This window comes from Sarcophilus harrisii, chromosome 3, assembly GCF_902635505.1.
Source record: "Sarcophilus harrisii chromosome 3, mSarHar1.11, whole genome shotgun sequence".
NCBI classification, from domain to species: Eukaryota; Metazoa; Chordata; class Mammalia; order Dasyuromorphia; family Dasyuridae; genus Sarcophilus; species Sarcophilus harrisii.
In genome coordinates, this window is record NC_045428.1 from 189,696,437 (window position 1) to 189,768,525 (window position 72,089).

General features: G+C 34.3%; 2 protein-coding genes and 1 pseudogene across 2 annotated transcripts; all 3 read right to left on the bottom strand.

Moving 5' to 3' along the window:
• Positions 1–15,394: 15,394 nt before the first annotated feature.
• Positions 15,395–16,103, bottom strand: LOC116422549 (olfactory receptor 5H2-like). The gene is given in 3 exon segments (XM_031961254.1): positions 15,395–15,600; positions 15,603–15,888; positions 15,890–16,103. Coding segments are annotated over 3 exon segments (705 nt in total). The 5' UTR covers position 16,103.
• A 9,175-nt stretch (positions 16,104–25,278) lies between these two features.
• LOC116422550 lies at positions 25,279–26,011 on the bottom strand (annotated as a pseudogene).
• Positions 26,012–49,439: 23,428 nt separating this feature from the next.
• LOC100921427 (olfactory receptor 5AC1-like) lies at positions 49,440–50,366 on the bottom strand. The gene has a single exon (XM_003766810.1). The coding sequence runs from the start codon at positions 50,364–50,366 to the stop codon at positions 49,440–49,442; it is 927 nt and encodes a 308-aa protein (XP_003766858.1).
• Positions 50,367–72,089: the final 21,723 nt, after the last annotated feature.

Here is a 72,089-nt window from a genome sequence, read left to right on the forward strand (position 1 = left end):
AGTAGTCCTCAGACTCACTAGCCTCAGACACTCATTAGCTGGGTGAACCCAGGCAAATCACTTACCTCTGTTTGACTTTGTTTTCTCAATGGTAAAATGAACATAATAGCAGTATTTATTTCCTAGGGATATCATAAGGATCAAACAAAATATTTTTTGTAAATTGCTTAGCCCTGTACATTTCATTTCTTCCCTTCTAATTTGTTTTATATTCTTTTTTCCTACCTACCTTCTTTTCTTCCTTTCTCCTTTCTTTCCTTTATCTCTGGTTTATGTTCTTCCATTTTTGTTTCCTTCATACTTTCTTTGTTTTTTTTCTTCCTAGTTCTTCCTTTTTTTCTCCCTAACTTCCTTTCTTCCTTTCTTCATTTCTTCCTTCTCTACTGCCATGCTTCTGCTTGATCTACTAGGATGGCTCCTCACTTTCTTCTATTACGCTCCTATCCTTTGGATTGTAGAATACTACAAGTTGGAATATCCCTCAGATCTCACTTGGTTTTTTGTTTATATGCTTCCAAGGTGTTTTTCATTTTTGTTTTATTTAATACTGTCCAAGTGTCTTATTCCCCTTACTACCTATAAGTGACATAGGGATAGATGTTCTTAAAATGTTTTCAAATTGAATTGAATGATTAATAATCAATTTTCAACATTCATTCTTCTTTTCTTTTAAATATATGGCTTGAAACAATATCAATATTGCTAGGAACTTAATAAATCATGTTGATTTTTTAGTTTTTTATCTCAAAAAATATTATGAATATTGCTCATATAATCCATTCTTCTCAACTACTTCTCATGAACACAAGCAATTACTCCCATTCAGTTCAATTCAATATGAAACAGCTATTATGTAAAGCACTTCCATCTTTTATGGAAATGGAATTAAGGGAAATTATTTTAAGAGTTTAACAGCCACCTAGTCAAATTCATATCCAAAAGGTTTTGTTTTCTAAAAAGACCTCTAAGCAAAGGAAATACACCAATCCCAAAACAATTCATTTCACTTTTAGACAGCTCTAATTATTAAGAATTTTTTGACATGCAATTTAAATCAACATGTCTTCCACTTCAACTCATTGCTTCAGGATGTGATTTCTGAGGCCAAAAAGAACCATTTTCTAAATAAAGAAGACAGCTAAGTGATGCAGTAGAGTGTTGGATCTTTAGTCAAGAAAACGCATCTTCCTGATTTCAAATCTAGCCTCAAATAGTTAATAAGCTGTGTAAACCTGAGCAAGTCACTTAATCTGTTTACCTCAGTTTCCTTATCTTTAAAATGAGTTGAAGAAGTAATTTACAAATCACTCCACTTTTTTTTTCCCAAAAAGACCCCAAATTAGGAGTTGGACATGATTAAACATGAATGAACAATTACATGATATATTTAGATATTTAGACACCACCATCCTATTTACCTTAAGCCTTTTATTTTCAGGGTTAAAAATCACCAGTTCCTTCTAAAGGTTCATTGTCACCATGGTTACCCTTTTCTGTGTATTCTCCAGCTTATTAATGTCCTGTCTAAACTGTTTTGCTTCTAAAACAAAACAAAATAAAAAACAGGCCAATAGAAAGGTGAGTAATTAATTTGTAAGACAAAAAAAAAATAAAAGGAAAATGATGTACTGAAATTTCTCTACTGAAAATAAGCAATGACTTTTTAAGCATTCAGGATTATATCTTAAATTCTTCCAAGTGAACTTAATGAAGGAGCTGTTCTAGATGTCTATTTCATTTAAAATTACTAAATAATCAATGTTTGCCACTACAGTTACTGCTAAGACAGCTTATACTAACAGTGATAAACATTTAGAATATGTTGTTTAGGAAGGCTCTGGAGTTTTCCTTTCCTAGAGATTTCCAGAGTAGAGAACTTCAGCTGGAATTTCTTACAATTTAGTCCTGATGCAGGAAAATGAAGTAGATGTCATTGATAGATGCTACATTCTCATGATTTTGGAAATTAGAGAAATTAAATATTTCCATGAGTTTCAGGATTCATGGAAAAGACTGATGACAATAGTAAAAACATATTTTCCCTTGATAATTGTGAAGAAAAATGTGCAAATCATGAAATGATCTCTGAAGTGATGAAATCATTCTTTCTATGATTATTTAAATTTTCCCACCTCCTTTTATTCCTTCTAGTAAACAAAAGTATAACTCCCTCCGTACTCATACTGCTCCAACTCTGCTTAAAAGACTCAAAAACTTCTGTCAGAAAAACAAGAGTTCACTTCAATCATCTCAATCATTTTTCAGTTTAGATTTGGGAATCATGCAGGGAAAATATCTGGAAGGTTGACGGAGCTTTCGCAGTTTTAATCAAGATGTTTTGTTGTTACATTGGCTACTATAGCATTGCAGATGAATATCTCCTATGTAATTAACAAATAATTTTTTAAAATTCTTTTTAAATTCTTTTTAAAATACCTTACCAGTATCCTTTAAGTTATCTCACAGTCCTAGAATAAAGGTCATCTTTCCTTTGGAAATGGTGACAATGCAGATATTAAGGTGCCAAGAAGCAATAATACTTTTCCCATAAATTCTCAGAGATAGTAACAAATTTGAAGGAAGTGGTGTTTGTTTCTATACGTTTCTAAATCAGTTTGTGGAAACAATATTTAAAGTTCCTCTACACCACCAAGAATGTTTCTAATGAATAAAGACAAAATTTTCTAGCAATGTGGGAAATAATCAAATTACTCAAAATACACCCAGTTAGAACAATTAAAACTGGACTAGGTGCCATCAGGGCAAACATAAAGTAAAATTTCCATGTTGACTTCTGGGTATTATTAACTTCCTTTCATGAGTATTTCTTTTAAAAATATTACCTGTTATTCATCTAGTCCCCCAGGCTGAAAAACAAAATAAAACAACCCTCCCCCAACAATGTTGATTATTATTTTATTGGTACATTTCCCCAAAATCCAGTCTCTAAGTTAAGTAATTTTTTCCTTCACACTATTTAATCCCTTTACAACATTTACTCCTTTTCTATTCCTACTATATAAGCATCTTTGTTCATATCATTTTTACCTTGCAATTATATTATTATAATGTCCTTCTAATTGGTCTTCTGTCTCATATTCCTTTTTTTCTGCAGTTCAGTATATGTACTTTTTACCAGAATTCATTATATTTGTGTATAATCAGTGTATTTCTTCCAACATTGCAATTTCTAACCATTTATCTCTTTTCTGTATAATCTTATGCCTGAAAAAAATTTGTGAAAAAATAAAAATTAATATTACCTCTGATTTCTATGGTCATTGATTTTACAATGTGTGCATATGTATATATATCTATACATATATATTCACCCACACTCATATACATACATATATCTAAATACACACATACATATACTTACAAGCATAGATACTAACATATAGGCACAAATATAGAAATATATTTACACATATGTAAACATGTATCTAAAAGAACATTAATATGGCTGACAGAAAATGTAGATTTCTCTCATGAATGAATTATTAAGTTTGAATTTGTCTGAGATAATGATTGGCAGCCCTACTGTTTTCTAATAAATTTTATTCCTGATCTTTGTTGTAATGTTTGTGTATCTCTTACACAGTCATCCCTGCTAACTCTTCTACTTTAACTCCATTTTAATTGACGTTGCTAGTACTTAACCTCCCCTCACCCAGGGTCTATCCCTTATATTCTTCACTAACTCTTTCTCTTCCTCTTTATCTTTTTTTCCATCAATCTTGACACCACATCCCACTGCCATAAATCTACACACCCTTCTATATCTCATTTTTTCCTATTCCCTATCCATTATTCTTTATAGTTTTTGGAGGATGTTATTCCCTTCATGATTTATATATGTATTGATCCCCATTTAACCATTTAATATGCATTGTGAGCCTATTTTTAGAACTACTTCTTCTTTCCTCCAGTGCATCTGTGTTGGTTCTTCCTCTGCATCTCATTTGTTAACACAATTGTTTTTTTAAAAATCTTTTCCTAGACAGTTTTGCTTTTTAGAGTCAAATTATACTCAACACTGCCCCAATATTTCTTTTGAGCCAATTACTGACATCAGTCTTAAACATATGGTACAAATTTCCAGATAAAAACATAAATAATTTGTCCTTGTTGAGTTTCTTGAAATTAATCTTCCAGGTTAAATTTTCTATTGAGTTCAGATTTTGTTGAGACAAGGTCTAGGAAATCTGCAGGTTCATTCATTGAATATCCATTTTTTGATTTAATAATATGATTAGTTTTTCTGCATATGACATTTTTTGCTGCAGTCCTAGTTCTTCAACATAATGTTCTATGATTATTTCTTGCATTATTGTGTCATGGTTCTTTTTCTTTTTTTTGGTCACAGCTTTTAGGTCTTCTTGACCTGTTCTCAAGAGTTGTGGTTTTTTGAGTAAGATGTTTCACATTCTTTCCCTCAATCTCATTTGATTTTTTAATTTTTTTATTTCTTCTATAAATTCTTTCTGGGTAGGTAGTCATTTAATATTATTCTTTGAGGTAAAAGAGGCCTTTTATATTTCAGAGTCTCCCTCTGAAGATGAACAGAGGTCTTCCTATTTCCATAATAAGTTTTTACATTTGGGTCCTTTCTTCCTTGTCAGTTCATTTTTTACAATGAGAATTATTACTGTAAGCACCTCTAATCTTCAATTTGGAGGAGAAGGTACCTCTGGAACCCCAAACCAAAAGCTCCATCCTCCTGCAAGTGCCTACAACTAGCAGCATCTCTGCCCTATTCATTCTGCATTCACAGGATATGCTGGTTCCTTCTCACCCAGGGCAATGGCTCAGGAGCACAGGTGGACCTGGAGACCCTAATCAGCAAAGGTTTGCTCTATCTTCCTGGATTCAGAATCCTATTTTCCAGGCTGTCCAGGAGGAGAAAGTTTCTGTGGTTCAGAATGAAACTCCTCTGAATCCAGCTAGCTCCAGGGTTCCCTACTTGCTGCTTCTGTGCAAGTAGCCTGGAGGTGTTTACTAGTCCTGGGGTCTTTCTTTGGGTTTTCTCAGGTTTTAACAGGAGGACCCTTGTTCTGCCCTAAGTCTTATTAGTTTTTCCACTGGCCTATATTCACCCTGAAGAATAATTTTGTTCTATTTAGAGGGGGAAATCTGAGAATTCAGAATTTTCTGACCTACTCTGCCATCTTTCCAGAATCCTTTACCAGAATCTGCATTTATTTTCAATGGCACTTCTCTTTCTAGCTCTTCTTACTGTCAGTAAGTAAGTATATTACTTGTCAGTAATATACAAGCATGCTGAAGATTTAAGTGGATTTATTTATATCTTACAAATTTTCTATTACTGTTTCTGTTAAATTTTACTTAATTCTTCAAAGTTCTCTAGATAGATCATTTTGTCATTTATAGAATCCTTTACTATTTTGTTTAAATAAATACTTTGATTCAAATATTTGAGGAAAGATATTCTAGGATTGAAGTTCAGTGATTATTTCACATCTCAACATCATCTTCTGTCATATAACATCATTTTTTTAGTTCACTAGATCAGTGTTCTCCTATAAATTTTTGTCACATACTCCCATTAGTAAAAAAAAATTGTGCAACTATCCCTAAGTTGCTTCTGTATAATTTATTGGTAAATTATATCTGAGTTTAATTTTGGACATTGATAAAACTTAAACCCATAAAAAAGATATTTAAAGAGAATGAAATAAAGGTGAAATATTATGATACTGGGGTCAATAGTGAACAATTTGTTATCTGCTTGGAGAGTGGATTAAAGAGAGGGGACCAACTATTGCAATAACACAGGAAAAAGGTTAACAGGACCTGAACTAGAGTTCAAAGGCCACAAAAGTGCAAAGGGAATAGAAGCAAACTAGGTTTTAGAGGTAGAAATGACAGGATTTAGCAGCTGGCTAAATGTAGTGTCTCTTAACGCTCCCTTAACTTTGTAGCTCCCCTTAGAGCTACTTTTAAGGCCTGTCCATCAATGGCATAGCTAGGCCACACTCACCCGTCTTGGGGCACCAACCCAGATCCCACAGAGACAGATCAACCAAGATGTAGGGGTGAAGTAAAAGAGAACTTTATTCTTAGGTAGCACATATTTATATTCCTCTGAGGATCCAGGAGAAGGGGAGGTCCTCTAGGAACCTGGCATAATGGGATTGGCCGGAGAAGAGAGAGGGAGGCATGCTAGGCTTTGAGAGCACAAGGAGGGACACATGGTACCTGGGATCAGACACCATCTCTTGGGGCTATGCCCCACTTCTATGTAGGACTCACCTACACTTCGGTACCTCTCATCCCTCAGGTCCTCCCAAGTGCCTGGAGCCACATTCCTTGCTCCCAGAGGTTTTTTAACCCTTAGATCTCCCCCTCTTCTATTAATAAGACTGAGTGTTCTCATGTTGATGAATGAGAAGTTCTTCCATAAGCACCTCTAAAGAATTTTCTAAGAATACGTATAAAGCATCCTAGCAAAGTAGGCAAAAGCAAAAGAAGCAACAATACAAAAATGGCTACATAGAGCCCCTGGAATACAATAGAAGGAGATGAGGAAGGAAGTATATTGGATCCAATCACTAAGCCATTCTGGCAAGGGTAGTCATCTCTCTGCTATGGCACTGTTTCAGGCGTTTCTTGGGTCATCTCCTTCTCTTTTTAATCAGCCTGTTTTAATAAGGGAAACTTTCCTTGCTCTTTCTGGAATCCAGTGGCCTTCCCCATCAAGATCTGCAAGACATAAATATCCCAGCCCCCTGCAAAGTACTAAGGGTGGACCTTGCCAATGTCTTTCCTCATCCTTCCAAAGGACCTTTTGAATGTTCTCTGGTGCTTGAAGCACTGTTCTTATGGAACATAGTTTTTTGTCCTGTCTATAAGTGTGCCAAATGTATCATTCCTGGAGATAGGCCAGTATCCCTATCCAGGCACAAAAAGTTGTAAGTATATAAGGTCTTATCCACATCTGCCTGTGTGGGCCATTGAGGATTCTTTCTACTTCCTCCCTCTTTCTCTTTAACAAGGGTGGCCTTCAGAGTACAATGAGCCCATTCCACTAGGGTCTGACCCTGTGGATTATAGAGAATCCCTGTAATATGTTTAATGGCGAATGTGGCAAGGAAGGTGGCCATCTGCTTAGAAGTATAAACTGGACCATTATTGGTCTTGATGGTATTAGGAAGTCAGTGAGAGGAAAAGCAACTATACAAATGTTTAATGACTGAAGGTATGTTTTTACAGGAGGCCACTATGGCAAAGGAATTTAGAAAAGGTATCAATATAGATGTGAATGACCACACGGCTCCCATATGTCACATCCATTTGCCACATATCATTGGGTAATAAACTCTAGGGATTAACTCCTTTACTAGGTGGAAGAGGGAGAAACTGAACACACTGAACACACTGCTTCCCAATGTGTTGGGCTTGTTCTCCAATGAGGCCATAAAGGCAATGTAGAGAATTAACAGGTAAGTAGAGAAATTCATAAGCACATTCAGGGTGTGGTGATCATGAGAAGGGAGCATTGTAAAGCACGGTCCACCACCTCATTGCCTGTAAATATGTCTCTTGCACAACATTGGAGAGAATATGCATGTGGGATGTAAATGGAATGTTTTTGAGTCTGTAAAATCAGCTGCAATTCAGAAGAAGGTTAGCAATTGAAGAATTCTGAGGTTGTAAGACAATATCCTCAATGCCTTTGAGCACTCAGATAGCCTATGAGCTATTTGATATGATATTAATGGGCTCTGGGTATCTCTTACATCCTTTCAAGATGTTATATAAAGGTCGCATCAAAGAAATAGGAAGAGGGGCACAAGCCCTCAACCATTGAATTTGTCCAACTATTTTCCGAAATAGGTTCAGAGTATTCATCTTATCTAACTGTAAGGTAGATATCTGATTAGTAACTGTAGAAGTCCCCATGTGAGGTCCCAGGTAAATGATGGGATAGTTATGTTGGATCTTTTCTGGGGCTACCACCAGTCCATGTTGAGCAAAAACTCTTATGGTCTCTTTAAGCAGGGCATAGAGATCTTTCCCACTGCTTGTTGATAACAGCATATCACCCATATAATGCAGTATCAGGGCATGAAGCCATGCCTTCCTAATTGGTTCTAGCACTTGTCCTACCTACACCTGACATAAGGTGGGACTACAACACATCCTTTGGGGGAGAACTTTCCATTGGTAGCACAGATCAGGCCCTGCATTGTTTGTAGAGGGAATGGTAAAAGCAAATCTTTTCTTATCCTCTGGGGCCAGAGGGATGGAGAAGAAACAATCTTGTATGTCTATTACTGTAACCAGCTGGTGGGTACTAGATTAGGAGATGACATGTCAGGCTATAGAGCTCCCATAGGTTCAATATTAACATTAATGGCCATAAGGTCCACTAGCATTCTGAATTTTTCAGATTTTTTTCTTTGTGATAAATACAGGGCTATTCCATGGGCTCGACATTGGTTCTATATGTCTGGCCTTCAACTGTTGTTGCATAATTTCATGTAAGGTTTGGGCTTTGCCCGCTAGGAAGGACTATTGAAGTACCCAAACCAGGGTGTTAGATTTCCATGTTAAAGATATGAGCATGATATGAAAGGTGGTGCCCCATAATGTTCTCTGGTTTTGGTTTTTTCGGGGCAGCCTTTGTTTTAGTTCAGTAATCACCAGAAAAGTAGCCAGGGGTTAAAGTCCAAATCCTTTATTATCTCTTTGCCTGATGGGAGCAGATGGGAGACATATCTCCTCAGAGAGGGCAAGGGATGAGGGAGAAGGCCATGCTTCAGAGACAGAGGCGACCTTCCCTCTCTGTTTGCTTTCTCCTTCCTCATCTTATCACTGCCCTTTTCCCCAAGGTCATATGTCTCTCTATTTACTTTCTCATTACTTTTCTTATCCCTGCCCCCTCCTGTTCTGTCATGTCCACTTCCTGCTTCTTCCTCATTACTTCTTCCTTCTTTCACGTCCCATCCAAATCCTTTGTCTTCCTGTTTACTTTCTGATTCTTTCCCACAGCTAACTTCTACGGGCACCATTTTATGGGCGCAGCTGGTAATGGTGAGTGCCGGTTTACAACACTCTTTTGTTTTATGATTGCACTTCATTATCTACTTTTAATGGATTGCAGCTTGCACCTCTTAAAGTGCTCCCAATCACTTGATAAATGAGGTGTTGCCCTTCCAGGGGTGGCCCTTGGAGTTTCCTTATCACAGGAAGCCATCTGACTACCTACTACCTCCCACTTTTTAAAATTTCCAATCCTGCTTACTTTACTATTCTATAAGTTTCTTTTCCTAGTACCTCCTGGTATGGGACCCTCACAATAATTTGTCCCATTTCCTAACTTTCTACTCACTTTAGAGCAGAGTTCTGTCTCTCTTCCTACCTGTAAGTCTCCTACAAAGTGAAGTCCTAGCCAAAATTGTCCCTGTACAAAAAATCCTAGTACAAAAAAAAATCCTAGTACAGGAAAAAATTACATAGGGGTCACAGTGAATCATAAAATGGCAATGAACCAACAATGTGATTCAATTCTGGGATGCAGGGACGGGAATACCAAGAGACAGCAACCACAACCACAGTCACAGCTACAACCACCACAATAATAATAAATAATAATTTTTTTCCTGGCAACTTTTGGCAACTGACTAGATATGTGTTGAAAAGGAAAGAAGTCAAAGATAACAAAAACATTGCAAATCTGGATGATTGGTTGGATGCTAATGCCCTTAAAAAGAAGCAAGAAAAGTCATAAAAGTAATGGCTTTGGGAGAAAGATAACCAGATGTTTTCCTTTCACTGTGCCTTTGCAAAAGCTATCCTCCATTCACCTTTCCATGTCCCTCAGACTCCTTTCCCCTCTACCTAATGGACTAGAATGTGAAGTACTAAATTCTACCCAAAGATGGAGAACAGAACCTAGATTTTACATCTTACTCCACCTTCCATCTACAGCTTTGCATGGTTTCAACTCCATGAAATAAGATGCCACTTTATGAGGTACCTCCTGCTGTCCTTCCCCAACCCTGCTTTTTACTTCCCCCCATTAGATTGTAACCTCCTTTTAGGCAGAGAATTTTTTCCCCTTATTTGTTTTGCATTCATTTAGAAGAATGTCTGGCACATAGTGGATATTTAATAAATTTATACACTGAATTGAAGTGAAAGGGCTCCTAGAACAAATTCTAAGAGTTAGTGCATGGGAAATGAGTTCCAGGATCAGGAAGGGGTAAGGGAGCACTGTCTATGCAGCCAAGTGGAGAGAAATGTGCTAGACTCCTACTAAACCCCGTAGAGAAATACCATCGTTTCAAGTTTTGCAGAGGTAAAGCCCCTTGCCGATGTAAATATCTGATTGGTGTGCATTTCTGAAGTGTTTATATGCGAGGGGAAAAAAAGCTACAGCACGTGGTCTGGGTGTGGATGTAATTAGTAGGAAATATTTCTCAGTGTAAATATGGGAAATAAAAAGAGGCAGTGAAAATTAGTCAAGCCTACTCAGTAGATGCCCACAAAGACTGCTAAACTAAACTTCAAGTAAAAATTTGCATATGGTTCCTATATGCTACCATTTGTATTATATGATTTAAGGGACTGTGAAGTCTTTTGCGCTTGTTTAAACTGCTCTCTCTAAAAATAAAACTTCTCTCACTTGTGGTTGATTCTGAAATTTTCTAAGACTTTCATTTATTTAGTAGGGATACTAGATCTCTGTTAAAATGGAATTTCACTTTTTGAAAAGGTAAATCTTAGGGGATAAAAGTCATTTACACACTTCTAAGTTTAGTACTAACTATAACCTTCTAAAGTAGCTGATTTTTAAATTTATTCTTAGTTTTTATCATTAATTTATCATTCATTTCTTAAGTAGAAAACTATGACAGTATGTAATGGGTTGCATACTGTGTTTTTTTCGTATAGTTTATGTGTCTTCATGGATCTCTCTAAATGTGACAAGAATCTCTAGACTTTTCTTCCCCTAACTTTATTCAGTTAAGACTTGGAGTCAAGAGGTTAGCCTCTCCTCTTGAAGGAGAAATGATATTGGGCTAGAATTATATGTCTGCCAATCTACCAAATAATGTTAGTCAAGAGAACATAATTTCTGACTTTAAGTGAATTTCAATCACTATCTCTTAGAAGGAATGGAGTACCCCAAGCTATATATCCAAGATTTGATTTTCTTCTGACCAAATGCCAATTTGACAAATAAATAACATAGCAAATAAACCCATATTTCCATAGAAAACAGAAATCAGAAAAGTTATGCAAATCAGAACATACATACATACACACACACACACACACACACATATATATATATATATATATATATATATATATCAGACAATAAACAGTAAACAGTCTTTCTCTAACTGTGAAATATCTCAGTTCAAATGAGCTAGAGAAGAGTCCCAAGTATCACTCAAAGAACAATTTCCTGAAATTTGTAGTGTAGTAAACAGGAGATAGGGACATGATCAAGGTGCTAACTCTTCTATGTATTGGTTTCTTCTCAGAGTTTCTTTCCTTTCAGGAGCTTAAAGAGCCTAGAATCGTGCATCATCTACTTCAAAGCTAAAAGCTAGAAGATTAGTAGTCTTTTCATTCTTGCTCTCACAGTTCTACCTCTCATACATGTGCATCACTGAAATTAATCTCCACAAAGGTACCAAATCTCATGAAGAGCCATGAGTTACCAACAAAACAAAACATTAGTCTTAAAAACAGAACAACTCCCTCTCCTCCTTCTTGCTAAACTCCCCAAAACATTTATGTTTGTTGTTTAAAATTTTGTGACCAATGGGAAATTACTTTTAACTCTCTGAGGCTGTTTCCTCAGCTTTAAAACAGAAGTAATGGTATCTCTCATATACAACTAACAATTCATCTGTTATGAACAAATGTGACTATCTTTACAAGATGTGTGCTGGAGCCAGCTCTAACCAAGTAGAGAAAATCAGTTGTAAAATTTTCAGTATGAACATGTATTCCTCAAAAATCAGCAAATACTATAAACTAGGAATTGATTTAGCTTTTCTTAATGGCCTAAATTTAATAAAGTGTTATTAATGCTTTTTAAAAATCTTTAAAATGTGCTCTAAATATATTCTCTCTTTCCCCCAGGGTTGTTTAACATTTACTAACACACTTCCATATATAATCAGAATATCTTTCTAATGTGAAGAAATTGCATGATAGAATGCAACCTCTTTTATAGGAGAGGGAATTGGAAAAAGAAAAGAATGAGAAAGAGAGGGAGAAGAGTTCCATCAGATGAAATGAGTTTGGGGAAATCAAGAGATTACAAGAGATTAGAGATCAGAAGACTGGTCATTCAGGGGGCTATCAGAATATTGGGTATGGCAGCTGCCTCCAATTCCTGTGGACATAAGGAGAAAAAGGTGTGTAAAATTATAGGGGTAACTTTTGAGAGAACAGGTTAAAAACAAAGATTAGAGGACTTCAAGTCATTTGTGATAAAAAGATCAGATCTGGGTAGGAATTTTGAAAGGTAAACACAAGAAATAAGGTAAATACAGAAAAGTAAATAAAAATATTTGAGCACTTGAAAGGGACTATGATATGATGATGGAGTTCCAACATTGTAATAAAGGAAAAAAATGTGTCCTTTTAGAATCTTTATATCTTCAAGAAATATTGGGAGACTTTAAGAAAAACAGGGTTGTAGTTGTTATTCAGTTTTGTCCTAATCTTCTTGACTTCATATGGGGTTTTGCTTTTTTGTTTTGTTTTGTTTTGTTTTGTTTTTGGCAAAGATAATAAAGTGGCGTTGTTATTTCCTTCTCTAGCTAACTTTACAAATGAAGAAAATGAGACAAAGATGATTAACTTGACTTGTCCAGGATTAAATAAATAGTAAAGGTACTGAGAAAGTTTTAGGAAAACCAATTACCTTGGGATAGATTTATTTTATTCTGAAGGTTCAAAGAAGGGGGGAAAAAGAAAGAGTAAAAATGAATTCACTTGAGGAACTTACTGTTTCTCGAATTTGAAGTTCATGAGAAGAAAAGTATGCAAACGTGGAGGAAAGAAATAGACATCAGGTAAACTTCATTTTTTTCTGAAACAAGCAAAGAAGGATTGTGCACATATAACACCACAAAGTGTGGGAATGCCTCAAACTGAATAGGGAAGCAAGAAGTTATGAGAGAAAAAAATAATATAGCAATTTGAACACTCTGAAGCAAAACAAATTTCTCAACTGTGAGATGGTAAGTAAAAGGAAATTTTTTTTTTTAAGATCAAGGATTCAAGGTGTCCATCAATCAGGAAATGGTAAATCAAATTAAGTACATAAGAACATAATATAACATGATTTCAACATAAGAAAAGACAGTTTCAAGGAATCTTGTATAGTATGAACTAATGCAGAGTTAATTGAGCAAAACAAAAAGAACAATAAAAATAAGGACAATGACATTTTAAATTAAAACAACTTTGAAAGAATTAAGGATTATGATGAAAAGAGTGACCAGTCATGTCACCAGAGGATCTATAATGAACCATGTTATCTCCTCCTGGCAGAAAGATGAAGGACTCAACATGCAGCAAGACATACATTTTGGATATCACAACAGTGCATGATTATTTGCATAACTGCTTATTTGAAATAGGATTCTTTTTTTTTAAGGAAGAAAGGGAGGTTAGTAATGCTGATGCAAAAAAAAAAATCAGATCTTTTAAATGCACAAAAGGGAAAAGAACAAAGTATAATAATAGCAAGCAGTCTGGGAAGTAAACAGTATGACTTTTACATAGATATAGATATATTTAAGACAATAGATATTCATGATTTTACATATAATCCTTTTTATACTTTCTTTTTGTGTCTTCAAAATTTTTTAAGTTATATTCAAATGAACAAAGGAATGAATGAAAATAAGGTACTACCTCATAATCAAAAGCAAAACAGTCTACATTAAAATACTACAATGCATTTAAAGATAACAGAAAACACTGACATTTTGTCTGCATTATAAGACAGAATTTAATTTCTCCTCAAAAGAATCTTTGTGATCAGTATCTTTGTCTCATCCTGGAAATCCTTGAAGCTGTAGGTTGTGATTTAATATCACACAATATAACTTTACTTTGTTTTCCTTTTCCACATAACAGTCAATATTCCTAAATTTTCTTTAATATAAAACTCTACAACTTGAGGAATAGTTAGAATTTTCTAAGAGCTTTTGGTGAAGACATCCATAGTGCTTTAGAAGAGCCAGACTTCTTGTGTCCAATTGTGACATTCTAGGATCAGACAACTATCCATCAAACAATGGATTCAATTCTGGTTTTATAGTTAAAAATATTATTTGGAATGCACCTGAGCACAAAGCAAAATGAAAATTGCCTCAGTTTATTTGTTTTGACATATGTAAATACAAGGTAAAATAATTGTTGTGTAAATGCAAATTATTAAATTTTAAAGAACAACAAAAAAATAAATTCTTGTCATTATTTTTTTTCCAAATTGCTTCAGTTAATTCCTCAAAGGGGTGAGTTCATGACTCTCAAGATAAATGTTACAGAAGACCATTTAATGTCCAACAAAATGTCTTTGAAAATCCAATTGCCTTCATGTTAAACCCATTACACTCATAGCTGATGTGAATCAAGTTGGCTATCTGTTCCAATCTTGTTAAAACAAGCATACTTATTTCTTTTTTTTTAAATAGCTTTTTATTTACAAGATATATGCATGGATAATTTTTCAGCATTGACAATTGCAAAACCTTTTGTGTCACCTTTTCCCCTCCCATTCTTTCCCCCAGATAGCAGGTTGACCAATACATGCTAAATATGTTAAAGTATAAATTAAATACAATATATGTATACAAAGCATACTTATTTCTAACAAATTACTTGTAAAATATTACTTAAGACAGCTCATTTTTTAAATGGAAAAACAGGTATTTTCTAACAATTCTAATAATTCATGTAGAAAAATATATTGAAGATTATAATTAATAGCTACATTTGTTAAAAGCAAACTATAGTCATTAAAATCTATGGGGATAACAATATAACTTATATCAGACATGATTGAGCTCATAAGATACTTGTTTTCACATTAAAATATAAATTCAAATAATTACATCATTTAATAATTTGTTTAATAAAATGTGATAAGGGCTCAGTTTGAGAATTTTAATTCACTTAGAAGTGAAATTTGTCATAATTCATTTCTCAGGGCTTCTTTAAATTCCTTGTTTCTGATACTGTAGATAAAAAGGATTTAGCATAGGAATTACATTTATACAGAACAAGGAAATCCATTATATCTTGATCATCTGCTTGACTTGATTGAGGACTTATATACATGAAGAGGAGAGAGCCAAAGGAAAAAGAACCAGAGAACAGGTGAGCCCTACAAGTGAAGAAGTCTTTGCTTCTTCCTTTTTGAGATATTATAATTGACAATAATAAAAAATACAAGTATAAGAATTTGGATAGTCAAAATGGTAAAGAATTGAATTGACCCAGAAAAGATAAAAACCATCAGAATATTAATGGAAGGATCAGTACAAGAAATTTTATATAAATATATGATATCCCAAGAAAAATGATAAATTTGTTGGAGTAGCAGAAACTTAATCTAAATAATAAAGCTTCATGAAACATGCAATGCAGAAAACCAAGTACATATGAAAAAACTGATAATTGGCTGTATAACTTATTAGTCATCACCACTGGATAAAGCAAGGACTTATAGATGGCTACATATCTGTCATATGCCATTGCAGTCAGAAGAAAACATTCTGTGGTTGCACTGAATAGGAAAAAAAAAAGGATTTGTACCATGCATTCAGATAAAGATATCATTTTATTTTCAGTTATAAAGCTCAACAACATCTTAGGGCTGGCTCACTGTGGTTGAAAGACAAACATCAGCTAAAGCTAAAGCAGCAAGGAAGAAGTATATAGGAGTGTGAAGTTGAGAGTTTATCCAGATAAGCAGAATCAGCACAATATTCTCCACCATTGTTTTGATGTAGATACCTAAGAACACCATGAAGAGGGGAACCTGAAGCCCTGGATGATTTGTAAATCCCACAAGAACAAATTCTTTTACCATTATCTCATTTTCTTCCATCATGTCCACACAGAGGATCTAGATTAAAAGAAAGTAAAGATAGACAGTTACAAAGAGATATGAAAGGCAGATGTTTTATAATGGAAATAAAATGGGTTTTTTTATGTTTGTTTTTTAAATAACATATTTAAAGATCTGATTTTTCTCTTTATACTTTAAGAATAACAAGCATTCTGGAATCTGCCTATTCATGAAAATTTATGAAAACTGCCTATTTATAAAAAAATTAAATGTGTGTTTATTTTGCACATTAAACATAGAAAATGTACAGAAGAAAAGTATGGTAAAATTGTGTGCTAATTCTGTATAACTTTTAACCCAATTCAACAAATATTTATTTGATTCAATTTTTATGATAGCTACTGTGCTAAGCACTAGAAATGGAAATGTAGTTTATGACAGTGGTTCTCAGATTTTGTTCTTATTAGAAATTACTGACGATCTGCTTATGTGGTTATATTTATTGATATTTATCATATTAGAAATATGCTAAGACATAAAGTTTAATTTTGAATTTCTAGAACCGCCAAAAGTGTTTCAGAGACCCCCCAGGATTCTCTGAACCACACTATTAGAACCACTGGCTTAACTATGGTTTTGACCATAACTTTGGGCTTCAGCTGGTTTATTTGCACTCATACAGATGAGGAAAATTCCTCAAAGAGAAGGTCTAGTACTGCAAATCACTCTTAAGGATATAGAGAATTTGTATACCTACTACTCAAAACTGTAGCTCCTAAGCCCCACTGGTGGGTTTCCCTTATAACCAAATTAGCATAGATGACATCATTAATACTTAAACATCAAACATTACCAATAAAAGAAAAAGTAATTATAACATAACAGCACAACCATAAACCCTCATCAGACACTCCCTTCAATGTACATAGCACCCTTGGGAAAGAATTGGGAAAATCATAGAAACCTAGCAGTGAGGCACATGAGTAGGAGTGTGAACTGGTGACAACTCACAACTCTAGGATTGCAGACCTTCATGGCCTTGTTTTCTTTAGGGAATAATTTGGGTCATACATCATACTTTATGGAACTATGGGAAAGATCAAATGAGATAAACTGTTTTGCTTTTGTTGTTGAGAGATCAGGAATGCTCCTTTAAATGTCTGCAAGTTATAGAAAATAGTGATATTTTCTCTTGGTGCTTGCCTAAGCAAGATGAATGTAAGTCCCAAAATGGATCCTTCCAGAGATAGAAAGTTTACCCACATCTGGTTGTGGACTCAGTAAATAGCAAAATAATATAACTACTTATAAAATGAAATTTAGCTTTGCAATAAATTATCTAAATATGATCTATTGTTCACTATTTGTGTTGTAGACTTAATCACTAAGTTTTTTAAAGGGCTATAGATAAAATATTGTTAAAAGTCCATTTCTGAAGATTTTCAAGATAGATACTCTGGGGTAATAGTTTTAAAGAAGGTATATAGGAAAGAGTGATGGACTCAGTTTGACTGAATAACAAGTCCCTGTCTCCATATTCCATGATTCTGTAATATTAGAGAATTTCTTGTTTCTCTTTTAGGTTGCAAATCATTTGGTCACTATGCCTCTTAGAATTTATCTCTTAATAACCTAAGAAAAATTATTAATTATGAAGAAATTACTTGAAGTCATGAAATAATATTTCTTGGGATCCATTTAATTTACCCATTTTCTATTTTGCTCTAAGAATTAGAACTTTTTATGCAAATATATGACAGAAAAGTAAAAAAAAAATGTTTCTCCATATTTTGGAGTTTAGCAGTGAAAACAATTCAAATGATTGAGTTAGCCAACTTATTTGATTTTTTCATAATATACTTTAACTTTATATAGAGAAGGCCAAAATTTACTGTGAAAAAAATATTTTCCCATTTGTTTTCTTTTCTTTAAAAAAACAACCTCAGAGAGACAGAGACTAAAAGAGGGAGAAGGAGAAGGGAAAAAGGAAGGAGAAAGAGAATGAAAAGGAGGAGGAAAAAAGAGAAAAGGAGAGAAGAAGTAAAGTGAGAAAAAAAATACAATAAAACTGCATATTTACCTAGCTCCTTTAAGATAATTCAGGAGATAAAGTACAATTACTCTTCTTTCTGAAATCTTTGTTGATTCTATGTTTCAAAACCAAGTATTTATTTCTATTTGTTTTAAAATCATTAATCATCTATCTATCTAAAAGATATCTATCTAAAAGATAGATAGATAGATAGATGATTAATGATTATATATGAAGAATTTTGGTACCTCCTGTATTTATGATATAAGCATCAATATTTCCCAAGATTACTCCTTTACTTCTACAGTAAATTTGCCCTTATAAGACTTGATCAGCAAATCCCATCAGACATGTCCAGTACTAACAATTAAAATTGTACTATACATTATCAGTCAGTTAGTTGTAACTTCACCAGTTATTTATAAATATTTTTAAATTTTTAATACTTAATTTAGTACTCAGGAATGTATTTATGGATTACAAAGAATTGCCTGAAATTAATATATTAGACAATTTTATTTCATTAAACATTATTTTATTTAATAAATATCTTATAAATTATTTTAGCTATAAGAACAATGGTGCTTGTTTTCAGGGAGCTTGTAATATGATAGAGAAGTTAAACATACTATAATGTAGTTGTTGAAAGTACAATAGAAGCACCAAGATTCTTGGGAAGGTAGGGAGTGAGACACAAAGAGACAGTGAGAAAGTTTGAGATTCATTTCTCTGTGTGCTATAATAGTAAAGAGAACTACCTTTGACTACTTTTAGAAATGGCTGCTTTCTTCTCTCACAGATGACACTTCTAATTCCAGCAGCATATCTTGCAGATCCATGATCACTAATGATAACGGGGTGCTGACTGTGGGTAATTGTATGTGCAGGGGAAAACAAACATGTGTCATATAAGTTCCTTGAGGTCAGGTGTTTTTGCATTTTTGTCTTTACATCACCACCACAAAGGAAGTGCTCCAGTACATGGTAGATGCTCAATAAAGGATTATTGGTATATTAATCTGTCTGAGTCAACTAGGTGGAGAAAGTTCAAAGAAAAAGATATGTTATAAGGAAGAGGGAAGATACACTGAAATGCAGAAGTAGGTTTTGATGCAAGCCTGTGTTATCATTTGGTGTGCTAATGTGGCTTCACTGCTAGCAATGTGAAAGATGGGGTAATGGTGCTATCATTGCTGGGTCAATAAGATCCAGTTCCTTCATTCGGACAAATGGAAATTAAGATTCTTTTCGATTCTTGTTCTCCTAGGCCATAGAGACAGCTAAAGGCCTTTCACTCATAATTTCTGTTTTGGAGAAGTTTCAGAAGACATGGAATTGAAGAAAAGGTCTAGTTTGTCATTTTGTTGCTCGCTTATCCTATACTTGCTTTAGTGATAATTTTATTAATCAAAAAATGGAAAAAATAGCAAGAGGAACTGCTAACCTTCAAGTGATTTTGACCAATAAGGGAAAAAAATGAGTTGATATGGTATAAATACTCAAATTCTTAGAGACAAGTGGCTTTTCAATTTCAAAATTAGTGATTTGATAATAGAAAATCTAGGAATAGACTGATATGTAACCCTAGAATTCTAGAGAGCAAATTTCTTTGGGTCCAGAGAAAGAACAGATGGGGTTGAATTTATGTGGGAATTAGCCCCAAGGAAGATAACTCTCAAGAATAAAGTTCTGAAAACAAGAAGAAATTTGTTTTAAATAGAGGAGAAATCAAAGTTGACTAAAAGCATTAATATTAATGTACACGGAACTCTAGCAATTCAACATAAATGCTTATATATACAGATACATAGATATATGACCAAAAAAGCTCAACAACAAGATTTAAAGAAATATTCCATTTAAATAATGGTAAACTATCTAAAATACTTGGGAATCTACCTTCTAAGAAAAATCTAAAACCATATAAACACAATTTAAAAACAAATAAAAAGCTATATAAACACTTTTCATACAAATAAAGTCAGATCTAAACAATTAGGAAAATATTAATTGATCATGAATAGATCAAACCAATATAATAAAAATGACAATTCAGCAAAAATTAATTTACTTTCTCAGTTCCATACCAATCAAACTACCAAAATATTCTTTGAAAGAGCTAGAAAAAATAAAAAAAATTTATCTGGAATTACAAAAGGTCAAGAATAGCAAAGAAACTGTTGGGAAAAAAAACCACAAAGGAAAGTAGCTTAGCAAACTGTGATATCAAACAACATTAGAAAGCAGTATTCATCAAAACTGATATTCATTAAAAAATAGTGGTGGATCAGTGTAGTAAATAAGGTACACAAGACTGACATAGTGTTTGTTAAATACAAAGACCCCAGTCTCTGGGATAAGATCTCACTGTTTAATAAAAACTTATGAGAAAATTGAAAAACTATATAGCAGAAATCAAGTATGGACTCAACATCTCATACTTTATACTAAGATAAAATCAAAATGGGTACATGATTTAAACATAAACATAAACATAGCATAAGCAAATTAGAAGAAAAAATAATCTACTTGTTATATTTATGGAGAAGGAAAGAATCATGCCTGCACAAGAGATAGAAAGCATTATGTAAAATAGATAATTTATATTAAATTTTAAAAAGATTTTGGACAAACAAAACCAATGCCATCAATATTAGAAGGAAAGCAGAAAGAAAAAATATTGTAATCTGATAAAGGCTTCATTTGTCAAAATATAAATATCTGAGTCAAATTTATAATAGTGCAAGCCATTCCCCACTTAATAAATGGTCAAAAGATAGGAACAGGCAGTTTTCAGATGAAGAACTCAAATATATATAAATATATATTTAATATATATTTAATCATTGTGCTTTAAATCATTTTTGATTAGAGAAATGCTAATTAAAACAACTTTGAGGTACCACACCATACCTAACAGATTAACTAATAAGATCAAAACACAAATGATAAATTTTGGATAAGATATTGGAAAATTGGGCCACAATTGCATTGTTGGTGGAGTCATGAATTGATTCAACCCTTCTTGAGAACAATTTGAAAACAGGCACAAAGGATCACAAAGCCATGCATAAGTTTTGATCCAGCAATACCACTATAGGTCTATATATTAAAGAGATCATAAAAAGGGGAAAAAACCTACATGTGCATAAAATATTTATAGCAGCCCTTTTTGTGGTGGCAAAGAATTGGAAATTGAAGGGATACCCATCAATTGGAGGTCATGTGAACAAATTGTTGTGTATGAATGTAATGGGATTCTATGTACAATATGGACTGATGAACAGGCAGATTTCAGAAAAACTTATAAATATTTGGATAAACTGATGTAAAGTAAAATGAGCAGAACTAGGAAAATATCGTACACAGTAACAGCAACATTATGTGAAGATCAATTATAAATGATACCTCTTTTCAGCAAGTGGATATTTAAATCACTGAGAAAAATATTATCCACATCCAGATAAAAAATACTGATGGATTCTGAATGCACATCAAATCATACTTTTTTTCATGTACTTTCTTTACTGTAGCTTCATTTACTTTACTGTGTTTTCTTCTTTGGGTCTGTTTCTTCTTTCATAACTGTGGCCAATATGGATACATATTTTACAAGATTGCATGTATAAAATCTATCCTATACCAAATTGTAGATCATTGTTTACCATTGGGAGAGAAGAAGAAAGGGAGGAAGGAAAGGAGAAAAAATTGGAAGTTGAAATCTTGTAAAAAATGAATGCTCAAAATTGTCTTTAATACAATTGGGAAAAAATAAAGTTTGTAAATAATTAAGAAAAATATATATAAACACTAGTAGCAAGTACAGATAAAAGAAAATGAGTATGTAATGTGTGTGTGACCATGTAGGATGTCTCTATCTCCATAAGTTGTCTAAATGCAGCTTACAGGAGACATTAATAAATACAATCTGAGGTCTGAGTAGCCCAGGAAGAGGGCTTCTCGGAAAGAGAGAAGAGCCAGTGTAACAATTGGGTGGGCAAGCCTGAGAACAATTCCAGAATGACCATCTGTCCTCCAGTCTCCAAGGGGCCATGTAGTAAAATCACATCCCTTGATGATACATTATTGTCCCTTGATGGTACATGGATATGGAGACAGTAAATGGAAAGGAATCAGGGATGCAAATAAAACTATTTACTTCAACATCTCCCTGAGATAGAATAGAAGAGAGAATGGGGAAGATGGTTTGAAGAAATTTATGACATATGGTCACCAGAGACTGTTAGATGGCACAGGGAATAGGGTACTAGACCTGTAGTCAGGAAGCTCGGAGTATAAACCTGGCCTATAAACCCTATTTACTTGCACTGTGAATCTCAGCAAGTCACTTTACAACTGTTTGCTTCAGTTTCCTCAGCTGTAAAATGAGAATAATAATAGCACCTACCTCCCAGGATTGGTGTGAAGCTCAACTGAGAGAATATTTTTTAAAAGTACACATGGAATGTAATGGGCTTTGTTGTTATTATTATACTATCTGCTTAAGATCAAAATGGGTCCATGATTTAGACATAAAGAACGAGATTATAAACAAATTGGAGGAACATAGGATAGTTTACCTCTCAGACTTGTGAAAGAGGAAGAAATTTGTGTCTAAAGACAAACTAGAGACCATTATTGATCACAAAATAGAAAATTTTTATTACATCAAATTAAAAAGCTTCTGTACAAACAAAACTAATGTAAACAAGATTATAAGGGAAGCAACAAACTGGGAAAACATCTTCACAGTTAAAGGTTCTGATAAAGGCCTCATTTCCAAAATATATAGAAAACTGACTCTAATTTATAAGAAACCAAGTCATTCTCCAATTGATAAATGGTCAAAGGATATGAACAGACAATTTTCAGATGATGAAATTGAAATCATTACCTCTCATATGAGTGTTCCAAATCATTATTAATCAGAGAAATGCAAATTAAGACAACTCTGAGATACCACTACACACCTGTCAGATTGGGTAAGATGACAGGAAAAAATAATGATGATTGTTGGAGGGGATGCGGGAAAACTGGGACACTGATACATTGTTGGTGGAGCTGTGAACGAATCCAACCATTCTGGAGAGCAATCTGGAATTATGGCCAAAAAGTTATCAAACTGTGCATACCCTTTGATCCAGCACTGTTTCTACTGGGCTTATACCCCAAAGAGATACTAAAGAAGGGAAAGGGACCAGTATGTGCCAAAATGTTTGTGGCAGCCCTGTTTGTAGTGGCTAGAAGCTGGAAACTGAGTGGATGCCCATCAATTGGAGAATGGCTGGGTAAATTGTGGTATATGAATGTTATGGAATATTATTGTTCTGTAAGAAATGACCAGCAAGATGAATACAGAGAAGCTTGGAGAGAATTACATGAACTGATGCTAAGTGAAATGAGCAGAACCAAGAGATCATTATATACATCAACAACGATACTGTATGAAGATGTAATCTGATGGAAGTGGATTTCTTTGACAAAGAGACCTAATTCAGTTTCAATTGATCAATGATGGACAGAAGCAGGTACACCCAAAGAAAAAACACTGGGAAATGAATGTAAACTGTTTGCATTTTTGTTTTTCTTCCCGAGTTATTTCTACCTTCTGAATCCAATTCTCCCTGTGCAACAAGAAAACTGTTTGGATCTGCACACATACATTGTATCTAGGATATACTAGGACATATTCAACATATATAGGACTGCTTGCCATCTAGGGGAGAGGGTGGAGGGTGGGAGGGAAAAATCGGAACAGAAGTGAGTGCAAGGGATAATGTTGTAAAAAATTACCCTGGCATGGATTCTGTCAATAAAAAGTTACTATAATAATAATTTTTAAAAAATTATACTATCTACTTATTATATTATCTGATTCCCAATTTCCCTATATAATCCCAAAAATCAGATTAAAATAGTCCAGAACAGTAATACAATACAAAAGAATTAATTAAGCGATTGTAGGTTATAAGAACAAATAACAGATATGTGATGAATAGATAAATGAGAGAAACAAAGACAAAATTTTTGTTAGCAAAATGGATGAAAAAGTTCAGTATCTTGAAAGGGAAGTATTTTGAAGTGATTCTTAGATATAACTACATTATAGTGCAATCAAAGAGAAACTTGGCATGTGGGGAATTCATAAGTCATAGTCTGAGAGAGTATTAGAAGGTATATATTTATATATATTGGAACAGTGAAGTGGTGCAGTGTTTAGAGCAGTGGGCTTAAAATCAAGAAGATCCATGTTCATGAGTTCCAGTCTCAAATCTTTAGTAGCTGTGTGGCCCTGGCCAACTCCTTTGCCTCAGTTTTCTCATATGTAAATTGAACTGAAGAAGGAAATGGCAAACCCTTCCAATGGCTTTGTCAAAAAAAAGAAAAGAAAAGAAAAGAAAAGAAAATCACAAATGGGATCATGAAGAGTCACAAGAATCTAAACGTATTTATATGTGTGTGTATGTGTATATACACATACACACACATGCGCACATACACACACACACACACACATATATATATAAATAAATAAATATATAGTGGTCTCAAAGCATATTGACAATGGATGAAAAGTGAGAAAGAATATGAGCCTGGTGCCAGGAATGGGAAATGACTAGCTTTCATTCTGTTGTTCCATTTTGTTTCTGATATGAAAATGAAGGAATTTAGCATAGACATTCTGATATGATTTTTAGTCAAGCTCTGGGGTTTCATGGGTATAAGGAATTCCCTATGAGGAAACTCACTCTACAGATAGAAATGCCAACTGCAGTTGGTTATTGCACAACCAGTACACATCAGAATAAGGCTTAAATTCTGGTCTTCTTTATTTTATCCACTATTCCATGCTCCATTACATATGTATAATGATAAGACCAAAATCAGCTTTGGCTAAATGAGGGAATGGGAGCTTTAGGTCTGTACCTTTTGCTAAATTTTTGAGTTTATCAGTAAAAGGAAGTTCAAAAAACAGAATGAAAACTCAAGAAAGATAATGGAAAAGGGCTATACATTTTTTAAGTTAAAGCAAACCTGGGTAAAACCAGAAGTAGATGTGCAGATGTCTGGAAAAAATAAATAACAGATATGCAGAAAATTGATTTGTAATTTGTTTAGACAAAAACTGAAAAATGAACAGTTTGGGAGCACATATAAGAAACATCTATTTCTTAATTATTCTTCTCAGGGAACTAAGAACTTTGTTGTTTCTCAGGCTGTAGATAAATGGGTTTAACAGGGGAATTATGATAGTGTAAAATAAGAAATACATCTCATCCTGATCTTTAGTAGTGCTGGACCCAGGTGCACATACATAAAGAAAAGAGTTCCATAAAATAAAGAGACAGAGAGCAGATGGGCACTACACATTGAGAAGGCTTTACACATTCCATTTTCAGATTTAATCCTCAGGATAGGAGAGGATATAGACATAAGAGATTATGATGATCATAAAAGTGAAAGTCTGAATAAAGACAAAGAAAATGAAAACTAACAGCATGTTAATGGTTAAGTCAGTACAGGAAATTTTAAACAATTGTAATATTTCACAAGACTTGCAGAAAGTTAATCTCAATAACAAACACACATGAATCGCTGAATGAAAAAAGCCAGCTATATTTGAAGTAGTCACAGTCTATTGGACATCCTCATTGAATAAAGAAGAGGATTGCATATGGCTGCATATCAGTCATATGACATCACTGCCAACAGGAAACCTTCTGTGGTTGCACTGGCATCAAAAAAAATTGGGTCATGCATTTCAAAAGAGATATGATTTTATTCTTACTTAAGAAATTCACATATTAGGGGGTCACTGAAGAGGAAGTCAATGAATCTGAAAAAGCTAGACCAGTAAGAACAAACTCTGTCACCAATGTTTTGTTCTCCTCTGCCATGTTTGCACTATATCTGATGCTAGAATAAGAGATATTAAATAAAAATACATTCACCAAAAATCATGAAAAGGAATCATGCAGGAAATAAAATGTTACTTGATGCTTCATATAATTTAATTAAAATAATTTGAGTCAACTCATTTTTTTAATAAATATATTTCTAAAATATCAATCATTTTAGAACATGTTTATAAGAATTGGGAAATTAAGGAAAACTAAATTGTTTAAGTAATAATAGCTATCACATATATATATAATATATGTAAATATATTGTTTTAGAGTTTGCAAACCATTTCATAAATATCATTTCATTTTGTCCTCAACTGATGTCTTTGCTCAGCTCTGCCTCAGTAAAGTACAGTTCACTAGTCAAGACATCACATTCAGGATGTCACTGTTCATTTTGAAAATAAAGCACAACCACCCACCACCAACATCCAGAGAGAATAAAATGAAATATTTTTTAATGTTTAGAACAGTGCATCACATCAATAATAGGCCCTTTATTATTCCCATTTAGATGAGTAAATTGAAACAGAGAAAAGTTAAATGACAAGCCCAAGATCACATACCTAGCAAGTGTGTGATGCAAATTCATATTCAGGTTTTCCCAACTCCATGCAGCCTGTCTATTGTTACACCTACTTTACCTACATCCTTTGATTCAAGTCCCTCTTCTTTTTTAATTTATTTCCTATTTCTACTGTTCATAATTTGTTTGTATATCTGTTTTTTGCCTTATATGATGAATTCAGATCCCTTTCTTCCTGCTCTTCTTAGTGATCTACCTCACAACCATAATAGGGAATATTGGACTAGCAATACTTGTTTGGATGTACTCTCACTTTCACATACTCATATATATATTCCTCAGTAATCTAGCTTTTTCAGATTCATTGACTTCCTCTTCAGTGACCCCCTAATATGTGAATTTCTTAAGAATAAAATCATATCTTACTGATGAATTCCTTGAGGCCAGTCACTGTCTTGTGCTTCTTTGTACATCCATCCCCTGCATAGAACAGTATCTAGCATACAATAGGTGCTTAATAATGTTTATTTACTAACTGACTGACCTATCTGAGGGTTCATAAATGAGGTTCTGTTCCCCATCATGGAGGGAAAAATTTGTCACATCAACTTGGAAAAATCAGACTTCATTAATATTTAGAGGTATAGAAGAGTATAGAAAAACCTAAGGATATTTTCATGAAAAAATTTCAGAAGAGTTCAATTATGATTAAAATGTGCCCATTTGCCATATCTAAATATGTTAGCATTTGTATAGAGTAGCTACTTAAATAGCCAGGAGGCATCTTTTTGCATTTAACATAACTTTTTTCTATCTTTATTCCTTTGTTCATGCTGTTCATGTATAATTTATGTCCATGTCTATGTCTATTTCCATGTCTATATGTTTAGTGCAGTTCTATGTCTACACTTGTGGCTTAAGTCTAGGTTTGTATCTCTAGATTCTTATCACATTGTATTCACTCCACACAAGGGTGGTAGGATGAAATGAGACAAGCCCTTTGCACATTTAAATCACAACCATGTCAATTGTTATCATTATTAATTACACAGTGATAAATGCTGTAATAGATGAGATTATCTGGTCACCTTTTTCTCTTCAAAATCCTTCAATAACTCCTTACTGCTTTCTAAGTAATGTACAAATTCATGAGCCTGGTCCTTTACAATCTACTTTTACCTACTTTCATATATTGATATCCTACAGTTGTTCTCCATACAATCTGTGCTTTACCCAAAACTAAACCCAACCTTATATGCACATGTCCTTCTAGGTGGTTTCAGTAGATAAAGCTCTGAGCCCAGAGTCAGGAAGCCCTGAGTTAAATAACTTATATAGCTTCAGATACTCACTAGCTGGGTAACCCCAGGCAAATCATTAACCACTGTTTGACTCAATTTCCTCAACTGTAAAATGGGGGTGGTAATAGCATTTATTTCCCAAGAATATTGTAAGGATCAATATCCTTAATATAGTAGACTCTTGTTAAATGTTTGTTTCCTTTCTTCCTATCTTATTTCTCCCCTTATAACTTTCCTTATTTTCTTCTTTCTTATCTACCTTACTTTCTTCCTTCCTTTTTTTCTTTCCTTCATCCTTGCTTCATTTCCTTCCTTCTTTGATTCATTCTTATTCTTCTTTTTCCTTGTCTCCTTCTTTCTGAACTATCTTCTTCATTTTTCTTCATTCATTCCTTCCTTCTTTACTGCCATACTTCTGCCCAGACTATTCTTACACTAGGATTGCTCCTCAATTTTTTCTATTAAATTCCTATCAACCTTTAAAGTTTAAGTCAAACAAGTTGCAAAATTTCTCAGATTTCACTTGGCTTTTATTTATTTTCAAGGCATTTATCATTTTGTATTATATATTATCCTGTCTGGCTATATGTCATGTCACTCATTGCCTTTAAGTGTCACAGGGATAGTTGTTTTAAAAGTGTTTTTAAATTGAATGGCTAATGTAATAACCACTTTTTCAACATTCATTCTTTCCTTTCAAATATATTCCTTGAAACTTCATCCAGCATGTAATAAGAAATAAGGACATATTGATTACTCAGTTAATTATTATAATTTTCTAGTCCCCAAGTACATTAAGTATACTCCTTATATGACCTATTCTTCCCAAATATTTCTCATGAAGACAAGTACTTACTCCCATCTTGTTCAAATAAACAAAAAATAGCTATTGTATATGTGCCATATCTCCTGGAATCTCAAATTATATTCATGAAAGCCCAACACCTTTCAATTCATTCATATCAGTGTAGAAACATTAGTCAAGCAAGTTGTTTTCTATAGACAAATCAGGTCATATTGATCAGAATTTATTAAGCCCTCATTATTTGCCAAGAACAGTACTAAGTACTCATGATAGCAAAAAAAGGTCAAAAATACTTTCCCTTCTTTCAAGAAGATCATATTCTAATTGGGGAGGCAATACAGAAATTACTACCTAAATAAAACTTATGTATACACTAAGTGGAAAGTAATTTCAGTAGGGATGGCAATAGCAATTTAAGGAGAAACTAAAAAAGAAATAGAAATCACATAACAGATGAATCTATACAATTGCTACACAATATTTGGCTAAAAATACTTTGAATTTTCTAATGTGCTGAAGCTCAAGTTGATGCACTGAGATCCCAAGCATGTGAGGCTAAATAGCAATTGGACAATATTCTATTAATATATGCTTGGAGAAAGAATGGCCCCACACACTCTCTGAGCAAGTTTTGATGTGTTGTATAGGAAATGATGTAGAGATGATTTGGTGGGTGGAATGAGAGAGGCAGAGGCACTGCTGGCCAGAGTCATGTCCCAACTGCTCTCACTTTGTATTGCCATTCCCCTTCACCTCCGCAAAGAATAAAGGCACAGTAGGTTTGACCATTTCACCTCCTGAGAGTACGTACAAAACAGTGTCCATCCATACACTGATGTGGGAAACTGGGGAATGTGTAGATAATATCCCAGTCACTAATACAGGTAGACAAAACATTTAAAGAACAATTGGCTGCAATTCTATATAAATTATTTGACAAAATAGGGAATGAAGGAGTCCTACCAAATTCCTTTTATGACACAGACATGGTACTGATACCTAAACCAGGTAGGTTGAAAACAGAGAAAGAAAACTATAGACCAATCTCCCTAATGAATATTGATGCTAAAATCTTAAATAAAATATTAGCAAAAAGACGACAGAAAATCATCCCCAGGATAATTCACCATGATCAAGTAGGATTTGTACCAGGAATGCAGGGCTGGTTCAATATTAGGAAAACTATCAGCATAATTGGCCATATTAATAACCAAACTAACAAAAGCCATATGATCATCTCAATAGATGCAGAAAAAGCATTTGATAAAATCCAACATCCATTCCTATTAAAAACACTTGAGAGTATAGGAATAAATGGACTTTTCCTTAAAATAATCAGTAGCATCTATTTAAAACCAGCAGTAAGCATCATATATAATGGGGACAAACTGCAACCATTCCCAATGAGATCAGGAGTGAAACAAGGTTGCCCACTATCACCGTTACTATTTAATATTGTACTAGAAATGCTAGCTATGGCAATAAGAGCTGAGAAAGATATTAAAGGAATAAGAATAGGCAATGAGGAAACCAAATTATCACTCTTTGCTGATGATATGATGGTATACTTAGAGAACCCCAGAGATTCTGCTAAAAAGTTATTAGAAATAATCCACAACTTTAGCAAAGTTGCTGGTTATAAAATAAACCCACATAAGTCATCAGCATTCTTATATATCACTAACAAAATCCAACAGTCAGAGTTACAAAGAGAAATTCCATTTAAAGTAATTACTGATAGTATAAAATATTTAGGAATCTATCTGCCAAGGTCAAATCAGAAACTTTATGAGCAAAACTACAAAACACTTTCCACACAAATTAAGTCTGATCTAACTAACTGGAAAAATATTAAATGCTCTTGGATTGGGCGAGCAAATATAATAAAGATGACAATACTACCTAAACTAATCTATTTATTTAGCGCTATACCGATCAGATTTCCCAAAAACTATTTTGATGACCTAGAAAAAATAACAACAAAGTTCATATGGAAAAACAAAAGAATTTCAAGGGAATTAATGAAAAAAAAATCAAATGAAGGTGGCCTAGCTGTCAGGAACCAACATCCCCTCCTTTAACAATCTTTGTTCAGGGGGTCTTCTCCCCTCCCCAAAGGCAATTGCACTCTTAGTTAAACACACCTGTTTGAAGAAGAATGCTTTTAGAGCACAATGATTCCAGGGGTCCCAGGAAGGACATTAACCACAGAGCACAATGACCCGAGGGGTCCTAGGATGAACATTAACTACAAGGACCATGTGAACTTTGACACAGAGATAATGGTCTCACGTAGCAGTATAGCATAAAAACAAGACCCTTTGCATGAATAAAGTTGAGCCGTGACAAAATTTGCTCGGTCTCCCTCCTCTTTCTCGCCCGTTTCTCTTTCAGGCTGGGTCCCCCTCAATCCCCCGAATAACTGAGTCCCACTGGACGGGACACCTAGCTGTACCAGATCTAAAATTATATTATAAAGTAGTGGTTACTAAAACTATCTGGTATTGGCTAAGAAATAGACTAGTTGATCAATGGAATAGATTAGGTTCAAAGGACAAAACAGCCAATAACTTTAATTATCTAGTGTTTGACAAAACCAAAGACCCCAGTTTTTGGGATAACAATGCATTATTTGACAAAAATTGCTGGGAAAATTGGAAATTAGTATGGCAGAAACTAGGCATTGACCCACACTTAACACCGTACACCAAGATAAGGTCAAAATCGGTTCATGATCTAGGCATAAAGAATGAGATCATAAATAAATTGGAAGAGCATAGGATAGTTTACTTCTCAGACCTGTGGAAGAGGAAGGAATTTATGACCAAAGAAGAACTAAAGATCACTATTGACTACAAAATTGAAAATTTTGAATATATCAAATTGAAAAGTTTTTGTACAAACAAAACTAATGCAGGCAAGATTAGAAGGGAAACAATAAACTGGGAAAACATTTTTACAGTCAAAGGTTCTGATAAAGGACTCATTTCCAAAATATATAGAGAATTGACTCTAATTTATAAGAAATCAAGCCATTCTCCAATTGATAAATGGTCAAAGGATATGAACAGACAATTTTCAGATGATGAAATTAAAACTATTACTACTCATATGAAAGAGTGTTCCAAATCACTATTGATCAGAGAAATGCAAATTAAGACAACTCTGAGATACCACTATACACCTGTCAGATTGGCCAGAATGACAGGAAAAGATAATGCAGAATGTTGGAGGAGATGTGGGAAAACAGGGACACTGATACATTGTTGATGGAATTGTGAATACATCCAGCCATTCTGGAGAGCAATTTGGAACTATGCCCAAAAAGTTATCAAACTGTGTATACCCTTTGATCCAGCAGTGTCTCTACTGGGCTTATACCCCAAAGAGATACTAAAAAAGGGAAAGGGACCTGTATGTGCCAAAATGTTTGTGGCAGCCCTGTTTGTAGTGGCCAGAAGCTGGAAAATGAATGGATGCCCATCAATTGGAGAATGATTGAGTAAATTGTGGTATATGAATGTTATGGAATATTATTGTTCTGTAAGAAATGACCAGCAGGACAAATACAAATTGGTGAGACTTCCTTGAACTGATGCTGAGCAAAATGAGCAGAACTAGGAGATCATTATATACCTCAACGATACTGTATGAGGATGTATTCTGATGGAAGTGGATTTCTTCAACAAAGACAAGATCTAACTTAGTTTCAATTGATCAAGGATGGACAGAAGCAGCTACACCCAAAGAAAGAACACTAGGAAATGAATGTAAACTGCTTGCATTTTTGTTCTTCTTCCTAGGTTATTTATACCTTCTAAATCCAATTCTCCCTGAGCAACAAGAAAACTGCTTGGTTCTGCACACATATATTGTATCCAAGATCTACTGTAATCCATTTAACATGTATAGGACTGCTTGCCATCTTGGAGAGAGGGTGGAGGGAGGGAGGGGAAAAATCGGAACAGAAGTGAGTACAAGGGAAAAATTACCCTGGCATGGGTTCTGTCAATAAAAAGTTATTTAAAAAAAAAAAGGAAAAAAAAACTAATACAGGTAAACAATGTGTGACTTATTACCCAAGAGAAGTAGTAGCATCAGGTTTACTGATACAGACTCCTAATAAGCAATCTGGTGATAGGCACTCAGATTCTGACTCTAAGCCACAAAATCCAGGAATATACTGGACAGCAGCTGTAACAGCTGACTGACCTGTGCTCACAATCTATACAAATGACCTACCATTGGAAGTATTGGTAGATACAGGAGCAGATCGTACACTCATTAGAAGTGTCAACTAGCCCAGTCACTGGCCAAAGATTAAAGCAGACACCTACATGTCTGGCATAGGAGGATCAATAGCAGCTGAAGTTAGTGCTGCCCCTATGAGATGGACTTTTGAAGGCAAAACAGGAGTTTTTACTCCTTTTATAGTTGAAAGAATCCCCATCAATCTGTGGGGTAAAGATGTTTTACAGCAATTAGGGTTAAAAATGAGTACTTTGGTTTTTTAGGCAGGGCTGTTGTTGAAGGTCTGCCAACACTTTCACCTGTTCCTATCCAATAGAAAACTGATACACCAGTGTGGATAGAACAGTGGCCCTTAGGTAGCGATAAAATTCAGGCCTTATTAGATATAATACAGGAGCAACTTGACCAAGGACACTTACAACCTTCTCTACGTCCTTGGAATTCCCCAGTATTTGTTGTAAAAAAAGAAATCTGGAAAATGGAGGATGTTGACTGATTTAAGAAAGGTGAATAAATGAACAGATGGAAACTATGGGAACTCTTCAGCCTGGACTTCCATCTCCTACTCAATTGCCTAGATTGTGGCCTCTTTGGGTCACAGATATTAAAGATTGTTTCTATTCTAACCCTCTGGATAAAGAAGATATGAAAAGATTTGCCTTTTCAGTGCCCAGCGTTAACTTAGCTGAGCCTTATAAAAGATATGAATGGACAGTTTTGCCACAGGGAATGAAAAGCAGCCCTACTATGTGTCAAATGTATGTTGCTGCTGCTCGTACTCCAGTAAGGAAAGCATTTCCAAAAGTAATGTTATTACATTTTATGGATGATATATTGCACCTGAGGAACAAATGTTAGAAGCATGTCTACAAAAGACTATAGAAACATTAAGGAATTACAAATTGTACATAGCTCCAGAAAAAAATCAAAGACATGCTCTTTTTCAATATTTAGGATATGAAGTATACCCTAAGGTGCTTACAGTACAAAAACTGTCCTTAAGAACAGAGAAGATAAACACCTTAAATGATTTTCAGAAATTGATAGGAGATATCTAATGGATGCGACCAGTGTTAGGCTTGACTACCTATCAATTGCAACCATTATATGATATTTTAAGGGGAGACAGTGCTTTGAATTCACCACATCAGCTTACAAAAGAAGCTCAAGAGGCTTTGAGAGAAGTTGAACTGGCTTTATCCAATGTGGTTGAAAGAGTCACTCAAAAACCCTTGGAAATATCACTTTTTGCTACACAATATGAACCCACAGCAGTCCTTCATCAAGAAGACAGTGTGATAGAGTGGGTGAACCTCCCAGCACAATCAGAATAAAGCCTTACTCCTTACCCAGTGCTTTTGGGTAGAATTTTATTAAAGGCCATTGAACAAGCAGTACAATGATCTGGGAGAAGACCTGACAAGATATACACTTTTATACTAACACACAAATTAATGTGTGTTGTGAGACCATCCCAGAGTGGCATTTTATTAGCCATGGATCCAAATTTTACACACCGGTCTTCATTAAAGATAACCAGACTATTACATAATTGGCGATGGATTCTTGAAGAAAAGGTTTCTAAAGCTCCTCTTAAAGGACCAACTATCTTTACAGATGCATCCAAACATAATATTTGCACTGTATACTCTCATGACTTAACTACAAAGAGAGTAGTCAGAACTCCTTTTCAGTCCACTCAGCAAAATGAATTATATGCAATCATTCTAGCTCTTACTTATTATTCAGAAGATATAAATATAATATCTGATTTGGCCTATTCAGTAGGTATGGTACAAAGAATTGCCACAGCCCAAATAAAATTTGTAGCCTCTAATATATATCAGCTCTTTAAGAAACTTCAAGAGCAAGTGAGAAAGCATCCAAGTAAGATTTATATTTTGCATGTCCACTCTCATAGTGGACTGCCAGGTCCTATTTTTGATGGCAATTCAAAGGCAGATAGCCTTCTAACTATGTTGGTCAATATTCCTTTATTCCAAGAAGCCCAGGAATCTCATTCTAAATATCATCAGGCTGCTCGAGCTTTACGTTTACAATTTGGAATAACAAGAGAGGAAGCTAGGAGCATAGTAAAAACCTGTACGGCTTGCCTTCCTTTCCACACTCCTACACTGCCTCCAGGGAAGAACCTTCATGGTTTGAGACCCAATGAAATTTGGGAAATGGATGTGACTCATTATAAATATTTTGATCACCTGTCTTTTATCCATGTTGTGGTAGACACCTTTTCAGGATCACTTTTGCAATATCAGCAGCAAAAGAGACAGCCTGAGTGGTCACTGAGTTCCTTATTTAAGCATTTGCTATTATGGGTGTGCCACAAGCAATAAAAACAGATAATGGACCTGCATATACTTCTAAACATTTTGCACACTTTTGTGCACAGTATAAGATTTTACACACCACTGGCATACCTTTTAATCCTCAAGGACAGGCAATAGTAGAGAGCAGAAACAGAGACTTTAAGACGCTCCTCCAAAAACAAAAGAAAGGGGGAGCCACAGGTAACCTTAGAGAACTTCTAAATTTAGTTCTTTATACTATTAACTTCTTGATTTTTGACAAAGATGCACTGACTTTGGCAGATAGGTTTTATAATCCACCAGAAGGGCAGTATCCAGTGCGAGCAGCTCCACTATCTTTAGATAATCGCCAGGTAATGTGGAGAGACCCAGAAAGTGGTGAATGGAAGGGACCAGATAGGTTAATTGCTTGGGGGAGAGAGTTTGCTTGTATCTCTACAGGTGGAGAAGGAATCAGATGGGTACCAACTAGCTGTATTCGCCTTCATCCATAGCAGAGAGACGGAACAGACCCTTGAAACGAAGGAGAAGACCCAAGAAATATCAGGTGGTTCCGTTGCTGATTGTGCCCACCACTGAAAGAGCATAGCAGTTATGGCATTTGACTCTTGGACATTGAAAATTGTTAGACTTCAAAACCCTCAGGAATCATTGGATTCTCTGAGACATAAGATTGCTGTAGGACTTGAAAGCCCTCAGCAATCATTGGATTTTCTGAGAAATGATAAGACTGTTGCAGGACTTCAAAATCTGCTGGAATCATTGGATTCCCTAACACATAAAAGGACTGTTGCAGGATTTCAAAAACTTCAGGGATCATTGGATTCCCTGACATGTGAAGCAAGGGACAATAGATTGGTTTTAGACTATCTCTTGGCTGCTGAAGAAGGCATATGTGTGACTTCTTCTAGGATTTCTGGAAATCTTTTACAGCACCATGTTGATTTATATTGTTTGTTATACCGCTACCTGTGTGTACAATTCATGTTTGTTACACCACATCGAGCCTGCACTGACTGTGGGGAGAGTCATCACTAATAGCCTCTGCGTTATTGCTATGTGCTTGTGTAATACCTCCATGCTGATGGGTTTGTGCATACTTGTTTCTAATAAGACCCTTCAGCACAGAAACCTGCTCAACCCCCACTTCCCTTGGATGCTTTTCACCTCCCTTCCTGAGAAGTCAGGGGGGGCATGATCACCTCCTTTTTGGTGCTTTCACCTCCTTTCCTGAGAAGTCAGTGATGGCATGACCACCTGTGTTCTAAAACAAAAGAAAGCGGGATATGTAATGGGCTAAAGCTAGAATTGATGTACTAAGGTCCCAAGCACATGAGGCTAAATAGCAATTGGACAATATTCTTTTAATATATACTTGGAGAAAGAATGGTCCTGCCAAGTCTCTGTGCAAGTTTTTGATGTGTTGCATAGGAAATGATGTAGAGATGATTTGGTGGGTGGAGTGAGAGAGGCAGAGGCACTGCTGGCCGGAGTCATGTAGCTACTGCTCTATTTCCATTCCCCTTCACCTCTGCAAAGAATAAAGCTCAAGGATTTTCCTTTATACTGATGGTGCTAAACGTGGTCATCACAGATTTTGATTAGAAAAATGCAAATTAAAACAATTCCAAGTTACCATCTCACACCTCTCAAATTCTTATCTAACATAACAAGAAAAGATAATGATGGGTGTTGAGGGGATGTGAGAAGACTGGGACACTAATGCATGGTTGGTGGAGTTATGAGATGATCCAACCATTCTGGAGAGCAATTTGGAACTATGCTTAAAGAGATATGAAATTACGTATTGTTTGATCCAGCAGTACCACTGCTGGGTCTCTATCCCAAAGAAATCATAAAAGTGGGGAAAGGACCTATGAGCAAAAATGTTTGTAGCAACTCTTTTTGTGGTTGCAAAAAATTGGAAAATGAGTAGATGAACTGGGGAATAGCTGAATAAGTCATGGCATATGAAAGTAATAAAATACTATTTTCTATTAAAAATGATGAGCAGGCTGATTTCAGAAAGACCTAGAGAGATTCACATGAACTGATGCTGAGTGAAACAAGCATAACCTAGAAACATTGTACACAGCAATAACAAGATTGTGCAATGATCAACTATGGTTCTTGGTTCTTCTCAGCAGTTCAGTGAAGGCAATTCCAATTAACTTTGGATGGAAAACACTATCTGCATCCAGAGAGAGAACTATGGAGACTGAATGTAAATCAACACATGCTATGTTCACATTTTTTTCTTCTGTTTTTTTTCTCTCATGGTTTTTCCTTTTTGTTCTAATTTTTCTCTTCCACCATGACATATGAAAATATGTAAAAAATAATGTACATATTTCTCAGATATCTTTAAAACCTTGATCATTCTATTATCATTGGGTTTAGAGAAAAAATATTACAATATACTTCTGTGGAGAATAATTGCAAAGGATAAGAAAAAATAGAATTCCTGGAGAGTTGCATTCTAAACCATCTATAAAATTCTAAATATTCTGAAGAAAATAAACTGTTCTACATTGACTTCAGAAAAGTGAATGGTATCCTAGTACAGTAAAAAATAACATAGGGATAACAGTGAATCATAAACTGGCAATGAACCAATATTATGAACAAACATTCCTGGCATGTATTGGTTGGAATACCAAGAGACAGCAACCACAAAAATAATAATAAAATAATTCTTCCAATTCCAGGGGCATAGTACTAGACAATTTTTTTTTTACACAGTGCTACATTAGAGGAATTTAACTGGGCCTAAAATTGAGTCTATTCAATTGGCTACAGATTATCTATATATTTGTACTATATAAAGGTGATATGGAAATTGGTATAATTAGCTGCTCCCTCTTTTCTAGGACCAGATTACTTACTCTATTAGAAATTTCACCAAATGTTAAAAGTCTGTACATGCTTCTTGATGAAAATATTAACTGCATTTGCTTCATTTTCTTCTTTGTCCAGAACCTCACAAAATTATTTATTTCATTGCTTAATGTTTCTTCTTTGAAACCTCTTCAATAAGTAGTGTTGTAGAAAACTTGGATGACACAGAATCATGCCAAAAGATAGTAATACTTTGTCTAAATATAAAAATGTGGCATATTAGAAGAATTTTTAGCTACTAGAGGAAACCTGAGGAATAGAAAATGTTTTGATTTTTGTCTTTGTTTCCTCATTGGCTAACCAGATTCCATGAGCATATTATGCATACAATAAATGTTTAATGAATTAAAAGGAATGAGTTTTCTTATGAAAATGTCTGAGAAGTATATTCCCAGAAATACAACATAATACCAAAGGAAGTGCTCAGGACTTCTTTTCCATATCTGATAAAATGGAATTAAAGAAAATTATTTTGAAAGTCAATAGAAATTTAGAGCTGAATTGAATTTCAGCAATCACCTAGTCAAACACATATTCAAAAGATTTCCTTTCTGTGATACACCTTATAAGTGGTCATCTAGCTTTCCTTTGAAGACCTCTAAGCAAAAGAAACACACCAATCTCTAAAACAGTTTGTTTCACTTTTAGATAGCTCTTATTTTTAAGAATTTTTTTAATGACAACAAACTTAAATCAAAATTTCCTACACTTCAATTCAGTGCTTCCGGCTCTGATTTCTGGGGCCAAAAATACCTCTTCTGAATTAAGAGGAAGCCAAATGGGTGCAATGGATGAAGTCCTAGACCTTCCTGACTAGACAGTCAGGAAGACTCATCTTCCTGAGTTCAGATCTAGCCTGAAACATTTACTAAGCTGTGTGACCCTGTGGTTTACTTAACCCTTTTATCTGATTTTTCTTCTCTTTTAAAAATGAGTTTAAATAGGAAATTACAAATTACTTCACTATCTTTTCCAAAAAGATCCCAAATGAGGTGAGAGTTAGAAATGACTGAAAATTACTGAACACAAAAACCCTTAAGATACTTGGATATCATTCTATCTAGCTTAAGCCTTTTATTCACAGGGCTAAATATCACCAATTTCTTCTTAAACATGGATGCAGAGTTCAATGTCACTATGTTACCTTTCTCTATTTTCTCCAGCTTATCCTTGTCCTGCCTAACTTGTTTTTCTTCTCTCCCTAAAAAAAAGAAATATTAATAAAGAGAGGATTAGTTTGTATCACAAGGAAGGTGATTTACTGAAAATGTTCTATTGCAATGGCTTTGTAAGTACGCAGAATATATCTTAAAAATTTCAAAGTGAACTTAAAGGAGCTAGATAATAGATAGATATCTATTATATCTTAAATTACTAAATAAGCATTATTTCCATTTCACTTTCTGCTATGACATCTTAGCCTAAGAACAATCAAACTTTGGAATGTGTTATTAAGATTCTGAGTTCCCCTTTCCTGAAAATTTCCAGTGTAGAGAGTTTGATCTGGAATTTCTTAGAGAAATTTAATATTGATGCAGAAAAATAAAATAGATATAATTGAGAGACTTTACATTCTCATGATTTTGGAAATTAGAGAAATTTAACATTTCCATGCGTTTCAGAATTCATGGCAAAGTTTGATGACAACTTTAAAAGCACACTTTTCCTCAATACTTGACAAGGAAAAGTGTATAAATCATGAAATAATCTCTGAAGTTATGAAATCATTCTTTCCATGATGATTTTCCCATTTTCTTTTATTCCTTCCACTAAGCTAAAATATAACTTCCCCAAATCCCAAACTCTTTTACAGCTCTGTCTACATTATACAAAAACTTCTAACTAAAAAACAAGAATTCACATTAATCATCTGGATAAATTCAGATTTTGGAATCGTACAGTCAAAAAAATCTGTACTCAAAGCTTTCCAGTTTTAATCCAGATGTTTTCTTGTTACATATATTCTTGACCCTGTAAAGTTGTGAAAATAAAAAATTAATATTACATCTGATTTTTACTGTATTTTTTCGAGGTTAATTGATTTTATGCTGTATTTATGTTTATAATTAAGTTAGTATACACACACACACACACACACACACACACACACATATATATATATATATATATATATATATATATATATGCTTTACAGATGAATATTTCTTAGGTAAATAACAGGAAATTTTAAAAAATTGTTGTATCCTTACCAATGTCCTTTAAGGTATTTCAAGTTCTTAGAATCTTTCCTTTGGAAATGGTAAAGATGCAGGGATTAAGATCACAAGAGGCAGGAATACCTTTTATATGAATTCTCCATGCTAATAATAAATCTAAGGTATTTATTTAAGTGGTATTTATTTCTATACATTTCTAAATCTGCTTGTGGGAACAATATTTAAAGTCCCTCTGCACAACTAACAAATTCCCTAATGAATAAAGACAAAATTTTCCAGTAGGGGTTATGGACAATCACAAAATCATCCAAAGCATACCCAGTAGAAATAATTAAAATTGGGCCTTTTGTCATCAAGGTGCACTCCAAATACAAGACAAAATTTCCATATTGACTTCTGGGTATCATTAACTTCCTTTCATGAGTATTTCCTTTGAAAATAGTACCTGTTGTTTTTCTCAAGATAAGATGTGGTGCATATCTCCCCCATCAGACTCAAGTACCTCCTTTGTATTGTGATGTTATTAGACTAGATACCCTCTAAATACTTTTTTTGCTCTAAACCTATGATACTATTATTAGCTAAAACAACCAAGTCCTTTAGGAAAAGTCATTTAGTCAATAAACATTAATTAAACATCTACTATTTGTCAGACTGTATTAAACACTAGGCATGAAAATAAGTGTAATAGTCTCTTCTCTTGAGGAGCTTAAAATCTATTGGCAGAGACAACATGAAAACAAGTTTCATATTGCAGGTAGCAGTTTATCTTGTACATGAAGAAGGCCAGGGAAACAAGGAGATAAAGATAAGAATATAAAATGTTATATGGATGGGGGACAGCCATTAAAAATACCTGGAATGCAGAGATAGAATGTTTTATTTAAAATGCAGCAAGGCTGCCAGTGTCAAAGGATTAAAGAGTACATCAAAGTCTGGTGTAGATAAAAAAAGAATCAAAATGTAGGTGGGAACAAGTTATGAAGAGCTTTGAATACAAAGGAATCCATAAAAATTTATTGAGTAGGGAGGTAATGTGACCAGACTTGCACATTAGGAAAATCTCCTTGAATGTTGATGGAAGGTGGATTGGAAGGCAGAGAGAATTGTGACAGGCTGACCAACGAGCAATATATGGCCATAGTCCAGATATGAAGTGATAAGATCATGCTCCAGAATGTTGGCAGTGTCAGAGAAAGAAAGGAAAGAAAGAAGAATTATGAAGATAATACCAACAAAAATATTGGCAATATATTGGCTATATGGGGTGAGAGGGAATGAGGAGTTAAGAATGACATTTTGGTTAAGTTACCAGCCCTCTGTGACTAGGAGTTTAGTGATATCTTCAGGTTTGAGATGGGGGAGAGAAATTCAATTTGGACATATTGAGTCACAATATTTATAGAATATTTAGTTTGAGATGTCTAAATAAATGGTTGGAAATGCAAATCAGAAGTTCAGAAGAACTTGGGCCTGGATACATAGATTTACGAATCATCAGTATAGAGATGATAATTGAATTTATGAAAGTTGATGAGATCACTATGGGAAATACTATAGAGGGAGCTTTGAAGAGGACCTATAACAGAGTCCTTGAGAACACCCAAAGTTAGCAAAGATAACCTGGATGAAAATCGAGCAAAAGAGACTAAGGAGTAGTCATTAGGCATGAGGAGACTCAGGAGATAGCAATGGCACAAAAATCCAGAGAAAAGAAACTATGAAGGAGAAGAGAGTGAAGGACAATGTCAAAGAGACCTCAAGAAGAACGAGAATTGAGAAAAGACCATTAAATTTAACAATTAAGACAGGATTGATCAATTTTAATGGATCAGTTTCACAGGCCAGATTGTAAACTTAATAAGAAAGAGAGAAAAGGAAGCTGAGGCATTGATTGTAAATGATCAGACCACAAAAGGGAGGAGAGGTATAGGATGATAGCTAATGGAAGAGGGGAAGTTATGGAAAATGTGAGGACATAGGGAAAGTGTGAAGACAAAAATTGGTATCATGTCCACTGTGATGTTCTTTTCATCCTCATACTAAATATACAAGTGCATATTCTGCTGCACTTGACACTCTTGACATCCATCTCCTCCTGAATGTCATTCACACTCTGATTTTTATCATGCTCCCCTTCTTGATTCTCCTACGTAGCTGACATCTCCTTCTCAGGCTCTTTTGCTGGGTTATCATCCTTATGTACCTATGCCTATTATTATATACCAGAAATGTATCTTGTTTTCTATATTTTTTCTCCCTTTACAATCTTTTGGTGATGTTAGTAATTATCAGTTTTAAAAATCATGTCTATGCCAATCACATACTCAGTTTCTTCCCTTCTCTCCAACCCTAAATAAGTAACTATTTAGTATTTCAAACTTAGTATTTCTCATAGGCATCTTAAACTTAATGTATTCAAAAGAAACCATTTTCTTTCACTCAAAACTCTCCATCCCCCTGAATTTTCCTATTTCTACCAAGAGCACAACCATTTTTTTGTCTCTTAAGATCATAACCTCAGCATGATTCTTAATTTCTCTCTTTCAGTTGTCCTATTTGTTCAATTGATTGTCAAATCTTTCCATGTCTACCTTCTCCAACACCTCTTGCAACAACTCTCTTCTCTCAGTTCATACAGCAACTACCTTAATTCAGGCACTCCCTGCTCTTTGCACTATTGAAATAGGCTGCTAATGATTCCCATTCTTCAAATGTCCCCCCACACTAATCCATTCTCTACACATCTTCTATTGATTTTTCTCAAGGGCTGGGGTTTCTTTATTGCCTCCAGATTCTGCATAACACGAGTATAAATAGGAGTTATTTGCAGTTCTCTACTAACACAGATTTTTTTAAAAAGAAAAGACAATTTCAAGATTTACAACAGATTTATTCAAATGAAAAAGCTGATTTTCATATCTGATTTCTCTCAAACCAGTAAATAATTTTTATTTTCCAATTTACTTTCTGCTATAAAAATTCAACCCAAGGGACATCGTTTGGGAAGGGATTATTGGAGACATCCCTAACCTTACAATTTATAAAGACAACAGCAAGAATATACAATGATCAGTTCTAACAGATATGGGTCTTTTCAACAGCGATAGTGATTCAGGCCAGTTCCAATGGTTTTATGATGAAGAGAGCCATCTACACCCAGAGAGAGAACTGTTGAGCTAAGTGTGGATCACAATATAGTATTGTCACTTTATTATTGTTGTTTGCTTTCATTTTGTTTTCTTTCTTTTCTTCTTTTGTTCCCCTAATAAAAATCAGAATTACTTTGATCATTTGGTATCCTGCCACTTTATTAAAGCTATTAATTGTCTTAATGCTTCTTGGATTTTCTATAATTCTCTAAGTAAACCATCTAACATCTACAATTAGAAGTTATTTTGTTTCTTTTTTGTCTACTTTATCTCCTTCTATTTCTTTTTCTTGATTTGTTGATATATATATATATATATATATATATATATATATATATACACACAAAGAGAGAGAGAGAGCATTTCTACTAGTATTTTTACCTTCATCAGTGTCTTATTTCATCAAAGATTTTTATACTTAAATTAATATAATCATGCAATTTTTAAAAAAATAAATTATTTGTTTTTCATTTTAAATGCAAATCCTTTTCTATGTCCTCCATTCTTTTTTTCTTTCAGTCCCCTGCTTTGCTAAGATTCTTTTCCATCATTTCTTTTTATAACAATTTTTTCAACTAATAAGCATTTATTTTCTCTCTCTTTTACCTCCTCTGTCATTGAAAAACAAAACAGAACAAAGCTCTAATAACAAACATTCAAAGTCAAGAAAAATAAAATTTGATATTGTAATATATATATACATACATATATTCATATACATGTATATATAACATTCTGCATATTTAAATTGCCACCTGTTAGGATATGGGTTTTCTTTATTTCTAACCTGTCAGTTTCCTTTTCAGTTTCTTTAGTTAGTAAGAAATCTAATTAATCATATGCTTTATTTTAAATAGCCTTTAAATCATACTCGTGGTTCCATTCTCTTTTATGACATTCAGATGTAACTATGGGAGAATTATTCACTTTTGGAATTTTCTTAATGAATAACATTTCTTCTTTGTATTAAGAATATAAACTCATTAAGGAGAGGGGTATGGATTTGGATTTTGTTTTCATATTTGTGTCACCAGTATCTTCCTTAATTATTTGCACATTTGTTTTTAATTCAAACTTGTGATTTCACTGATATGGAAAATTAATGTGGAAAACTTTTTTTTTTTTACCAGTGTAGGTCAACTATTATCTCTAACTTAATGTCATAGAAAACTGTTTTTAGCATTTGATGACTTACTCATGATCACACAGTTATTATGTGTCAGAGAAAGAACTTAAATCCACATCTTTCTGACTTATAAGATCAGCCAGGGATCCAAACACTTTCCTGCCCCTCATCTTGTATATATGACATGGCTAATAAAGGATTGTTGCATCAAATTGTTCTTAGTTCAGAAGAGTCTGTGAAATTCTTTGTTTATGTTCTATTGTGTACATGACAATGTTTTCCTTTTCTTTTCTCATTTTCTATTTTAGTTTTAAATATTTTAAACTACAAAAAGAGGAATCTTTGTAGAATTTCTCTACTTTATCAGCCTTTTTTATCCTGCAAAAGCCACCATTATTCCACCGTTTTCCTTCTCTGAGCTTATTATTAGCAATAAAAGGTCCCATGGTACAAGTTTGGTAGAAAAATAATTAGATCTGCAATCAAAAAAATCGAGTTCAAAGCCTGCTGTCATTTATTACATGTATTACCTTGAATGAGTCACTACGTCAGTTCTAATAGATATGGATCTTTTCAACAGCGGTGGTGACTCAGGCCAGTTTCAATGGTTTTGAGATGAAGAGAACCATCTGCATCCAGAGAGAGAACTGTTGAGCTTAGTGTGGATCACAATATAGTATTTTTGCTTTATTGTTGTTGTTTGCTTTCATTTTGTTTTCTTTCTCATTTTTTTCCTTTTTGATCTGATTTTTGTTATGCAGAATAACTATGGAAATATGAAAGAAATGCATATGTTTAACATATATTAAATGATTACTCGCCATCTAGTGGAGGGAGTGAAGGGAAGAGAAGAAAAAAAATTGGAACACAAAATTTTGCAGTGTTGAAAATTATCCATGTATATGTTTTGAAAATAAAAAGATTTAATTTTTTAAAATTTACAAAGAAGCTTTCTGGTACTGCTCTCAGGAATTGGGTTAACAGATTGCATTTCCAGAACCCAACTGCTTACATCACCTCCTCAGAGTTCTCGAGGTAAACTTAAAAAGATATTTTTTCTCATGAACCTCCATCCAATGTGTTCCCCTGTCTCATTATCCCCTGTCTCATAAAACTTCCCCAACATGAATTGACCAATTCAGTCCTAAAAATGCAGCAAGATGGATGTCAAAGTGCCAAATTCTTAGTTCAAAGAGTAGGTCAGATGACAATACCTGGGTTTTGGAGGCATAAAGATAGACCAGACATAAAGCTTGGTGGTTTTTCATCTCACTGAAAAGAAAAGAGTAGTTGATATCATTTCCCATTTTTTCTGGATGGGGATGTATTCTTTATTTATAAGGTATACTTTTTTGTTTAGTTTTGTTTTTTCTCAATATATTTTATTTTTCCATATACATATATTTTTCCAAATCCATCTATATATATAGTTTTCAACATTTATTCTTGTAAGATTTCATGTTCCAATTTTCTCTTCCTCCTTCTTTAATTTTCCCTTCTTCAAGACAGCAAGCAATATGTCAAACATGTACCATCCTTTTAAGTATATTTATATATTTGTCATCTTGTGCAAGAAAAATCAGACCAAAAGGAAAAAAAATATGAGAAATAAAAAACAAACAATAAAAGGGTGAAAATACTATGCTTTGATTCATATTCCGTCTCCAGAGTTTTCTATCTGGATGTGGATGGCATTTTCCATCCTAAGTCAATTAGAATTATCATGGTACTTCTGAAATTTGGCTACAACGTTCCTTGGAATTTTTATATAGGATCTCATTCCTGAGGTGATCAATAGATTCTATCAAAAACATTTTGTTCTCTAATTCAAGATCATCAGGGAAGTTTGTTTGATTATTTCATTAACTATGCTGTCCAGGTCCTCTTTTTGATGATACATATATTGTTTGATATTGTACAATGATTCACCTGTTGTCTCTCCTGGATCTGTTTTCTGGGTCTAGTTTTTTTTTCCCCATGAAATATCTTACATTTTCTTTCATTTTTTTTTTATTCTTTTAAATGTCTTTAGTTGATTATTGATTGTTCATAGAGCCGGTAGCTTCCACTTGCCCAGTCTTTAAGATATTGCTTTTCTTAATTAGTTTTTGTACTTTCTTTTTCATTGAGTACAATGAAACTCAATTTATTGAGTACAATAAATTCAATTGTTCCCTTTAAAAAGTTGTTTTCTTTATTTATCAATTCTTTTTTAAACCATTTTTCAAGCTATTGACTCTTTTTTCAAATTCTCTTGCATCAAACTTCTTTTCCCAGTTTTTCTTCTACCACTCTTATATGATTTTCAAGATCCTTTTTAAGCTCTTCCATGAATTCTTTCTGGACTTAAGATCACTTGTCATTTTTGTTTGGGCTTTGCCCACAGATGTTTGACATTGTAGTCCTTTTATTAGTTTGTGTTGAGACACAAGGCTGAGGCCTTCCCTGACACCATAATTGCTTTCTATAGTCAGATTCTTTTCTGTTGTTTATTTTTGCTTAATTTTCTTTTACCTTTTTGTGTCTTTAAAATTTGAGCTTTAATTTGGAACTATGTTAAAAAAGTTATCAAACTATGCATATCCTTTGATCCAGCAGTGTTTCTACTGGGCCTATATCCCAAAGAGATCTTAAAAGAGGGAAAGGGACCCACATGTGCAAAAATGTTCGTGGCAACCCTTTTAGTAGTGTCAGGAAACTAGAAACTCAATGAATGCCCATTAATTGGAGAATGGCTGAATAAATTATGATATATGAATGTTATGAAATATTATTGTTCTATAGGAAACAATCAGGAGGATGATTTCAGAGAGGCCAGGAGAGACTTACATGAACTGATGCTAAGTGAAATGAGCAGAACCAGGAGATCATTATATATGGCAACAATAAGATTATATGATCAGTTCTGCTGGATGTGGCTCCTTTCAACAATGAGTTGATTCAAATCAGTTCTAATTGTTCAGTGATGAAGAGTGCCATCTACACCCAGAGAGAGGACTGTGGGAACTGAGTGTGGTTCACAACATCGCATTTTCACTCTTTTTATTGTTGTTTGCTTGCATTTTATTTTGTTTCTCTTTTTTTTACCGGTTTGATTTGATTTTTCTTGTGCTGCACAATAATTTTATAAATATGTATACATATATTGGATTTAATATATATTTATGTTATATATATATATATAATGAATATATACATATTCATTAACTTGGAAATGATAAGAACAAAAATATTTAATTAGAGAACTATCTTGTTGAAAGGATTATGGGAAAACAGTCATATTAATACTCTTTTGATGAAACTGCCAGTTGATTCGGTGGTTCCCGAAGTACGTTTTAAAATATGCTAGAAAAGTGACTAAGCTGTTTGGGGTTTTTTTTGCCCAGTATTTCCACTATTCTACATATACTCCAGGCATATCCAATTATTCATAAGAGTAGTCTTTATTTTTTGGGAAAAAAACTGGAAACAAATTAGGTATCCATAAATTAAGGAAAGAATGAAAAATAGTATATAAATAGAATGGAATATTATAATACCATAATAAATGAGGTTAAGGAATTCATATAATTTGGGAAACTGATGTAAACTATAGAAGCACCATGCAAGAGTACAAAAAGCACTGACTGGAATCAATGACATCCAAATTCCATATCTGAGTGATCTGTGTGATAAATGGCTCAGGGATAAGGATTGGCCCTGAATTCAGCAAGACATTCTCATGAGTTCAAACTTGGTCTCAGATACTTACTAGCTATGTTACTCTAGTCAAGTCACTTTATACTTTGTTTGCCTCAGTTTACTCATCGCTAAAGTGAACTGGAAAAGGAAATGGCAAACCACTCCAGTATCTTTGCCAAGAAAATCCTAAATGGGCTTACAAAAAGTCAAACTCAATAGAACCCCAAACTATGTGACCTTAAGTATTCCACTTTATTACCAAAGATCTCAGTTCTTGAGGAGACCTTTATCTCTAAATAAGGAGATTGACCTAAATGACTGTTTATCTCTTCCAACCTTACATCTTTGACCTTATCATCTAATGATTTTATGATACAGAGTCAAGAAAGCAGAGGAAGAAGAAATGTCTAAAATAACATAAATGAAAATACTAGAGACATCAGAATTTATATCATAAAAAATATATAATTTTGGTCTAGAGAATTAATTTGCAATTACACTTTTCTCAGTAAGAAGTGGTGGACCAAAGATATGTATGTCATAAGTTGCAGTTTAGTTTTACCAAATGTTTTGGTTTTGCTATATTAGAAGGTTCTCTAATAGGAGTGAGTTAGTGGAAATCAGAGATAGATAAAATAAAAATACATTAATGAGACATTTTTAAAATATCATAAATAATGGTAGAATTCTTGATTTGATGGTGATTAATAAAATTAAGATATTTCACTGTATCTTTGACAAAAATAACCACTTAATCCCTCTTTAAAATCATAATCAAGTTGGTTTGACAAATATCCTGTCTTTGGGATAAGTTTCTGGTCTTGTTACTCAATTAGTTAGTGGCAGGAACTGATTGACTGGCATGTTAAAGAATATACTATGCAAATCTTCCTACAGCTTGTCCCCTTCAAAGAGCATAGGTGGCTAATGAGTATATTATTTGCAATAGTTACATTGTGGATGATATTCAGGCACCCTAATGATGGAACAATACTGTAAACAATGTAGTGATATTTTAATGCAATACTAATTTCCTTTTGGACATTCAGAATAAGATCCAATTAGCATAACCAAGTTTTCTCTATAAGCTATGTAAATTTCATTAAGTTATTCAGGAACAATTTCTATATACACTTGAGGAATTTTTATTCATTCATTTATTTATTAATTGACATTTTTAATTTTTTATTATTATTTTTCTCAGGGTTCTGAGAACTTCTTTGTTTCTCAGACTGTAGATAAATGGGTTTAATAGAGGTATTATCACTGTGTAAAATAAGGAGCAAATAATGTTCTGATTGTTAGTAGTATCAGATTCAGGAAACACATACATAATAATAAGTGTGCCATAGAATAAAGAGACAGAGAAGAGATGAGCACTACAGGTGGAGAAGACTTTGCTCCTACCTTGTTCAGATTTAATTCTCATGATGGCAAGGAGGACTAATATGTATGAGACTAAAATTGTCATAATAGTAAAGGAATTTAAAGTGAAAGAGCAAATGAAAACCACTAGTGAATTAAGAGATGGGTCAGTACAAGAAATCCTAAACAATAGTAAAATTTCACAAAAGAAATGATGTATTATATTTGATTTACAGAAGGTTAATCTAAACAATAAACCCACATGAATCATGAGATTAAGAAAGCCAAGTGTATAGGAAGCAATCACCAACTGTCTGCACAGTCTATTGGACATCTTCACTGGATAAAGTAGGGGATTGCATATGGCTGCATATCGGTCATATGCCATTGCTGCCAAAAGGAAACATTCTGTGCTTGCACTGGCACCAAAAAAATAAAATTGGGCAATGCATTCTGAAAGGGATGTAATTTTATTCTTAGTTAAGAAATTTACCAACATCTTAGGAGTTACTGAAGAGGAAGTCAATGCATCTGAAAAAGCTAAACTACTGAGGAATATATACATGGGGATGTGAAGGCGAGAGTCCATCCAAACAAGTACAATCAGTCCAATATTCCCCAACATGGTTATGAGGTAGATCACTAAGAACAGCAAGAAGAGAGGGATCTGAAACTCAGGTAGATCTGTAAGTCCGGTAATAACAAACTCTGTCATCAATGTCTTATTCTCCTCTGCCATGTCAGCATTGTACTTGCTGCTAGAAAAAGAGATATTAAATTTACAAATGCATTTACCAAAAATCATGAAAATTAGCAATCATGAATGAAATAAAATGTTTCTTAATTTAATAAAAATGATTTAAGAGTCAACTTATCTTTTTAATAAATATATTTTTAAACTATCTGATTGTAAGAACTGGAAAAATAAAGGGAAATCAAATTGTTTACATAAATAAACTGTTTAAGTAGTTAATAGCTAGCATATATTTGCAGATATATATATGTGTGTATATATACATATATACAAACACATAATATTTGCAAACCTTAAAACATTATATATATATATATATGTATATATATAATGTTTTAAGGTTTGCAAAGCATTTTACAGATATTATTTCATTTTGTCCTTGGCTGATGATTTTGCTCAACTCTTCCTCAGTCAAGTGCAATTCACATGTCAAGAAATCACACTCATGATGTCACTGACCTTCATTGAAAATGAATGACAAACAACCACCAACAATACCCAGAGAGGAGAGTGCTATTATTATTATTTCCACTTTACAGATGAGTAAATTGAAGCAGATGGAAATTAAAGACAAGTGCAAGGTCACATACCTACTATGTGTTTGAGGCAAGATTCATACTCAGGTTTTCCCAATTTCAAGCAGCCTATCTAGTGTTTCACCTCCTTTTCCTAACATCCTTTAATTTAAGCACCTTCTCTTTTAAAATTATTTCTTTTTTCTACTGTTCATGATTTATTTGTACATCTGTATTTGTTTTAGATGATGAATTCTTTGAGGCCAGGGACTGTCTTGTTTCTTTTTATATACACCTTCAGCATAGAACAGTATCTGGCATCCAATAAGCATTTAATAAATGTTTATTCCTTAACTGATTGAGATGAGTGTTCATAGATGAGACTGTGTTCCCCAACGTATAGGAAATTAGTCATATAAGCTTGGAGAAATCAGATTTCATTAATATTTGCCTTTAGACAATATGTGCAGGTTGTAGAAAAACCTAGGAATATTTCCATGAAAATATTTCAGAAGAGTTCAATTCTGACTAAAATGTGTTCATTTTCCATCTCTGAATATATTAGCATTTACATAGAATAACTACTTAAATAGCTAGGATGTGTTCTCTTGCATTTCAAATGACTTTTCCCTATCTTTATAATGTTTAATCCAGATAAGGTGCTGTTCCTACAGTCAGGAAGATTCATCTTCCCGAGTTAAAATCTGGCCTCAGACATTTACTGAGTTGTGAGCCTGGACAAGTCATTTAAGATTACCTCAGTTTCCTTACCTCTAAAATGATTTGGGAAAGGAAATTACAAATCATTATCTTTTCCAGTAAGATCCCAAATGAGGTCAGGAAGAGATGAACATGAATAAAAATGACTGTACAGTTACATGAAAACCCTTAAGATATTTCAACACCACCATCTTCCCTACTCTAAGAGTTGTATTTTTTGGGTTAAACATCCCCAGATGTTTAAAGCATGTAATATGCATTCAGAGTTCATTGTCATCATGGTTGCCCTTCTCTGTGTGTTCTCCAACTTATCAATGTCCTGCCTAAAGGATTTTACTTCTAAAAAAAAAAAAAAAAAAAAGACATTATTAGAGAGGGGAGTGCTTTGTAGCACAAAAAAAAAAAGAAAGTGATTTTCTGAAATTTCCCTACTGAAAATAAGCAATAGCTTTTTAAAAATTCAAAATATATCTTAAAACCTTTGAAGTGAATTTAATGAAGGAGTTGTTCTTGACATTTATTTCATCTCAAATTACTGAATAATCAGTGTTTGTTATTTCACTTACTGCTGAGACACCTTAACTCAGAGTGATCAATCTTTGGAATATGTTGTTTGGGAAGACTCTGAGTTCCCTTTTCCTGAAAATTTCCAGATCAGAGAGTTTCAGCTTGGATTTATTACAGAAGTTTAGTCCTGATACAGGAAAATGATTAAGATATCTTACATTCTCATGATTTTGGAAACTAGAGAAGTTTAACATGAGTTTCAGGATTCATGACAAAGACTGATGACAATTATAAAAGCATATATTTTCCTGGATGCTTCCAAAGAAAAAATATACAAATCATGAAATGATCTGAAATGAATGAAATGAAGTGATGAAATCATTGTTTCCGTGATTACTTAAATTTACTTAAATTACTTAAATTATTTCTATGATTACTTAAATTATTTAAAAATTCCTTTTATTCCTTCTAATAAATGAAAGTATAACTCCTTCCATCCCTACACTGCCACAAATCTGTCTATATGACATAAAAACTTCTGACTGAAAACAAGAATTCAAATCAATCATCTCATTCATCTTTCAATTTAGATTTGGGAATCATGCAGGCAAAAATATTTGGATGATTGACAGAGCTTTCCCAATTTTAATTTTGTTTCCCAATTTAATATTTTGTGGTTACATTCATATTTATAGGTACTGTATCTCCTATGTGAATAATAAGGAATTTTTAAAAAATCTTTAAATCTTCAATCCTTACCAATATCCCTTTAAGATGATGATGCAAGTTTTAAGAAATCAAGAAGCAGTGATACTTTCCCAATGAATTCTCAATGCTAATAACAAAGCTAAGGGAAATGGTATTTATTTATATACATTTCTAAATCTGTTTGTGGAAACAATGCTTAAAGTCCCTCTGCACCACTGAGAATATCCCTAATGAATAAAGACAAAGTTTTCTAGCAGGCATTGTGGGCAATCATCAAAGTATACCCAGTTGGGACAATTAAAACAACACCACCACCACCAAAAAATAAATATGTCATCAGAGTGCACTTCAATACAAGACAAAATTTTCATATTGACTTCTGGGCATCGCTAGCTTCCTTTCATAAGTATTTCCTCTGAAAATAGTACAATAGTTCACCTAGTTCCCCAGGCTAAAAACAAAACAAAGCAAATAAACCAACAATTTTGGTTATTTTTATTTTATTGGCATACACTGGTCCAAGTCCAGTAATTTTTTTCCTCTACAATGTTTATACCTTTTCTATTCCCACTATGAGCATTTCAATTCATACCAACTTTAACTTGTAACAACATTATTATAATGTCCTTCTGACATTAAGTATTTCTTCCACCATTGCAAATTTTAACCATTTATGTCTCTTCATTCTGTACAGTTCTTATCCCTTCCCAACCATAAATTTGTGAAAAGACAAAATTAATATTACCTCTGATTTTAAAATGTAATTGATCATATGCTCTATTGATTTTTATAGTTGAGTTATTATCTGCCTGAGCCTACACCTTGCTCAGTTTCTGTTTTCCCTCCAAGCTAACTTAAAAGTGTGGTTGAAAAGGAATGCTGTTATCATTCAGGTCCCTGAGACTTCAGGGACATGTACTTATTATCTATAAACCCCAATGAGCTGAACCTGGTGCCAACTCCCCAAAAGGTCAGTTATCTATCCAAACCTGTCTTGTGCAATTAGTGAAATTTTGATCTTCTCCAAGTGGATGAGTAAGGTGGAACTTCGGATTTCCTAACCAAGTTTACAAAAGACAGATGAGTAAGACAAGTAATATCCTTTAATTGTCAGAGAAAAGCATGTCAGCCACTCCTGAATACTATCCCACTTTCCTCAGCATAGTCATTCTAATATTATTTTCCTAACAACCCAGACTACCCCTTTTTCTGCATGACAATAGAGGTTTTCACCTTTTCACTGGTGTCACTGGCCTTAATGAGGTGGCTAGTCTGACCCACTTTGTTAACAATTATACCCATCACTGTTAATAAATTGATCTTATTCAGAGTATCACCTCAGTTTACCTTTATTTTACCTTTTTTTCTTTACTTGCCCCAAACCCTGACATGCTGGATACTTTTTTCTTTATTCTTTATTCTTTCTTTTTTTTTTATAAGTTATACTCACCAATATCTGTCACTATGGGTAGGGGGTACACAAGTCTTTAACAATATATTTTATATTACTTCTTATACAGAAGCAATTAGTAATATGTTAAAACTACTATTACTTAGATCAACCAAGAATCTTTAAGTGACCTTTGAGTCATCTGAAATTTTATCCTTCTGAGAGTAAGATGACCAGTTGATCATTGCCATCTTTATAACATTACCAGGATATTATGTATATTATAAATATAAGTTTTGGTTGTAGGGAAAAAGAGTATTATTGTTAGTACTTCTCAATTTCTGAAATGCCTAAAACTGGACTTTCTAGATCCAGTAACTCATTGTCCATCTACTATCACTTTCCAATATATATGTATACTTGTAGTACATCCAACTCATTACCTAGATAATATGTGTGTTTCACATTCACTTACCTGGGTTCTGGTGGGCATAAAAATAGAGCAAATCAATAAGGTCCTCCCACTGGAAGGAATAGAATAAGTGACACCATCTATTTCAAGCTGTGTGAGCAATTATACAACCTAAGCATTTCTGGGCTGCCTAGGGGAAAAGTAGAGAAAGAGGAAAAAAGGGAAGATTTAGTGAAGGACTATGTAGCAAAAATGTTCTTCTGTCTTTCATTCATCCTGGATGGGATCATTTAGTCAAAACATGTAATTAGTTTAGCAATTTATTGTTCTTTGACAGATTGTAGTCCACAAAGATTGCATCATTTTTCAATTCCACAAATCACCCCCAGATATATGGTAATGACAAGTTCTATAATTTTAATTATACTTTCATCTTGAATTCATATTGAATTTTAACTAAACCATGGGATCCTGTGCAGTTCTCTTTTATGTCTTCACAAATCCTTTCTAAGACATTGATGAGATATACTGGGGGATTTCCTCTTAGTCTTTAATTATTTTGTAGATAACAATGTATCACTTAATCAATCACCTGCTATGCCCTTCCTACTATCATCACTAACTCACTTTCTTTTCTAAGTCACTATTGTTGCTCTGTCATTTCAATCATATCCAACTCTTCATCACTCTTGGGGTTTTCATGGAAAAGATATTGAAGTGATTTGCCATTTTGTGGTGCAACTCACATTATAGAGGAAACTGAGTCAAACAGGGTTGAGTGATTTGCTCGGGGTCAACCATCTAGTAAGTGTCTGAGGTCAGATTTGAACTCAAAAAAGAGCCTTCCCTGAGAAGAGGCTTAGCACTTCATCTACTACTACACCATCTACCTTCCCCAATTTTTTAGTTCAGTTTTCAGTTGTGTCTGACTCTTTGGGGTTTTTTAAAGTAGTATTTTATTTTTCTTCCAGTTCTGTGTCAAGAAAATTTAAAAGATTTTGAGTTCCAAAATTATCTCCCTTCTTTCATTCCTTCCTCTCATCTGAAGATGGTAGGCAGTTTGATATTATTTCTGCATGTGCTATCTAAAACACAAGAAAGAATAAATTAAGTGAAAAAAAATGCTTCGACCTCCATGCAAAGTCCATCAGTTCTTTATCTGGTTATGGATAGCATTTTGCTTGGTGAATCCTTTGTATTTCTCTTGGATCATTTATGTTGCTGAGAAGAGCTGAGTCATCATAGTTGATCATCACACAATGTTGCTGTCATTGTGTACAATGTTTTCCTTGTTCTGCTCATTTTACTTTCTATCAGTTCACACTAGTTTTTCCAGTTTTTTTTTTAAATCTATCAATTCATCATCTCCAGTTGCATAATAGCATTACATTACATTCATATATTATAACTTGTTCAGCCATTCACAATTGATGGACCTCCCCCTCAATTTCTAATTCCTTGCCAACATGAAAAGGGTTGCTGTAAATGTTTTTGCATATATAGTTCCTTTTCCCTTTTTTATAATCTCTTTGGAAAGACCTAGTAATGGTATTGCGGTAACAAATAGTATTTACAGTTTTGTTACCCTTTGGACATAGTTCCAAATTGGTTTCCAGAATGGCTGGATCAGTTCACATCTCCAACAACAATGCATCCCCCACCACCACCCAGTTTTCTCATTTTTCCAACATTTATCACTTCCTTTTTTGTTACATTAGCCAATCTGATAGATGTGAGATAAACTCTCATAATAATGTGAATTTCGCTAATCAAGAGTGATTTAGAGCACTTTTTCATATGCCTCTAGATAACTGATTTTTTTCATCTGAAAACTGCCTGTTCATAACTTTTGATCAATTATCAATTGGGAAATAGCTTGTTTTCTTATAAATTTGACTCAATTTTCTATATATTTGAGAAATGTAATCTTTATCAAAGATATTAGCTATAAATATTATTTCCCAGCTTTTTACTTTCCTTCTAAATTTGATTGCATTGGTTTTGTTTCTACAAAAGTCTTTTAATTTAACATAATAAAAATTATCTATTTAGCATTTTGTAATTTTTTCTATCTTTTTTTGGTCATTTATTCTTTACCTCCCTATAGAACTGAAGGGTAGACTCTTGCTCTTCACATTTACACATTGACAATTATGATTACAACCTCCATCCTATTTTTCCTTCTGTTTGTCCTGCCTTTTCTTTTACCCTTTCCCTCCTCAACAGAGTTTTGCTTCTTTCTGACCTCTCTCTGCTCTAATCTGACCTCTCTAACGTCAGTCCTCACTAACTCCCACCCTCTTTACTTAATCTCTTCCCTACCTACTTCTCTGTTGGGGATAAACAAATGCATAAATATGTCCATAGAGAAATGCATTAATAGATACATGGGTATAAATAGATTTCTATATTCAACTGATTTTGTATATAGATTTCTATATTCAATTTAATTGAATTCATTTCAATATATTATTCTCTTTTTGAAACAATACAGATGACAATGAAGTTCAAGCAACATTCATTACTCATCATCCCATCTCACCTCCACAGATAATAGGTCTTTCATGCCTCTTCATGTGAAATAATTTATACCATTCTACCCTCCCTTTATTCTGTACCCAATGTACTCCTCTTTCTCATCTCTTAATTTTTTTGATCATTCCTACAAATTCATCTTATACCTATACCTTCTATCCATGTATATTTCTTCTAATTTTAATATTAGCGATATAATTATAAGAATTGCATGTATTGTGGGACTCCATTGCTATATATGCCAAACAGGGTGCAGGAGAGGAAGTGGCTAATGCTTCCCTTGGACTGGTGGGAATAAAAGTTAAAAAGGTCCACTTAGACTCAGTCACACCCTGGCAGCCAGGTAAGCCTCCCTTTCTCCAGTTGAGACATAGGGAGGGACATGTTCTTTAGGGAGCATAGAATATTGGGGGTTTGCTGAAGGTGAGGGTTTGGGCAGACCTTAGATGGCCTTATACAAATTAATAGCAACATTGTACAATGGTGGACCCAGTAGAATAGGAAGGTATAGAAGAAATAATTAAATGTGGGACTGTACTTTCTTTTTTTTTTTGTGATCTGGCAGATATTATATATAATAGTCTTTTTTTTAATTTATTTAATAGCCTTTTATTTACAGGATACATGCATGGGTAACTTTACAGCATTAACAATTGCCAAACCTCTTGTTCCAATTTTTCACCTCTTACCTCCCCATCCCTCCCTAGATGGCAGGATGACCAGTAGATGTTAAATATAAAAAATAAATTAATTTCCCAATAAATACATGACCAAAACGTTATTTTGCTGTACAAAAGAATCAGACTCTGAAATATTTACAATTAGCTTGTGAAGGAAATCAAAAATAGGTGTGCATAAATATAGGGATTGAATTAATGTAATGGTTTTTAGTCTCTCCCAGGTTCTTTTCTGGGAATGGTTCAGTTCATTTTGCCCATTGGAAATGATTTGGTTATCCGTTGCTGAGGATGGCCTGGTCCATCAGAACTGGTCATCATATTATTGTTGTTGAAGTATAAATGATCCCTGGTCCTGCCATTTCACTCGTCAGTTCTTAAGTCTCTCCAGGCCTTTTTGAAATCATCCGTTGGTCATTTCCAAAAAAAATATTCCATAATATTCTATACCAAATTTATTCAGCCATTCTCAACTATGGACATCTTCAGTTTCAGTTTTTTACCACTACAAAAGGGGCTACAAACATTCGTCAAACAGGTCCCTTTCCCTTTATAATCTTTTGGGATTAATATGTCCTTTTTGGACCAAAGGGTTCGATTTTTTTAGCATGTTCAAACTCTTCAAAAGGGTTATTTTCCAAACCCACCCAACAAGCATCGCCCAGTTTTCCCCCATCCCCCCAACAATCATCATTATTTTTTCCTTCATCTTAAATCGAAGGTGTGTAGTGGTATCTTAGGTTGTCTTAACTTGCATTTCTCTGATTAATAATGACTTAGAGCATCTTTTTCATATGACTAGAATTTTCTTTCCTTTCTGAGAATTGTCTGTTCATTCCTTTGACCATTTTTTCAATTGGAGAATGGCGATTTTTTATAAAAAGCTAATTTCTATATATTTAATATTTTAATTTCTCCTTTTAATTTTAGAATTTCAAATTTGTATTTATTTGAGGGTTTTAATTTGGTCTTTTTTAGGTTTTTTAGTTAAGCCCAATTCATTAATCTTTTTCTTTTCTTGTTTTTTCAATAAGCCTCTAGGATATAAAATTTTTTTACCACTTTCGCCTCCCACAAATTTGGTTGACGTCTCATTTCATTATTTGGGTTATTAATTTATCTATAATTTCCGTTCACCCAATCATTTTTAGGATAGTTTTTGTTTCAAATTTTTCTATTTCCCCAACTATTTGTTAAAGTAGTTTTTTTCATGATCTGAAAAAAAATTTACTATTTTGCTTTCTTGATTTAATTTGATGTCTAAATATGGTCAATTTTTGAATGGTTCCATGAACTGATGAGAAGAAAATATATTCCTTTCTGTCTCCATTAATTTTCTCCAAAGATCTAACATACCTAATTTTCTAAATAATATTTCTTCTTTAATTTCTTTCTTATTTTTTTGTGGTTTGGTTGTCTTTGAGAGAGCAAAGGTTGAGATCTCCCACTATTACAGTTTTGTTGTCTTTCTTTTCCTTTCCCCAACTTTCCTTTAGGGTTGGATCCATACCACTTGGTTATATGTTTAATATTGATATCGTTGTTTTTGTACCCTTGCAGGATGTTTTTTTATCCTTTTAATTGATCAGTTTTTACTTTTTTGATCTGAGATAAGGATGGCTACCCCTTTTTTTTGATTTACCCTGAAGCATAATAATTTTGCTCAGCCCACTTTTCTCTATAATCTCCCTGCTTTAAATGTGTTTCTTGTAAACAAATATTGTAGGGTTCTGACTTTTGATACAGTCTACTATCTGCCTCCTCTTTTGGGGAGTTCATCCTTCCATTTATAGTTAAATTACTAATTTTATTTCCTGCCATCCCAATATCCCTAGATTATCTTTACTTTTTCTTGCCTCCCCAACCCCTCTTTCCCCTTTTCAACTTATGTCCCCTTGTATCACAATTTCCCCTCTTTGAATCCCCCTCCCCCTTTCTTTTCCCCTTTCCTTCCCTTTTCTTTTTCTTTTCCTTTTCCCTCCCCCTTTTTTAATTGGGAGAGAGAATTTTTCAAAACAAATGTCAATTATTTTTCTTTTGACCAACTCTGGAGGTAAGACCATGTTCCTCCCCCCCTCTAAATTCCCTCGAATTGATAAGTTTCCTTTGCCTCTTCATGATATGTGGTTTCTTTTTATCCCTCCTTCCCATTATTTCCAATCCCTTTTCCATATCTAAACTTTTTTTATGTTATATCAGTAAAATAAATTAACATGTATTCTTTTGTATATCCACAAAAATACAATTTTCAAGGATTCTTTTACCTTTTTCATCTCTTATCCTATGGTTGAGTTCAAATTTTTTTTAGTTCTGGTTTTTTCCTTAGAAACAAAATGGAATTCATTTGTTTCATTAAATTCCATCTTCTTCCCAAAGAAAAACTCGTTTAGTGGGTAGTTTATTCTTGTTTTCCAAGTTCTTTTTGCCTTTCGGAAAATTCAGGCCCGATCCTTTAATGTGGAGGGCAGAATCTTGGGTATCCTTTGGCACCTCAGTATTTAAATTTTTTTGTTTTTGTTTTGGCTGCTTGAAAATTTTTTCCTTAACGTGTTCTGAAATTTCCCAATATTCCTTGGGGTTTTTATTTTTAGGGTCTCTTTCAGAAGATTTATGAATTCTTTCAATGCCTATTTTACCTTCTGTTCTATTAAATGTGGGAGTTCTTTGATTTTCTTTAAAATAGTATCTGGCTCTTTTTTCATCATAATTTTGAAAGTCCAATAATCCTCAGATTTCTCCTAGTCTATTTTTCTCTCGTTTTTGCAAGTAGATAATTCAGGATTTTTCTGTTTGTCATTTTGGGGTTTGTTGACTGTTCTTGCTGTTCAATGAATTTAGTTTCTTTTTTCAGTTCTAATTTTAAAGAACTTTTTCTTCATTGGCTTTTTTTTCTTTTTTATATGTCAATTAGTTTTTAAATGTATTGATTTTCTTGGAATTTTTCCATTTCACTAATTTTTTTTTTTTTTTAGTAATTATTTTTCTTTCCAGTTCCAATCCCTTTCGGAGTTCTTTGTCTTTCCAACCAAATCCTACTTTTATAATTCTTTATTTTTCCAATTCCAAATTTTTACTTTCCGAGATTTTTTTCTTTTTCCAATTCAAAATTTTTTGTTCCTGGATTTTTTATTTTTCAACGTATTTCAGGAAGTTGTTGCTCTCTTTAAAGGCTTCTCTTTTTCCCCATTTATCTTCTTCCTTTGGACTTTTAATGGTCTCTTCTATGAGACTCTTAAAAGAAGGACAGGTGATTTTCCCCTTTGTGGTATTGTCTGGTGCCTGTTTGCTGTTGTTCTTCAGGTTTGCTTTCTTTTTAATAGAAGCTGTTGATCTTCTTTTTCTTTTTTATTCATTTTAAACCTTTAGGGTTGCCTCCCTAGACAAGGGGGTTAAGCTTCCTCTGCAACGGGAGATGCAAACCGGTTTGGCTGCGGGTAGATCTCGGGTGAGGTTTTCCCTTCCCCAACAGGAGGTGATTCAACTGGCCGGCTATCTCCCGTTGGGCTTGTGGGTTAGCGATTGCCCTAGGCTAGAGACTGAGGGGTGAAAGTGTCCTGTCCCAGGCCAAGAGCCTCTTATGGGGTGGGTTTCAACAACTGCAAATTCTCTGGAGTCGCCTGGAGTCTCTGCCCCAACCTTCTGCCGATGCAAATCGCCTCAGATACTCTATGGCCCGGCCGGCTCCCCTCGCAGTTGGGGCAACGGGCTCGTCCTCCTGCCCTCAGGATCCCGCCCCGGAAAAACCCCAATGCAGGTTGGGGCATTGGTTGTGCTGGATCTGTTCTCACTTTGTTTGGGGCTCTTCTCGAAACTAATTTCTCTCCCAGTCAAAACGTCTCCCCGTGGCCCTGGAACAAACCTTTTTTGGGGACTAGATTTTCTTTGGCTGGTGAGTTTTATACTTTTTATCTTTTAATTGTTCAAGACTATTTTTGAGGCTCGATATAATATTGATAAAAAGGGTAAGAGAAGAGCTTAGAAAGTCGTGTGTGCCTTCCCCGCCATCTTGGCTCCCCCCCAATTTTTCTTATACTACTCTAATATAATCTTCAAACACCTTTTTGAGCTCTTCCATGAGTTCTTTCTTGGCCTGAGACTAGTTCCTGTTTTTGTTTCCCCTGGGGCTTTGTCCTTAGCTGTTTGGCCATGTTGTCCTTTTCTAAGTTTATGTCTTGGTCTACCCCATCACCATAATCACTTTCCATTGTCAAATTCTTTTTGTTGTTTCTGATCATTTTTTGTCCTTTTGTTCCTTTCTACTAAATTTCAGCCCTGCTTTCAGTCTTCTTGTGCCAGAGGCTGAAAGCTCTGACTGTTTATAAGGTGCTGTACTGATGTTGTCCTGAGGCCCACAGGGGACTCCCTTACCTGGTTCTTCATGGAAAAGCCAAGGATAAGAGTGGCTGGCTCTGATAGAGGCTGTAGCAATCTGGAAGCTTACCTAGTGCTGAATTAAGGTCCTTGTGGTGATTTATGTCATGTGCTAAGGACCAGTGGGGTGTTTCTGTGTTTCCCCAAGGTTATGTTGAAGCACATGGCTGCTTGGTCAATGGAGGATGCCTGTTTTCATGTTTTCATGCTATACCAAAGCAGGAGTTTACTGACTCCTGTGGCTGTACTAAGTCACATAGTGGATCCTGGTTTTGGCATTTATCCACTCCACCACACTGGGGCTCAGAATCTCCTGTGGGTTTTATGAGATGGAGCTCACTGCTGGTTTACTGGGAAAAATTTCTTTCTTGGACTGAGTGCCTCTTTTACCCTAGTGAAAAGGACTCCTCCTATTGATCTTCAAACTTTTTTGAACTAAAAGATTGTTTCCATCTCCTTGTTGATTCTGCTGTTCTTGAACCTGTCTTGGGGGCACTATTTTATGATTGCCCAGATAAATGTTTGTGTAGTACAACTTTGACCAAGGAATCAGAGTGCAATTGGAAATGGAAACTATTGAGTTAGGACAGAAATACTCAGTGTGTTCTGATTGAAAGGTTATAGGTTCTGTGACTATACCTAAAAGGGGCAGATTCCCTATACTCTTATCCTACAGAGGAGAGGAGAGCTGAAATTTCAAAAGGTGAGAAGTAATACAGCATGCTGAAGGAAGTGCTTTTGAGGGCTTCAGGACTGAGGTGCCACTGAAATAGGAAAAAAGATAACAAAGTCATGAGAGTGAATCATGAAGACCACCACATATTCTTGTCATGATCTTTGTATCCTCCACCTAAAAACTACAGAGAAATTAAGGAGGCTATGATACTAATACTGAGATTCAGTAATCTGGACCGAAAGTGTTCATGACAGCAAAGAATGTTCTGATCATGGCACTAGGTGATCCTAGGGAAACAGATCCAGGTGAATCTATATTCAATCATCTGTTTCTTTCTTCCTAACTCATTCTTTCTCTAAGTAGAAATGAATCAACCTCACCATTTCTTTTTTCATTTAGAGAGTTTTTTTTCTCTTTCACCAAGTGTTTTAAAAGAATTTTTTTTCTAAAATATCATGTGTGTGTGTGTGTGTGTGTGTGTGTGTGTTTGTATATCTGTGTATGTATAGCCACATGTGTACCTGGTGACTTATATAGTTGATGTACACAAAACAAAAATAAACTTTTCCTGATTATTGAAATTTTTCCCCAGCCTAAGGCCCAAAGCCCTATGAGAAAGTGTATTCTTTTCAAAACTATTGCAGGAGGATCAAAGGCAAATCAGAGACACAAAAAGTAATCATCTCAGAGAGAAATTACTTTAGGTCTATGTCTCACACCCTCATTAGTAATACAAGTCCCAGCTCTTTAAGACTAGTTATCATTTGGATAACAGCTCTCCTTTGTGCTACAAAAGATAAGGGTCACAACTTAAGGAAAAAGTTAGGAATAAGAATCTCTACCAAAAAAAAGAATCTCTACCAGTGTGATGTTGGGAGAGAAAACCAAAAGGGAGTGATAGCCTTTTTCTTTAGTTAAATACTGTTAGGGGGCTGAGCCAAGATGGAGGAGAAGGCACATGCAATTTTCTAAGCTCCTCTCATCCCCTCAACCAACTATTAAATTTAGCCTCAAAAATAGTTCTTCACTGCTAGAATTCATGAAGATTAGAAGCACTACAACTTACCAGCTGAAAATAATCTGGAAGATCACCAGGAAAGGTTTGTCCTGAGGGGCCAGGAACAGACTAGCACAGGCAGTGAGAGGCTAGCAGTCCTGAGCAAACCAGAGGCCGGGGTGATTTCTGTGGCTAGAGAAGTTATAGAGATGACTCTGCTATAGGCTAACTGCTCTGCCTCGATTACAAAGCAGTAAACTGGCAGAGAATTAAAGCCTAAAACAGAGGGTATTCTAAAAAACCCCAGAACCTAACAAGATATGGCTATAACCACTCAAACCCGGAAGTGACTCAGGCAGACTATAACACAGCCCTGCAGCCACATCCTGCAGTTCAGGGTTTTTGCAGGGAGGGTGGGGGTGGAGGGGGGGGCATTACAAATCTGCACAGCAAAGGGGCACAGCCCAGGGAAGTCTCTAATCTGCACACAGCTGGGCTTGGCCTGGGGCAACAGAACTTCCCCAGCAGGACTGTGCTTCCTGGGGCAGAAACATTTCCAGTCCCTGCAGGGCCATTCACTATTTAGCTGCTAATACCCACAGCCCCAGGGTGGGCTTTGGCTTTCGGTAGTGAAACTCTCACTGCTCAGCGTCTAGCCCCAGGGCAGTCGTTATCCCACACAGCTGGGGTTCTTTGCAGGGCACTTTCCCAGCTTGGCCCTGCAGGCCTGAGTTACTTCCAGTTGGGGAACTCTTTCCCAGAGCACTCCAGTACCTTGCTGCTTTTTGTATCTGGCTGGCAGGACAGCTAACCGTCCATACACCTATCACTGCTCTGCAGAGGAAACTGGTAACCTCCTGGCCCTGAATCAGGCAGACCCTACAGGCTTTAAAAAATGAGTTAAAAAAAGGTCAAAAGGAAGATTGATAGTTTCTATACAGAAAAAGAGCAGTTTTTCAACCCTGAAGAAACTAATAGCAGACAGTCTCCAGATAATTATTGATCCCCAAAACAAAAGGCTCTCTTAGAAGAGACTATTAAAAACCTTAAAAGAGAACTAGAAGAAAAATGGGGAAAGGAAAGAGAAGCTATGCAAGAAAGCAACAACTCCCTGAAATGTGAATTGGAAAAGATAAAAAACTTCCAAGAAAGGCAGGGACACAGAATTTGTGAATTGGAAAAAGAAAATAACTCACTAAAAAAACAAAATAGTGAAATGGGGAAAAAAACTCTATAGAGCAAAACAACTCATTTAAAAACTCAATTGAACACATACAAAAAGAAGTAAAAAAAGGTAATGAAGAAAATAACTCACTAAAAATCAGAACTGAACAAATAGAAATGACATTCATTGAGACATCAAGAATCAGTCAAGCAAAACCAAAAAAATGAAAGATTGGGGAAAAAATGTCAAATACTTGCTTGGAAAAACAACAGACCTGGAAAATAGATCTAGGAGAGATAACCTGAGGATCATTGGACTACCCAAAAATTATGATGAAAAAAAGAGCCTAGATACTATTTTACAGGAAATCATTAAAAAGAACTGCCCAGAAATAATAGAACCGGAAGGTAAAATAGGCATTGAAAGAATTCATTGAACACCTTCTGAAAAAGACCCTAAAACAAAGACTCCAAGGAATATTGTGGCCAAATTTCAGAATTTTCAGACTAAAGAAAAAATATTACAAGCAGCCAGGAAAAACAATTCAAATAGCGAGGTACCACAATAGGGTCACACAAGATCTGGCTGCCTCCACATTGAAGGATCAAAGGGTCTGGAATTTGATAGTCTGAAAGGCAAAAGAACTTTGGAATGCAGCCAAGATTAAACTACCCAGGTAAGCTGAGCATTTTTTTCCATGGAAGAAGATGGACATTTAATGAAACAGAGGAATTCCATTTGTTTCTAAGTAAAAAACCAGACTTAAACAAAAAATTTGATCTCCAACCACAGGACTCAAGAGAAGTAGAAAAAGGTAAAAGGAACTCTTGAGAACTGTATCTCCCTAATGAATCCCCCCAATCTTAAATAAGATATTAGCAAAAAGACAACAGAAAATGACCCCCAGGATAGTACACCACAATCAAGTATGATTTTTACCAGGAATGGAGGGCTGGTTCAAAATTAGGAAAACTATCAGTATAATTGGCCATATTAATAACCAAATTAACAAAACCATATGATCATCTCAATAGATGCAGAAAAAGCATTTGATAAAATCCAACATCCATTCCTATTAAAAACACTTGATAGTATAGGAATAAATGGACCTTTACTTAAAATAATCAGTAGCATCTATTTAAAACCATCAGTAAGCATCATATGTAATGGGGATAAACTGCAACCATTCCCAATAAGATCAGGAGTGAAATAAGGTTGCCCACTATCACCATTACTATTTAATATTGTATTAGAAATGCTAGCTTTGGCAATAAGAGTTGAGAAAGAGATTAAAGGAATAAGAATAGGCAATGAGGAAACCAACCTATCACTCTTTGCTGATGATATGATGGTATATTTGGAGAACACCAGAGATTCTACTAAAAAGTTATTAGAAATAATCCACACCTTTAGCAAAATTGCAGGATACAAAATAAACCCATATAAGTCATCAGCATTCTTATATTCATAAAAAAATCCAACAGAGAAAAAAAATTCCATTTAAAGTAACTACTGATTGTATAAAATATTTAGGAATCTCTCTACCAAGGGAAAATCAGAAACTTTATGAGCAAAACTACAAAACACTTTCCATACAAATTAAGTCTGATCTAACCAACTGGAAAAATATTAAATGTTCTTGGATTGGGCAAGCAAATATAATAAAGATGACAATACTACCTAAACTAATTTAACGTTATACCAATCAGACTCCCAAAAAACTATTTTAATGACCTAGAAAAAATAACAGCAAAGTTCATATGGAAAAACAAAAGGTCAAGAATTTCAAGGGAATTAATGAAAAAAAAATCAAATGAAGGTGGCCTAGCTATAACCAGATCTAAAATTATATTATAAAGCAGCAGTTACCAAAACCATCTGGTACTGGCTAAGAAATAGACTAGTTGATCAATGGAATAGGTTAGCTTCAAAGGACAAAACAGCCAATAACTTTAATAATCTAGTGTTTGATAAACCCAAAGACCCCAGTTTTGGGGATAAGAATGCATTATTTGACAAAAATTGCTGGGAAAATTGGAAATTAGTATGGAGAAATAGGATTGAACCACACTCCTAACATCATACATCAAGATAAGGTTAAAAATGAGTTCAGATTAGGATAAAGAATGAGATTTAAAAAAATTGGAAAATAGGATAGTTTACCTCCCTCAGACCTGTGGAAGAGGAAGGAATTTATGACCAAAGAAGAACTAGAGATCATTACTGATCACAAAATAGAAAATTTTGACTATGCCAAACAAAAAAGTTTTTGCACAAACAAAACTAATGCAGACAAGATTAGAAGGGAAACAATAAACTGGGAAAATATTTTTACAGCAAAGGTTCTGATAAAGACTTCATTTCCAAAATATATAGAGAATTGACTCTAATTTATAAGAAATCAAGCCATTCTCCAATTGATAAATGGTCAAAGAATATGAACAAACAATTCTCAGAAGAAGAAATTGAAACTATTTCTAGCCATATGAAAATATGCTCCAAGTCATTATTAATTAGAGAAATGCAAATTAAGGCAACTCTGAGATACCACTACACACCTGTTAGATTGGCTAGAATGACAGGGAAAGATAATGTTCAATGTTGAAAGCAATGTGGGAAAACAGGGACACTGCTGCATTATTGGTGGAATTGTAAATATATCCAGCCATTCTGAAGAGCAATTTGGAACTATGCTCAAAAAGTTATCAAACTGTGCATACCCTTTGATCCAGCAGTGTTTCCACTGGGCTTATACACCAAAGAGATACTAAACAAGGAAAAGGGACCTGCATGTGCCAAAATATTTGTGGCTGCCCTGTTTGTAGTGCCTAGAAACTGGAAAATGAATGGATGACCATCAATTGGAGAATGGTTGGGTAAATTGTGGCATATGAATATTATGGAATATCATTGTTCTGTAAGAAAATGACCAGCAGTATGAATACAAAGAGGCTTGGAGAAACTTACATGAACTGATGCTAAGTGAAATGAGTAGAACCAGGAGATCATTATATACCTCATCAACAATACTGCATGAGGATGTATGCTGATGGAAGTGGATTTCTTTGACAAAGACATCCAACTCAGTTTCAATTGATCAAGGATGAAGCTACACCCAAAGAAAAAACACTGGGAAATGAATGTAAATTGTTTGCATTTTTGTTTTTCTTCCCAGGTTATTTTTTACCTTCCGAATCCAATTCTTCCTGTGCAACAAGAAAACTGTTCAATTCTGCACATATATATTGTATCTAGGCTATATAGTGATATATTCAACATGTATAGGACTGCTTACCATCTGGGGGAGGGGGTGAAGGGAGGAAGGGGAAAAGTTGGAGCAGAAGTGAGTGCAAGGGATAATGTTTTTAAAAAAATTACCCAGTCATAGGTTCTGTCAATAAAAGTTATAATAATAAAAAAAAAGAAAAGAAAAAAAAACACTGTCTACATCCCCATTCTCCTAAAATCATACTACCACTGCTATAGAAATACTTCCTTTCTTAAAAAATAAATTGTTGATATCCCTTAGTCATTTATCCATTAGAAAAATGGGCCTGGAGCAGCTAAATGGTGCAGTGGATAGAGCACCAGTCCTGAAGTCAGGACCTGAGTTCAAATCTAGACTAAGACACTTAACACTTCCTAGCTCTGTGTGACCCTGGGCAACTCACTTAACCCCAAATGTCTCAGGGGAAAAAAAAGGCCTGATTCTCATAAATTTATTTTAGCTTTGTATAGACTCTCTATGTAAGCCTTTACAAGATATATTTATGTTAAATTAAAATTTCAACCTGCTGTTTTTCTTTTTATTCTTGTTTATTGTGGCATAAAGATTAAAAATTGTGTTCTCAAAATAATTTCTTCTTCAATAATTTCTTCCATTTGTTAGATTTGCTAGATTGTTGGCACAATGGTAACTCCTGTGTTTTAAAAGGCCATGCTATATATTTTTACCATGTTTAACATATTACTTGCCATCTAGGGAAGGGGGGATTGGAATAAAAGGTTTTTCAAGGGTCAGTGTTGAAAAATTATCCTTGCATATGTTTTGAAAATAATAAAAAGCTTCAATCAAAAACAATACATTTTTTAAAAAAATAATAAATTGTCAAACAAACAAACAAAAAGGGGTATTCTAGAAGATCACAAACCCTCATGGATGTTATCAAGCTGAAAAAGCTTTGGATAATAGTTTTAATGAAAGGTTGTGTCTGCTCTTCAAGACTTTGTCTACCAAAAATATAGAATGGCACAATACTAGAAATATGGGTAAAAGGATAGCAGAGCCCAGTACAGAAGGTATAATGGCAAGCCAGTAGGATACTCTTAGCCATTGTGCAGACAAGCAACCAAAGTCCTGTTGTCCTGACTTAGCATGTCATTTGCAAAGCAGGTTACCTCTGAGGCTTCCAGCTCCAACACAGGAAACAAACTGTCCCCGAACCCAGGGCACAACAGGAGGAACTAGCTGGGGCACGTGGTGGCAGTAGGCAAATCAAAAACCCCAGAGGCCATGGTGTAGAAAGCTAGTGACCAGACACATGGTCCCCAGGGTAAAAAGCTTGAGATGGTGCTCCCCTATGCCTCAGGAAATGAGCTCAAATTTTTAAAATGAGGGCAATGTAACAAAAATCCTGACCATATAAGCTACTGTGGTGACAGGGAAAATCAAAACAGAAACTCAAAAGAAGAAAACTATGTCAACATGTCTAAATGTGAAGTCAAAAAAAGTCTCAAGTCCAAAACATCTTAGAAAAGCTGGGAAAGGTATTTTTAAGAATCAAATAAAAGAGGTAGAAAAAATTGTGAAAAGAAATGAGTTATGCAGGAAAATCATGAAAAAAAAGGGGGTCAACAGCTCAGGAAAAGAAACCCAAAAATTGACTTAAAAAAAAAAAACTCCTTTAAAAGTTCTCTAGAAAAATAGAAAAGAAAATACAAAAGGTCATTGAAGGAAATTGTCCCTCCAACACCCAATTAGAATTAGGCAAGTGGAAGCAAATGACTTAATCAAGAATAAGTCATACCAAATCAAAAGAATGAAAAAAAGAAGAAAATGTAAAATACTCCATTGGAAAAACAATTGACCCAGAAAACAGATCCAGGAGAAATAATTTAAGAATTATTGAACTATCTGAAAGTCATAATTTAAAAAAAAAATAACCTTGACTGTGTTTTCAAGAAATCATCAAGGAAAATTGTTCTGATATCCTAGAATTAGACAGTAATATTTCCTTGAAAAAATCCAATGATCACTTCCTGACAGATATCTCAAAATGAAAACTCCAAAGTTTTAGCCATATTCCAGAACAGGTGTTGGAGAAACAAGCAACCAGAATTAAATAATTCAAATAATAAAAAAGCTACAATAAGGATTACTCAAGACTTAGCAGCTTCTACATTAAAGAAGGACCAGGAATTTGATACGCTGGAAGTTTAAAAAAGCTTGGACTACAACCAAGAATCAATGACCCAGCAAAATTGAGAATAAACTTTCAGGGGAATATATGGATATTCAATGAAATAAGGGACTTTCAAACTTTCCTAATGAAAATATCAAAACTGAACAGAGAGGGGCTGCTAGGTGGTGCAGTGGGTAGAGCACCAACCCATAGTCAGGAAGAAGTGAGTTCAAATCTGGTCTCCAACACTTAACACTTCCTGGCTATGTGATTGGGCAAATCACTTAACCACAATTGCCTCAGGAAAAAAAAAAAACAGCTGAACAGAAAATTTGATCTTTAAATTCAAGATTTAAGCATTAAAAAATAAAATTAAATTAAAATTAAAAAACTTTGCTATTCAATAAAGTTAAAATTACATCCCTACATGGGAAGATGATATTTGTAACTGATGACAACTGCATCTGTCTGTGCATACTTTTGATATAGCAGTGCCACTACTGGGTCTGTATCCCAAAGAAATCATAAAAGAAGGAAAAAGGACCCACATGTGCAAAAATGTTTATAGAAGTGTAGAGGGAGGAACTTTGGAGAAGTATACTTGAAACAAGGTGTTAACTCAGTAGAATTAATGAGATGATTGTTCTCTAGTTCACATATACACTTAGTACTTAGCATGATGGTGTAATGGTTCTCTAGTTCACGTATGTGAACATAATGATGTAATTGTAATAGGGTATATAAGGGCTAAGAAGGACTGGAAAAGAGACGTTCTATCTTTGACCATCCTCTCTCTCCTGCCTCCTGCACTACGAGGGAGACTAGTTGAGACTGGCAGACTGGAAGACTACTAGAAGAGACTGGGTCAGACTATGACAGACACAGACTGTGTAAGAGACAATAAAGACTTTGGACTCTATTCTTGTCCATGCTCTTGGTGTCTATCATGCTGAGGCCAAGGTCCTTCCAGAGAACTTCCAGAAAGCTAGCCTGAACATTACATAAAAGCCCTTTTTGTGGTGGAAAGGAATTAGAAATTCAGTGAATGCTATCAATTAGCAAATTGTGATATATGACTATTATGTGATGTTATTGTTTTGTAAGAAATGATGAGCAGGCTGATTTCTTACATGAACTGACATTGTACATAGTAACAGAAAGAAAATATGATGATTGACCATGATAAATTTAGTTCTTCTCAAAAATGCATTTATCTAAGTCAACTCCAATAGACTTGGGATGGAAAATGTCATCTACATTCAGAGGAAGAACTATGGAGACTGAATGCAGATCAAACCATACCAGTTTTACCTTTTTGTTATTTTATTTTGTTTTTTTTTCTTTTTCGTGATTTTTTTTCTTTTGTACTGCTTTTTCCTTCCCAACATGACTCATAAGGAAATGTGATTTTAAAAAAATAATAATGCCATGATGATTTAAAAAAAAGAACTGTATCTTTACTAAATTAAAAGGAGCCTACTTAGATGGAGGTTGCAAGCATAAGACAACTTTGATGGAACTATAAAAAATAATTAAGGGGTTAAAAATGATTGTGACCAGTAGAAGAGGAAAGAGGGAGAAGAGAATAAATTATATCACATAAAGAGGCATGAAAGGCCTTTTACACTAAAGG

Excerpts from the sequence above, each read along its gene's own strand:
- LOC100921427 (XM_003766810.1), bottom strand. The coding sequence starts at position 50,366 with ATGGCAGAGGAGAATAAGACATTGATGACAGAGTTTGTTATTACCGGA.